The sequence below is a fragment of the Eschscholzia californica genome, unplaced genomic scaffold (genome assembly GCF_041429995.1).
Source record: "Eschscholzia californica isolate CP2 unplaced genomic scaffold, dmEscCali1.0.p SCAF_5, whole genome shotgun sequence".
NCBI classification, from domain to species: domain Eukaryota; kingdom Viridiplantae; phylum Streptophyta; class Magnoliopsida; order Ranunculales; family Papaveraceae; genus Eschscholzia; species Eschscholzia californica.
Window position 1 is genome coordinate 48,532,863 of NW_028238472.1, and position 61,143 is coordinate 48,594,005.

Sequence of the window (61,143 nt, forward strand, 5' to 3'; positions counted from 1 at the left end):
TCAAGGATAAGTCTACCAAGAGTTTTGTTATTTTGGTTACTATACTTTTTTTTGAAATTATTGATTTTGTGTCTAAATATGTATTTGAGATTATTATGTCTAATTAGCCTTTGAGAGGGTATTTTAATTTCATATCAAAGCTTTCTATTGAGTTCAATTTCAAGTATTTGATAATCACCTGTTACCACAAGTTAAGAAATAGTAGTTTCTTTTATCATGTCATATCACTATACTTATGTTTATCATTATGCTTTACATTTCACTAGGGTTCGAGTTTAAATGCATTTTATCTTCATCATACGATTGCTTTGACAATTTGAAAACCTTATAGTCTCTTTGTAGATGATGCTTGCCAATAAGAGAAATTCTATGAACTACTAATGCTTAGGTGAGTTGAGCGATGTGAAGACGTGACTTCTTACCCGTGAAGACTTGGATCCTTGGCAAATGCCTATTGGTAATTTAAGATCAGAGTAGTTCGTGGAACTTGCTTTCCATATGTCTTTGTCTTTTGACTTCTATACAAGATTTTCCTCTGTGCTAATGCTTTCTCTCCTCTTTGGCTGATGATCAATGAAAATATGGTGGAACTGGCAGATCGTCTTGTCAAGAATAGTTGGAGGCTAATGGATCTAGTCTGTCTCTTCACGATGTGAGATGCTTCGAGGAAACTTATCAGAATGTTTGCAAAGTAAGCTCTCTATACAATTCAAATTTTGGTTCCCTTCTTTCTTATGCATTTATTACATTGTTGATCAAGTTTTCTACTTTACTTATTCTGTCAGAGGAGTTCTATCTATTAGAGCCACATAATCTTTGTGAAGTGTCCCAGTGCCATCTAAGAATTATAATTCAGTACCTAATATCTCACAATCAACAAATATCTTGAACCGGTGATGATCGTCAAAATTCCATCTGTCACATATCTAATCTTATTGCAATCCAATTACTTTTTTTTTTTATTTTGTAAAATGTAAAATAAGTTTTTTCAACTGTTATTTATAAAAAGGAGAAGACACATTCTCAACTTCAACAAGCACATCTCCAAGTACTTTTATCAAAAAAAATTATGATTATTGAAAATTGAATTCAAGCTTTAAATATTAGAAAACTAATACTCCATCTGATTCTATAGAGTAATAAAATTCATAATCTTCAAAATTCCAACACCTTCTAAAATTCCTCAAAAGTAAGAAAACCCCTAAACATTAATGTTTTTTTTTTTTTTGAAGAAATCAACTACGATCTACGTTAGTCGTTACAAGACATTGATACACCGCGAAGATGTGATAAACACGATAACCGTCTGAGTTAGACTAGTAATGAAAGAGGCTTAAAACCCAACAACATGAAAGAGGTTTAAAGTCCGACGTACGTATTACATTATTTATGCCTTTAATAACTCAAATTCAATAACCACATATTCCACTTCCCGTAGGAATCGAACCTATGACATCCAGGTTTTTAGGATTTATGTAAACACCGTGAATCACTTGACCAACCAATAGTTGACCTAAATATTGATTTTTGATCCATTCATCCATAATCAATTTATCGTGACCAGATTCTTCCTCTAGTCTAAATCACAACCGCCCCATTGACTACAATCATTTTAATATCCTTAAATATTATCTAAAGTCTAAATGGACGGCCAAGATTTCATATTAGTTGACCAATCCGAAAAAAAAAGTGAAAAAGTTCTTTTAACAAGGAGATAATACTATAAAAATGTATTAACACTAATCTCGCAAGCAAAACATTATCATTAGCATATTAATCACTCCTTCTTCACTCTTTTCGGTACCCCTCTTTTTTGTACCCCCAAATCCAATCCCCTCTCTCTTTACTTTCTCTCTCTATCTACTTCCCTGAAATTGCTGGTTCCTTTATGCTTTATCTTTCTCAAATATGTCTAACTTTTTTTAGTTTACTATAAAATTTCTACTTAAAGAACTTTACTTTTTAAATTTTAGTTGATTTTTTCTGTTATTTAGGGTTAGGGTTTTGGTTTACTACTTTCAGATTGTTGTTCTTAATTGAGTTTGGGTATTGAGGAGATAAGAAATGGAGAGGCAAAACAGATACGTTGGGAGATCGAATGCTAAACGAGTATTGGAACAAGATAAATCTGAAGATGATCAGCCAGAAAAAAAACGACCTGCCCTTGCTAGGTATATCAAAATTTTATCTCTCTCTCTCTACTTACTTCTGTTGTTTTCAATTTTCAGTGAAAATTTTTGTTGGGGGAAATGATGAAAAATGAATTTAGTGACTAGGGGTACTTCGTTATTCAGCTCAATTTGGTGGAATCATGTCATTTTTTTTCTCAAGTAGCAATTTTTAATGCAAGGAATTAGGTATAATCTACTTGAGAGTGGATTTCAAGAACATCCAACTTGGGGGTGTAAACTTTTCCAAAAATTGGTGCAAAAGGAGAACTTTTGTATGTTATAAGATATTACTATGAATCCGGAAGCCGTAATTTCGAGTTTCGACCTTGTGAAATTTGTTGGTTTTATAGTTATGGACGATTAGCTGTTTTTGCTTTTATTATACTAAAAAGATTCAGTTGACTTTTTCACACTCACAGAAACACATGTATACAAGTAACTATGAAGAAGAAATGAGTAGATATTTATGGGTAATCTTTTTGGTGATCTAAATTGAAGAAAGGTTCATTGTCATGGTTTGGTATGTTATGGATAGCATTGGATATTAAGACGATAAAAGTTTGGTCGCTAAGTATTGGTTATAGGTGCAGTATTTGATTATTCGTTTCCCTAGTTAGTAAAACACGTGGCTGTAGACTCAAAGTAGACAACTACGAACTCCGGAGTCCGGATAAATGGTTGCAAGTGTTATCTCGTTCTTGAATCTTACAGAATGAATTTTCTCGTAGCAGAAGAAATTGTGCGAGCTCGGTTTTAATTTTTGAGGAGAAAACATACATTGCCAAGGCAGATTTTTGAACAATGTCAAGGCATATTGCGAGTAGATGTGTAATATGCAACAAAGAGGAAGAAACAGTCAGCCATTTGCTGCTAGCCTGCTACATTGCAAACTAGCCACTTACCTCTGCGACTATTTCATCGAAGCGGCAAAGTCTTAATGGTGCATTCCAGAGTTAGTCGGCCTAGCCATATATCAATGATTCAATGGGGTGGTGTGAAAATACCCAAGGGTTGAAAAGAGATATGGATCATAATCCCTATGGCCATATTCTGGTGCATATGGGAAGAGAGAAACACCAAAACTTAAGCACGCCAATCCTATAGCATCCTAGGGGGGGAAGACATTAAAGGAATACTTTTCCACTGGAGCAGACAGATGGGACGGGCCAAATGTAAATCCTACAATGATTTTGTAAACCATTGGGAGACTATGATGCTATAACATAGTTCACCTAGCCTTATATCATCTTATTCTTTCTCAATAAGATATTCATTTTCAAAGTTTCACAAAAAAAAAGACAATGTCACGGCATATCAATCTTGTAAACAAGCAAATTTTAGGTTTCTTCTTTATCATATTGGATACTCCTTTTCCTTTCTAATACTTTTTTAGAGATGCTAGATTTAAACATGATGTGTTAGTGAGTGGTGACACTGTCAGTCATCCATCCACAAGATAAGGGCTAAAAATGAGTTGTTATTGTTGTTTCTCTTGTATGAACCATACCATGAGAGGTAGGGGCTAGAGCGAGAATTGGGTTGAGTATTATAGGAGTGGTGGAGTTTTTTAGTATAATAGTCAAGTTATAGTGTATCCTTAGCTGCCACTTAGTTCTGCATCATTTTGAGTGCTGCTTTGGTAGATGCTCTTAATCTATGTTTTGTGTTTTCTATTAGTTATATATTTGCATGATCCTATTTATTACGATGTCACATAATCCGTGCAGTGTAATTGTGGAAGCTCTCAAGATGGATAGTCTGCAAAAGTTGTGCTCATCCTTGGAGCCTATACTTCGTAGAGTTGTAAGAGACACAAACTTAATTATTTGTTTTTTTGATTGGTGTCGTATTTGTTACACCAGTTTTATCTTCGCCTCTTTGTGGTAACCAAGTGTACTCGTTAAACAGGTTAGTGAAGAAGTTGAGCGTGCTCTGGCGAAAATGGGACCAGCAATGCTAAGTGGGAGGTGGGTGGATATACAATATGAATCTTCACCCTAGAAAATTATTTCATCTGAGTATGAGATTTTGTGAAAAATATTTAGTACGATTGTATGAAATACACGACTCTCAACCACTAAGATAGGAGATCTCTTGGGTCTCAGAATGAATTTGACACAAATTTCTATCTCTTATAATCTTGATAAAATAAACAGCTTTTTGTTGGTTGATGTGCTTCTATTGATGTCAATCACATCTGCCATCTCCTTGATAGCCAGCCTTTTTATTGTCATTTATTGATGTCCACACGATCTTATTGCTCAAGGAAATTGGTCAATTAATCAAGTTGGCATCTTTCCAGTCTTCTTGTTCATTAAGTTCTGCCTGCTATACATTGTCATAGCAGCCTAGATTTATGTCTTTTAGCTTTTAGTTGCAGATTAACCCAAATTCTTAAAGTATGTAGTGCCAAAATTGTCAAGTGCGAAAAGCAGCGTGGAGAAGATATATATGGTTATATCACCTCTTGTATTGCAGAATATAGATAATTTACATAACACATCTAAGGTTTTCTTCTCTAACCGGTTGAGTCTACTACCAGGTCTTCACCACAGCGAATCGAAGGACCCGATGGAAGAAATTTGCAACTTCACTTCAGGTCTAGGTTGTCCCTTCCCCTTTTCACGGGAGGTAAAGTAGAAGGAGAACAAGGTGCCGCTATCCATGTTGTTTTGCTTGATTCAAATACAGGCCATGTTGTAACGTTCGGACCGGAATCCTCAGCCAAATTGGATATTGTTGTTTTGGAAGGAGATTTTAACCATGAAGACAATGATAACTGGACCCAAGAAGAATTTCAAAGCCATATGGTTAAAGAGCGAGAAGGAAAACCACCACTTCTAAATGGGGATTTGCAGCTAACGCTAAAGGAAGGTGTCGGAACTCTAGGAGATCTGACATTTACTGATAACTCCAGCTGGATACGAAGCAGGAAGTTTAGGCTAGGGTTAAAAGTTGCCTCCGGCTACTGTGAGGGCCTTCGTATTCGTGAAGCAAAAACTGAGGCATTTACTGTGAAAGACCACAGAGGAGAATGTAGTTTTCATATCTGCTGTTACATATTTGATGTTTCTAATATATGTCTAAATTCTTTTTGATTCTAAATATATCTTGTGGTCTTTTCAGTATACAAAAAACATTATCCACCAGCACTGAATGACGAGGTCTGGAGACTGGAGAAGATTGGCAAGGATGGGTCATTCCACAAGAGGCTAAATAAGGCTGGAATAACCACAGTTGAAGGATTTCTCCGCCTTGTTGTTAGAGATTCGTCAAGATTGCGAAGTGTAAGTAAGAGTCTAGAAATTGGTTATCGCATTACCAAAATTCCGGGTTCTATTTTTGATGCTCCAACCTAATGTTTTTTCCCTGATTGATGGTTGTAGATTCTTGGTAGTGGCATGTCAAATAAGATGTGGGAAGCTCTTATAGAACACGCAAAAACTTGCGCTTTGAGTGGAAAACTTTATATATTTTATGCCGATGATACAAGGAGTGTTGGTGTTGTTTTTAACAATATCTACGAGTTGAGTGGTCTTATAGCAGGAACACAGTATTATTCGGCTGATTCTCTTTCTGATTCCCAGAAGGTTAGTAACATTACATGTTAATAACCCTTCTGTTTCATATTTCCCATCTTGTGCTTTATAACATTTCGTTAGCAAGTGTTCTATCTTGTTCTTTTTCTTCTTTTTTCCCTACGGCTCAAAAAGCGGGCCTACTACTGCACCGATGTTTTTGCTACATAGTAAACTTCTATGAGAATGTGGTCACTCTACCGTGAAATTCACAAAAGCACTCTTGAAACTCAAGAATCGTCACCTAAATGCTCTATACTTGGACCCATTATTTTTCCTCCACAAAATGAATTACCAGAGTGATAAAGAATTAACCTCAGGGAAGTACTTAAATTGTTAACTGAAATCAATTTTACTTTCTTTTTTTTAAGGTTTATGTTGATACCTTGGTTAAGAAAGCGTATGATAATTGGATGAATGTGGTAGAGTATGACGGGAAGGCACTTTTAAGTTTTAAGGAGAACAATCAGTTGATTGCTCAATCAGAAGTTCCATCGAACCGGCAAGATTATCCTGCCTCATTCAATCAGCAAGCATCAGTTATGGGACTCCCTGGTCAAATTCAGCAGCCTTTAGTAGCTTCGAGCTTGAATGCCGATGGTAAGCAACTGCAGTTAATATGAACTCAAAACCATTTATAACTTGCAGACAAGTCCACTTGATATATCTCGTTCTAGATCTTAAATAGGTTCGTCAAACTTATATTTGCTACATTACTGCAGGATTTAGTGGAAAAACGACAACGAACTACATGATCAATCCTCAACATGCAGTAAACTCTAATGGTGATATACAGTTTGATGGCTCTAATGCCTCACAAAATCATCTAACCACTGCTTCATATTTATCCCCCATGACAAATAACAATAGCCTAGTTGACATGGCTTTGGGCCCCGCACAGACATCCAGTTCGACATTCCAGCCTGTTGGTCCATCAACTGAGCAATCAAATCTTATTACGTCTTACAATGACAATTTTGTAATGGAGGAAGATGAAATTCGAATGAGAAGTAATGAAATACTAGAGAACGAAGATATGCAACATCTACTCCGGCTTTTCAGCATAGGTAATCACAACTCTGTAAACACAACCGACGATATGTTCAGTTTTGCAGCTAACACTCCGTTTGCACAATCATCAACGAGCTATAACAACTACGACGAGGATCAAAATCGCCCGTCAGGGAAAGGAGTTGTGGGATGGCTGAAGATAAAGGCAGCTTTAAGGTGGGGTTTCTTTATAAGAAAAATAGCTGCTGAAAGGAGAGCTAAGAGGGCTCAGATTATTGAGTTAGATGATTAGCAAATATATTCTGTTGGTTTGTGTTAATTACTTAGTTGTTAGCTCAACTAGGGTTTCACTCATTGAAAACTGAAACCTTCATGAAGTGGTGTTAGGTTTAGTAATGACTTTGTTTGGTATACTGTGTCCAATTTCATCATTGAACAGATAGCTCAGCTTGTACAGTTTTGGCATGTATAGTAAGTAATCAACTTAAAAACCAACCTTCTCTCTCTCTCTCTCTCCCTCCCTCCCTCTCTCCCTCCCTCCCTCCCTTCCTCAAAAACTAGAATTCAAAATATTTGTGTTTGTCTAATTAAAGATGTTTGACTTGTCTGAATAACTGATTCATTTTGCATCTATTTGGGTTATACGATTTAGCATCGGACAAGTCAGATACCACCTAGTATTGAATAAGTTGTACAGATCCTTTTCGCAGAGGAACAATCTCTTGAACAAGCGTACGGAAAACATGTCACGTCAACTGTCGGGGCCAACTAGCATTTGCTAGAAAAGTTAGGAAATGTCCTAAAGAAAAGTTAGGTGGCCAGTGGGGTCTCAAAGTGATAATGGCAACGGCTAGAAAAAAGAAAGTTTTTTTTTAAAATCATAAGATTCAAAAGAGCCAAAATCCAATGCTTATGTAGTTCAAAGAGAGACCATCAAATCCCTCTCTCACACCCACACACCCATACACTAGTTCTCCATTAATGTACAAACACCCAAACTTGAGTTTCTTAATTTCATTGAGAAATGATCAAAGCTTTTAAGAAGATCAAAATTTGGTCTAAGAAAAAGAAGAGAAAGAAGACTACTACCCATCACCTTCCTCCTCCTCCACCACCACCACTACCACCTCCTCCACATTGTTGTTTTTGCTCAACAATCCGTCCGTCCGCTCCGCCGTTACCACCATGGTTCAATTACGAACAAACCCACAATTTTCAACCTTCTAATTTTGATCCTCCTATATCACAAACTGAATTTTCATCTTCACAAATTGTTTCAGAGATCACTCCTCTGTTTACTCCTTTACCTCTTTCTTCTTCTACTACTACTAGTAATGGCCAACAATCTTATCAGCAATATATTGTTCCTAATCCTGATTATGGTCTGCCAGTTTTTGTTCCTAGACAAGAAACAGAAAGATCTTTATTTGGGTGTTTTCTTAGTTTTGGCAACCATTTAATTAGTTGCTTCTGTCCTTGTTTCCGTTGTCGAAAAATAACCTCTTGAATCTTGATATGTTTAAAGGGATTCGTGTTTAAGCATTTCCTCGGATAATAATGAGTAAATTTGATCAGATTCGTATTTGGTGGATATATTTGTCTGTAATTCTGCTTGATACTTCATAGATAATGTTGTACTAGGAAACTTATGAAATAATGTTGATATATTTCTCCTTAATAGCAACTGTTGACTCATAAGCTAGAAATATCATATTTTACTATCTATATTTTTTCTTTAATGTTATATAATCCAACTATAGCACAATGTAATCTCCCTGCAAAAAGAAATTAGGGCAGGAGATAACAAAAATGAGAAATTTGAAAGCACCCTATAAGTGGTAATGTCCCTCCTTCCTCTACAAATTATCCTCCAAATGTACATAACAGTTGAGGGGTAGGGATGGGAAACGGTCCGGACGGGTAGTCCACGGACAACTACCCATCTGATCCGAGCAGAACAGACGCAACTCAAACTTGTCCGTTCGGGCAACCGGACCAAACGGACGGACATTTTGATTTTTCTCTGTAAAAATGTCCGTTCGTGGCCGTTTTTTTAGCCAGACATTTCTCTGTAGAATTGTCCGTCCGTGTCCTCAACGGAGTTTCTTAGATGAAAGTTGAATACTTAAATAGAGGGTAAAGTTAAAATATTCTCTTAAATTTGTGATTAAAAGAATATATAGTGAGCTAAAACTCCAAGAAAGAAAAAGATGAGATTGAGTTCTGCCGGCGACCCTTGGATCGGGTGAGTTACAACTTAAAAGACTTTTTAACTTGGTAATTACTGTATTTATAATAATTATAAATAAACAAACATATTATATAGTATATTTCCTTTCTACCATAAACTATTGAAAAGTTCTCTTACAAAAAGCCATAGATGTGGTGCTCATTTTCGAACATGGGTGCCACCAAACCGTTGAAAAATCCAAACCTACTTTTCAAATAATATGTATATATATAGGTACATGAACATACCCTAAGTTAGTAACAATCTCACGCACAAATGAAGAGCCAAAACTTCAATTGTGCCATGGGCAATGCCATCCTCATAGTAGTATCTCTATTCCTATGCAGCTTCACTCTTCAAGCTCATCCTAACAACTTGAAGGGAAATGAGGTTATGCCCGGGCCAGGATACGGCCAGGATAATGGCCACAATCACAACCCCAACTTGAGTATGGAAGCTAGCCAATTTTTGGCTTACCATAATGCAGCTCGTTACTCGCTAGGCCTGCCTCCGTTGCTATGGAACAATCAATTGGCTAGATTCGCTCAATATTATGCCGAACAAAGGCGTTCTGATTGTTCTTTAATTCATTCTGACGGGCCTTATGGTGAGAACATTTTCTGGGGTAGTGGTTATGGTTGGACACCAGCTCAGGCTGTTGGAGCTTGGTTAGCCGAGCAAAAATGGTATGACCGAGGGAGTAATACATGTGCAGATGGTCAACAATGCGGTCACTATACACAAATTGTTTGGGCAACTACCAAAAGAGTTGGGTGTGCTCAAGTTACTTGTGATAATGGTTTGGGTGTTTTTATGATTTGTGATTACGATCCACCGGGTAACTACAATGACGAAAAACCATATTAATTTATCGATTTTTTCTACAGAAAATGTTTTATTTGTTTGTTTGCCATTAATTTTGCGTAATTTGATTATTTGATGTCAATATAATGTGGAAAGTTTCTTAATTAATTTGTTTCGAAATATATAAGCTGTATTAGTTGTGCTTTTTTTTTTTGTTAAAGATAGTTGTGCTAATATTCTTGTTTGAAACAAGCCATATCATGTAAGACTTGATCACATAATTCGGTCAGAGTTAACTAAAATTATTGTTTCTTCTACTAAATGCTACTGGGAAAATGGTACCTTTTAATACATGCCTCTAGCGTAAGTAGCATTTAATAGATGCCTCTAGGTTCGAGTCGACTGAACTGAAACTCTAAATTGAAAACCAGTTTAGGGTTTCCTAGATAGACAGATAGAGAAGATAATGGTGTTGGATGAAGAGCGAAGGAGATGTTGGCCCTGAAGAAGAGAGGAAGAAAAAATTTGACTTTATTTATCTCAGGTTAAGGTTGAAAGTATACGGACAATTGGTCAGTCTGCCGACGATTTTTTCCAATGACAAGAGATAGATAAAGGACACGGAGGAAAACATTTTGAAACGAATAGAAAAAAAAAGGGTTATTTTCTTAATGGCCCCCAACTTTGTGACCAGCTTCCCGCCTGACCCCCTACTTTACGAAAAATACCCATATTCCTTCCGTTATAACACCGTCACTCTCTCTCCTCCATCATGTGTTTCTCTCTCTGCCAAGTCACGCCACATCATCTTTTACACCACCTCATCATCTTTTCCGGCATGGGTCCCTTCGCTGGAGTTTAGAGAGAGAGAGAGGAGAGAATTAAAAAAAAAAAAAAATTTTAGAGAGAAAGAGAGAAAAAAATTTGAAGGTCGCCGACCGGAAATTTGGCCGGCCGGCGACCCATGCCGGAGAAGATGATGTGGCGTGACTTGGCAGAGAGAGAAAACATGATGGAGGAGAGAGAGTGACGGTGTTATAACGGAAGGGGGCCATATGGGTATTTTTCGTAAAGTAGGGGGCCAGGCGGGAAGCTGGTCACAAAGTTGGGGGTCAGGCGGGAAGCTGGTCACAAAGTTGGGGGCCATTAGGGAAATAACTCAAAAAAAAAAAGATAATTGACAATTCTAGAATTATGATCTTGAAGGCCACATAAGAACATTACACAGAAGACAAATATTTCAGTTGGTCACAAGTAGTCAAATTGAAACTATCCCCTAATTTTACAAAGATTTAGAACTTTGGTGGACCAAAAAGCAAAGGGAGAAAATGAAACAAAATAATAAGACACATGGAAACATTGTTTATCAACAAAAAAATAGAGAAAATATTGTACAAATGATAAGACCTAAAGTATTGAATTTGCGATTTAAAGATAAAATGTATATGATTTTGAAATGAAGAAGTTTCAAGGAAGAGAAGAGATAATAAATGACTTTTACTACCAATTTAAAGAGAAGTATTTTTCCAAAAAAAAAAGAGAAGTAGAAAATTATGAGAAAAACTCGAAAAATCAACCTTCCGAAAACATTTCAAACACATCAGCCTGAAATGCAAGCAAATTTCAGTTAGGAAGGAATTGATTTCTAAAAAAAAAAGATCTGTCAAAGATTTTTGGAACAAATTCAATTCCTTTAAATTATTAGTTGTGCACATTTTAAGTTTATGAGTTTGAAATATTTGGCAAAGATGCAATTTTTAGTTTTTCCTTTCAAACTAAAAAAATCTTCTCTCTCAACTTCTTATGTTTTCCTTTTCCTCATCCTCTTCCTTCTTGAACAAAAGGTGGTGGGAATACTAGTTTGGTAACTTGTTTTTACTCCTTCTTCCCCATTTTTTTCACCATGGTTCCCCCTCTTTATATCATTTCTCTCAATTACCCTCCTCCCCGTGCTCTAGGAAGTACTAGTTTTATTAATTTGTGTTTTAGTCCTTGTTTTTCATCTTCTCTACCACCACTCCACATGGGGAATGATAGAGTGTCCGGCTAGAATGCCCACTAAAATATCTAAATTTCCTCATTTAAAAATAAAAGTAGTCCTCACCGTAATCAAATTTTGAAAAAACCTTGTCTTTTAGTGAATCTACGTCCAAGGGCGGAGCCAGGATCCACACCTAGCTCTGGCTAGCCTGTAAATGAAAAATCTAGAAAAGAAATGAAAAATCTAAAAGAAAAGAAAAATAGGTAAAAAAAATAATGGGGACGGAGGGATTTGAACTGCATTCAACACCAATACCAACTAAGCCGCATTACTTTCTTTGTCAAATATTGCCTTCTAACATAGTTATTTGAGAACTAACCCTGGTTGTTTCATACACAACACTACCTCCTAATATAGATATTCTAAAACTAACCCTGGCGCAGCCAGGGTCTCTGTGTAGGTCCGCCCTTGTCCACGTCAGTTGGGCATTTTAGTGGGCACCGAGCTGGGCACTCTAGCATCTCCCACTCCACATTCTCACTCTATCTACTCTTTTTATCTCTCTTCCAGTCTCTCTCCTTCAAGTTTTTGGTAACGGTAAAAAGTTTCTTCACAATTCCGAGATGGATGAGAGCGACAAAGCGAAAAACATAACAGTTATCGGCGGGTGGTTAGGGAAGAAATGACAAAAGGTAAAAAGTCGGCCTCAATAACATTGGCCACTGCTATTTACGGAGCTACTAAGAGCTATTTAGAGAACTGACTATTTGTAGGTACACTTTTTGTTATTTACAGAGTGCTTGACTTTATCACAATTTATTAGGTATTTAGAATTAGACCCCTATTTTACAGATAGGTCTTTCCCTCCATCTAAAATCCTTAATCTCTTCCCTCAAAAAATTCTTAAAGTCACTCTTTCAACTTTTATCTTGATGTGTTAGGGTATGAAGACTTCTTTAGGTAGTTTTCAATGACATCTTGTTACCGATTTATCTTCAATCATATTACTCATGGAATCTCTTTAGCACTTTAGGTAGTTTTCAAAGAAATCTTGTCATAAAAGAAGATGAGATTTTGTTGTCATATTTTGTGTTGGTTCTGGCTGAAAATTTCGATTTAAATTCGGTGGTTCCTGTCGAAAATCCATTTTTTTTTGTTGCCATATTTTTCTTATAGTTTTTGTTGTTTTTCACCGATTTTTTTTGTAAAAATATCACCGAAAATGCTCATCGTTCTAAGCATTATTTCACAAAAAAATTGGGCCGCTCATAAAAGTTAGGAAAAAATGTTGACCTAGAAATCTAAGTTCTTTTTTTGAATAATTACCAGTTCTTAGTTTATCTTACCTCTATAGTTATGTCTTCACTTAGAATGTAGTTATATGAGTCCAATGAAAAGTTGTAGTTGAGTTCTTCTATATCAAACTCTTCCATTAATGAAGTTTCTTGACAACCAAGCTACTCCATTAATGTTATCTTCCTCATTGTTAGTTTCTTCCATTACCAGTGTTTACAGTAGATTATTCATAGTTGTGGTGGTGATTGTTTGGGGGTGGGGGTTTAGGAATGAAGGATATAAAATATATTCTACTCTATAATCAATGTATGTATATTTTTCAGTTTGATCTTTACTAAAATTTGATTTTAGTCCCTATGTGGTTCGTAAATTCAAAGCTTTATTTACGGAGAAAGTGAAAAGATTCCAATGTTTGGGCTCTCTAAAGAGTCAGAGTAGCTCTGTAGATAGTTGTGGCCATCACATTTGTCCTCCACATTGATTTCTCCACCCAAAATTAAGTATGCCCCAAACCAAGCTTGTATTCCCCCAAAGTACCGTCCCATTAAAACCTTGTACCCTAAAACCCCATGTCTCCAAATGCACCGTTGTTGGCCTTCTCTAAACCTAAAAGTCGCAGTCAATTTCTCTCCCCTGCCGAACTGAGGGTTTGGTTGTTGTTCTTCGACATAAAACTCTGGTTCTACTCCATCAATTAGCAGGTAAGCTATCTCGAACTACCCTTCCCCGGATCTTATTCATCTCAAAACCCTAATTTTTGTCATCCCTCAACCTGATATAAACTGAATTAATGAACATGTAACCTTTTATGTTTATGACTGGCTTTTCTTTGTTGAATATCACATCCTCATAATTGTGTCTTTTTGGAGCATTCAAGATTTAGGTATAAACTGATTCTTTGAAAAAATTTTGTATGAAAAATTAAGTTTTGTTTGGTGTTTTTTTTGGATAATAGTGATTTTCTAATTTGATGATAGTGATTTTCTAACTTGTTGGTAGTGTTATTAAGTCCTACTTACATGTAGTTTAGTTTGCTTCTAGGGGATATAGTGATGGGAGACGAGAATTTTCCCGAAAGCTCCAAAAGGGAGCTAAAAAGAAGAGAAATGCATAAGAAGAAAGCGAAATCTGGAGGGTTTGAATCTCTGGGTTTGAGTCTTAATGTGTTTAGAGGGGTTAAAAGGAAGGGTTACAAAGTCCCAACTCCAATTCAAAGGAAAACAATGCCACTCATACTCTCTGGTGCTGATGTTGTTGCTATGGCGAGGACTGGATCAGGAAAGACTGCAGCTTTCTTGGTTCCGATGCTTGAGCGTTTGAAACAACACGTCCCTCAAAGTGGTGTTAGAGCTCTCATTTTGTCTCCTACTCGAGACTTGTCCGTCCAGACTCTAAAATTTGCACAAGAGCTCGGTAGATTTACAGGTTAGTTATTTTTTTTCCTTTTTATATTCTCCTGTGTTGAAGTTGGGAAAATCTTTGATGAAGCTAACTTACCTTAGATTTAATGATCTTTTGATTGTCATAGCGGTATTCATCAGGTTTCTTTGAGTTGATAGAACAATTAGCGTAACTTTTTCGTTTCGTATTAGTTGTTATTGCGACCAATAGAAATGATACTTGGAATGGAATTGGCGAGCGGGATTTTCTTTTGGGATATTTGCAGATCCTGTAGTCACTGCCTCAAATGGTGGTTTGGACATTAAGTTTGCATTTGAAAAAGTTAGTGATAGAACCTTTGTCGCTGTGGGATTGGGAGCTGGGCTTTGGTGGGTGAGGCAGCATAAAATCTAATGTTAAGTTCCAACATCGTTTTTGGGATTCTAATAAGGGTAATAACTCCTTGGGGCAAAAATTTCTTTTATTAAAACGATCCAATAGTCTTTTTAGGCTTCACTTCCCTATAAAGTTTGCCCAAGTTCGCAGAAGGGTGCACCATCAAGGTTTGCCCAGATTCACACATATTTTGGATTTGGTTCGCAGAGATTTGCCCATGGAGCCTAAGCCTAAATGATATTGAACATGGACACCAATCCTAAAAAAATTGGCATGTCTTGTTAAAAAAAACCAACACGAAACTTAGTCTTCGGCCTAATTTCCTGTTTTATATTGTTACTACTTTTTATTTTCAATATCTACATTATGTAACTCAGCAAAAGCATCTCTTTTTCACAAATTGTTTTTTTTTTATTTGGAAAAAACTGTATTGAAAACTTAAATATATTTTTCTACAGATCTTCGTATCTGCTCACTAGTTGGTGGTGATAGCATGGAGAGCCAGTTCGAAGAATTAGCACAAAATCCTGATATCATAATTGCAACTCCTGGTAGGCTCATGCATCTTTTGTCAGAGGTTGATGACATGTCCTTGCGCACTGTGGAATATGTGGTCTTTGATGAAGCCGATTCTCTCTTTGGCATGGGATTTGCTGAGCAGTTGCATCAAATTCTCGCACAACTGAGTGAGACCCGTCAGACTTTGCTCTTCAGTGCAACCTTACCGAGTGCGCTTGCTGAGTTTGCCAAGGCAGGATTACGGGATCCACGTCTTGTACGACTTGATCTGGAGAACAGGATTAGTCCTGACCTAAAGCTTTCCTTCTTCACTTTACGTCAGGAGGAGAAATATGCTGCAGTGTTGTATCTAATCAGGGAGCAAATTTACGCTGATCAACAAACACTGCTATTTGTTTCTACTAAGCATCACGTGGAGTTCCTCAATATTCTATTTAGAGAAGAGGGTATCGAACCTTCTGTATGCTATGGAGACATGGATCAAGATGCCCGCAAGATTAACGTCTCGAAATTTAGGTCAAGAAAGACTATGCTGCTGATTGTGACTGATGTTGCAGCTAGGGGTATTGATATCCCATTTCTTGACAATGTTGTGAATTGGGATTTTCCTCCTAAACCTAAAATTTTTGTTCATAGAGTTGGACGAGCTGCCAGAGCAGGTCGAACGGGCACCGCATTTTCTTTTGTTACTGCTGAGGACATGGCTTACCTTTTAGATCTCCACCTCTTTCTTTCAAAATCAGTTAGACCTGCTCCAACTGAGAAAGAGGTTTTGCAAGATGGGGAAATATTATCCAGAATGAACGAGGCAATAGCTAATGGAGATACTGTCTATGGCCGTTTTCCGCAGACTGTTATTGATCTTATTTCTGATAGAGTTCGGGAAATTGTTGATGGGAATGCAGACCTAATTGCCTTGCAAAAGACCTGTACAAATGCATTCCGCCTTTATTCAAAGACAAAGCCTGTACCCTCGAGGGAATCCATAAAACGAGCAAAAGCTTTGCCTCTTGAAGGAATGCATCCTATTTTTAAGAATAAAATGGGAGACAATGAGATAACAGCACTTGCATTTTCAGAACGGCTGAAAGCTTTCAAGTGAGTTTTCTACGATTCCAGTTTAAGCTTCATTCCCAGCTAAAAATTGCTTTATGTTTCACCCATGAAGTGATTTGCTTATGTTCTTCTAAGAGGTTAATGATTTCTGGGTTAGTGTATTGCTGTAGTTGCTAATGTTAACAACTTGATGAGTTACAGACCAAAGCAAACCATCTTAGAAGCAGAAGGAGAAGCTGCTAAGTCAAAGAATTCACATGTAACATTTCTTCACTTAACTCAATTATCTTTTTAGCTATAGTTGTTGACCATTTTTTTTAACAAGTGCTGTAGTTTACCATGATAATGATGCCATGTTGTTGAGCTTGTATTGTGTCAACATTGTTTTTTTTTGTTGTTGATATTCTGCATGCTGATATTTTTTCCCTCCTGGCAAGGCATGTTTCCCCTGTAAGTCTTTGTCTTCAGTGTCCAATGTTATATGTTACTTTCCATTATCCTGTGCATGCCAATCAACTACGCTCATTTGTTTTTTTCCTTGAACATGTATTATTAGAGTGATTTATTAGTTGATAAGCTGATTCTAATTTTGAGTCAATGTTGTAGGTTTTTCTTTTTTATAAGTGATTAGGAACTATAAGAGAAAAAAGGAAGAGGAAAGAAAGATAAGAAAGTAGAAAGGAAAGAAGAAAGAGGAGAAAAAAAAATTAAAATTGAACTCTTCCTTCTGTAACTGAAAGCATTGAGAAAAAAGAGAAAGCTATTGGAGTTCCTAATTTTAGTTTGGGCTTTGTTGAGGGCGGAAGGCATGGTGACGGGGTGGAGGACCCTGAAGTTAGGAGGGTGGGGCGAGTAGCTGCGCCAATATTATATAGATATATAGTTATTTTACATTACCATATAGAATATTGCCTAGTTTTTTTTTTTTGTATATGGACTAGGATAGTCATTACAAGGTTACAAGGTATTGATACATCATCAAGATGTGATAAGTACGATAACCGCCGAAATTAAACCCTTAAAGGGCAACCAAAGGGGCCTAAAACCCAACTAACAACTTTATTTAAACTCAAATTCAATAATTGTGGATTTGCACTTCCAAGGGACCGAACTTGGGACCTCCGTGTTGCGGAGTGAGGGTCCATCCTCTAAGCCAAATGGTGGTGGACAATATTGCGTAGTTATTGTGCATGCATCAATGTCTTATTCTACTATTTTACATGTCTTCCATTCTTACATCCAACTTATAAATGCCTCGGAGATAACATTTTGTTCATCTGTGTTTCTTATTTTCTTAATTATTCTCCTAATACACTGTCTCAAGGGACTAATTTACTTTTCACACCATCAGTCTTTAATAACGATCATGTTTTGCCCTGCAGGGTCCTGCCAGTCAATGGGTTGATGTCATGAAGAGGAAAAGGGAAATCCATGAAAAGATAATCAACTTACATCACCAGCAATCCAACGATCAAGTGGCAGAGGTACAGTTCTATGTTATGTATGATGTTTTGCACAAATTTCAGCCGAAGTTTGTGTTTAGGAGCATTCCCATGAAAACACAAGGACTGTCTTACGTTGTAACAATAATTCATGGATATGTGGTAACATCATCGTAAACAAATTTTACCGAATTAGATATCTCCAGTAACCTCAGCCTCGCATCATGAACCGCTTTTGGATCCAGCCTTTCACAACAATCGACATTTTGATTGGATTCAGAAGTCTCCTGCAGAATCGGTGCTGTTTGGCCAAATAGAATAGCTATTGAGTGCTTATCTGTCTGAGTTAATACCTAAAAGGCAAAATAAACTATTTGGGTGTTCACATAAGATCATGGGAATGAACGGTGGGACGATATGCCCAGTCTTGGCAGTGCACCACTTGAGGACCCATGTACTTACTAAAATAAATTTTCTAAATAAACAACTATTAATAAAGACCATAATCAATACATGTATAATGTATTTATATTCCCAAAAAAGATATCACATATGCAACCTAGATCTGCAAGAAGGGGATGGCAGAGTTCTATTGTGGATTCACTCGCCGTTATGTAATAGAAGTATGCTTCTGACTATTATTGGATGGAGTCCCAAGTGAAATTCTTCTCGTTTAGGAATGAGAACAAGCAGGATACTAGAGTTATATGATAGATGTAACATACTAACATGTCTTTTATTTTCTATTGTCATGTATAGTTTGAAATTACCATTTCAGAATAAACTACCACTTCCGAGTTCTGATGTTTCTTTCTTTCACTTGACCCTATGTAACCCTTTTATGTTATTATTCAGGTAGTTGAATCAGAAGTCACATTTACCAAGAAGAAAGCAGGTTAGTGGTTACTGCTTTTTTAAGTTGACATTTAAAGGTATTTTTAAGTTGACATAGTCCATCTTTCAAATTATTTTCCTTGCGTTCTTGCATCTTACTGATTGAACATTTGTTGGATACCTTTAATATGAGATAATTTTGATAGTGGTAACTGCCTAGAGTACTCTGCTTTTCTTGTTACGGGAATATGCAACTCAGAAGAATTACTTTTCTCAATATATATTTTTGCCCTGCCTTTATGCCAAGGAGTGAAAGATTTAGACATGTAAGATTGAGACAAATTGACTACTAATGAACTGGTTGTATGTAATTTAGACTGAGAGGGCAATCCAAAATAGTTATTTCTAATTTAGACTATATCATGGCCTCATTCAAAAGTTTCCAGGTGTGTAGTGCTCCTGGTTTGGAAGATAGGCTTGTTTCGATTTGGACAAAATAGGTTTCCATGTGAGTCTGTCAGAATCTCAAATAGTTATCCGAACCAATGTTATCATAAATGTTACCCCCTTGGTTGCTGCTTACCTTTTTCATTTTTTATTTTCTGGGTAGTTCGGAAATCCTATGCTAAATTTAGCTTACGGGTTTTCCAGCCTTAATTAACCCAACGTTTTGTAAAACGCTGTAGCGTTAACAAGGTGAGGAGTTATCTTAAGTAAAATAGTTAAGTTGACCTTTATGAAGTTCGGATGAATAAGACCATGTATAATCAAAGAAAATATGTACTTCGAAAAATTCCGCCAAAACATACCTGGAAATAGGAATGTAGGATAGCTTACCGAAAAGGTATAGCTCTATGTCACATACTTAACAGTGTAGGCTACCTCGTACCCTGTAGCATTACGGTGAAGACCCATCCAGTTCCAGTAACACTGATTAAGACTCTTGACGGATAGCTATACTTTTTCTTTAGACTTTAGATTTGTTAACCTTAGGTGTACGAGACTAACAGGACCACATTACCCTTCTAAAATAATATACAGTTGGAAGCAGACAGCTTTTCTTTATATGTAATAGATAAGGAGGACTGGAGGAGCTAGATTTTTATTTGTTCACTTTTCTTGAATAAACAACCATGATAGATGGTTGGAATTGTATTCTGCTCTTCTTGAACGACTCTTTTTCCCTTGCATTGCAGCAAAATGTGATTTTCTACTGTATTAACATTCTCCATCTCCCTGATCCTTTTTATATTGCTAATTGATGTTAGATATTGTGGGTTCTAAAAGAAAGGCAACTTCCTTCAGGGACGATGAAAACTACATAAGTTCAGTACCGACAAATCAAGTATGTTAGCTTCCTTCATTCCGCATTTTCTGCTGATTATGTTGATCACTTCCTCCTTTTTTCCATTTGGTCACATATCCATAATCTGTAATGTAGATTCACGTAAATATCCTCAGATCAAACAAACGTATAAGCAGTCATAACATTTCTTTTCTTTTTCTTTTTTTCTTTTTTTATGACGAGGATAGCTCTATCCAAATTTTGGAGCTTGCTAGTTTTGACCTTGTACTTCACATTGTCTTGATATTGCGATCTTTACTTCTTCATCGATAGAAAAAGATATACGATGTACTTTTGTAAAAGATCGATAACCATTCTCTGGGCAATCAAGTAGAATTAGTTTTGCCTCGTGAGTCATCAAGATTCGGCATAAAGATGACTGCAGAAAATCTGGAATCACAAAGAATACATTTTTTTCCCTTGTACACGAATCATTTGAGTAGAGTGACCATATATTGAGAAGTTGCTTCCCTGCATCTTCTCTTAGTTTAGTTTCACTTTTCCATGTAGCAAGCATAGCTTCGAAGCTGAAACACTGTTTTCTTATGTTCTTCCACTTTCAGCATATGGAGGCAGGGCTCTCTGTAAGAGGTAATGAAGGATTTCAATCTAGCAGGTATGGAAAGTATTATCATATTTAACTTGTCTGTTCCTTGTGTTTCTCACTGCTTTTTTTTTTTCCTTTTACTTTTTGTTGTTACTAATGCAAAATCTTTTAGATGTTGCTGGATTTCGTTGACAAAAGAATCACAATAATTAGTATAAAATAGAATGGAAAAGAGCAAAATACCTCACAGCCTTGCTTTCAAAGTATTCAAAAAAAAGAAGGGGTCAGGAAAAACTTGTTTGCTCACGTTATCAGATATGCAATTTTTTTTTTGTATAATCTGAACGTTAATCTTAGTTAGCTCGTTGAAAATAATCCATTAACAACTCCTAGATTTAGTTCCTAAGCTTATGGCTTATCTATATCCTTTTTAACTGTTGGGCCCTACTTATCATTCGAAAAGATCATATCCTCTGTCGAAGTTGCGGTGGTGGCAAGGAATGAAATTTCGGTTTCGGTGGAAATTTCGGACGGTCCAAAAGTGGAAACGTTTCGTAGAAATGTTTCGGTCAGTGTGGAAATCTTACAAATCTACAGAAATGATAGAAATATGATGCAATTATGTATAACAAGATTATTAAATCATTATGATGCATAAAAATGATGTTTAACATTATCTAGTAGTTTGAGGGAGTATTAACAATTACACGGTTACTTCCGGGGGTAAATTGAATAATTTTTTGGCTATAACACCCAAAAGATAACATTCTTACTGATAATAATTAACAAACTATGTTAGTTTGAGAAGGTATCGTCAATTACGCAGTTATATTAGAGGTGTTACTAAGATAAAATCAAGGGCCCTAAAATCAATTTAGGCAGAATTGAAGGCGTTAAGGGAACTATTTTCTCCTGGGTTAGGAGAATTGATAAGTTTGAGAATGTATCCTATCTAGATGTTGTAGTTCATTGGGAGGCTTGGATGTCGTGAGATATCCGCTTTAAGCCACCCCTCTCTCTGTATATAGCTTTTTCTCCTTTAATATATTCATTCTAAGTTTCAAAAAAAAAAAATCAATTTAGGCAGTTAAGTCAAGGCGTAAATCATTCAAATAGATTTAAAAACCATGGAAAACATAACATAAAAATCAAGAGAGATCTAAGAGAAGTGAAGATGAAAAAGATGAAGAAATGGATATGTTTCTAGTATTAGTTTCTCCCGTTTTTTTGCTAGATTTCTACTATGTCGGTCGAAATTTCCATCATGTCGGTGGAAATTTCGATATTTCCAACAACTTCGGTGGAAATTTCGATCATGTCGGTGGAAACTATGCAGGAAATAGTTGTAAGTGTTATTTCGTGCACCTAATCTCATTTTAGGAAACGTTTCGCGAAATTTCGGTGAAATTTCGGGAAGTTTCATTCCTTGGGTGGTGGTATAATTGAAATTGCTCTGCTGGTGATATTTTGATCATTTGATGATGCTGCCATCTTCCATAGTAGACTCATAATATGTTTTTCAGCAAAAAAAAAGAAGTCACTATGCTAACAACTGAAAACTAAAGCTAGTTTGTTATTGCTAAAAAGATTGGTCGGCTAGTAGCTGTAACTGAATTACCTCTGGGACCTGTACTGTTGGATAGTAAGAAGCTGAGTGATGCTATCTGCCCTACATTCGATTTTCTCTTGTATCCCTTATCGGCGACTCAATTTATGGACCTTCCCCCTCTGTGTTGTTTCATAGTCGATTTTGGGAAAACATGAAATCAAGAACTGTGTTTATGTATGGATCATGATATGTGTTTATTGACATGGGCAACATATGTAGGATGGATGCTGCTGTTCTTGATCTAGTAGCAGATGACAATTCTGGTATCAAAAAACAAAAAACAACATACCATTGGGATAAGGTACTTTATGTACTTGTATATTATCTGTTACTTTTCAAGTTCTACTTTTTTGCCAAAATTCATTTTGTGAATGTACTTGGTTTGACAGAGGGGTAAGAAATACGTCAAGTTAAACAATGGTGAAACCGTGACGTCCAGTGGGAAGGTATGCTCTCGAACTCTATGCTAGATTTGTATTATGAAACCCATGATTTGATTTCTTTCTAACACAACATCGGGTTGGTAGAAATTTTCATTACATCCTACTTTCACCCTTAACAGGGTAGCAGCAAATAATCCTGCTAGGAATTTACCCAGTGAGAGTTGTGGGTTCTGGCTGCTTTTAAATCTGTTAGATGTTGGGTTGGTGTCTAGTTGATGTTGATCTTTGTAGTCAAGCCTGGGAGGTAGACTCCAAACAAAAAAGAGAACGTTACATGACATTTAAATTGCAATAATTATATAATGGAATAATGGATATTAATTGAGAATTAATGGAGGTTGGAGTGGTTGTCTGGATTAGTTTTTATGCATGATGGACTGGGCAAGTCCGAAGGTTTGAGATTTAAGGAACCATTCACTAGGTCTCTTGGTATTTGATTATCAAATTCTATCAATGTCTATTTATTGACTCATCGGGCTTGGATTAGAAAGCTACTTTAATCGATTATTAGAATGCTTTTGAAGTTTCATTCTTATAATTCTGTACAGATCAAGAATGAGAGTGGCTCAAAAGTGAAAACAAACAAGACAGGAATATATAAGAAGTGGAAAGAGCGATCTCATAAGAAGGTATCTCTTGGGCTAGGCAGCGGGGAAGGAAATTCTGATGAACGCGGAGGTTCAACAGGTAATGCCCCAAACTATTCGAAAGCGATCTTATTTATTTCTTACCTCCCTCGTTCTACATGTCTTAAAAATTGATTGATGTGTACTCGTCGAGATGATCCAGTAGATTTCTGCCTTAGAGGCTAACACATCTGAGGTAACAAATGCAGAGAGAAGATTCTGGCTAAATCTTTATTTGTAAACATATATTACTTCAAGAATCTTAAGAAATATCAAAACTTTACTGAATGTGTTGTTTTCTCTCTTTTGAAATTGATATAGCCTCTCGCTTCTCTATAAGTTGTTTTTGACTATTTCTCTCCCTGCAGGTTATCGTCCGATGCGAGGTGGTATGAGTAGTTCAAGAGGAGGGAGTTCAAGAGGCGGAAGGAGTTCAAGAGGAGGAAGGAGCAATCGATCTGTGCCAAATGCGCACGTACCTTCGGAATTAAGAAATCCTGATCAAGTTCGGAAGAGAAGACAAGAACAAGCAAACAGAGGTTCCTTCTCGAAAAACAAACCCTCTAGAGGGAAAAAGTTCGGGAAAGGAGGAAACAGAGGAAAGAAAAAGTAGAAATGGCATCCATGAGTACTTTTAGGTAATTGATGGCCTCTTTTTGAGGCAAGATTTTGATCCTGTTTTTTCCTGCCATCTTTGTAATTTTCAGATCTTTGAATTTTCATAGAGTATAATACACTAATGCAGCTTTTTAGGTAAAAGAATTGACTTGTATCTATGAAGATTTTTATGGTAAAGCAAGTTTATATTCGTATTTCGTAGTAACTTCTCTAATCATTTCTGAAATACTTTTGGTATTGTACTATAATATTAATGAGCTTGGTGACATACTTACATCTATAGGCAAATTGGGTTAGGGGCAAGAGAGCAGTTCTAAAGGCGGCTCCTGCAAGTGGCTTCCTTAGTGGTGGCCAACGTGTCGTTCCGTGGCAGAACGGCATGCTGACAGGGCGTAGCGTGGCAAGCAAGCCAGTCACGCTGGCACGGCATTGGAGTGTGCCGTGCCAAAGCTCCACATTTTGGAGCACGACACGACAAATTGACACGGTATGATATGTGCCATGTTTACAAGACGTGGTCCAGGTCTTGCACTCTGGGGAAAGGGGAGGAGTTACCATCCAAAATTTGAATGATTATGACTAACCTTCTAAAGTTAGGGATAGGAGTACAAGTTATAATAATCAAATTTTGTAGGATCATTTCGTAAATTACTTGGAAGTATGGGTAAACCTATTAGGATAGGATCATTTCATAAATTACTTGGAAGTATGGGTAAACCTATTAGGATAGAACTGCATTCACTTTTAAGTAAAGAACTTCTATTTATTGATTAATGTAGTTATTTTTCATAAATTAAAATAATTCATTTTTAACGGATTAGTATGGCCGTGGAGGGTTAAGAACGACACGAGCCGTGTTGTCGTTTTAACTGGTTGTGTTTGACGAATTTGGAAACTTAAATTTTTGACCGCAACGGCCGGTTGAACTGTGATGGGTCGGTACAACATGAACTGTTTCCTTGTCGTATTGCCCTTTAAACTGGCCATGGGGATTCGTTTTCGGGCTGACATGATCTGTTGGCCACTACCATGCCTCCTTCACCAACTTCCCCTCAAACCCTCAAATTTCTCTGGCACGAGGCGCTTTTCGATTAAGGGCCTAGCCATTCACTTGGGTTCTATGATGTATTTATTTGCTATGTTTTTTACTCTTATACTTGATGTATTATGGTTCCGTGGGAGAATGCTTTAAATCTTAGTTTTCACAGTACCAACATAGAAATCGGGACTTGGGGCATTACAGAAACTGCGTGGATCAACTCGAATTGTTAGTTAAGGGTATCTTTTCTTTATTGCTGCTGGATATCTTACTCCTACCACTTTGTTCTTTGTTCCCCAAGACTACCCTGAGCTCTTCGAAAAAATCAAATCTTTGATGGTCCTATAATATATGATTTGAGTTATGAAGCCTTTGGGTGGGCATTGGATGGGCATTGAACTGTTTACACCATCTGATTTTTGAGATTCTCATGTTCTATATAGCCGAAAAGAAACTGGAGATTGAACTCATCTCTCGCGCTCGAAAAGAGAAGCCACAATGGCTGAATCTATGTCTGAATTAATCCTAGTATCTCTGAATAATATCATGAGCTAGAAGCCATGGCGGTCCATCATTGCTTGTCTAGTGCTTGGTTAAACTGCAGAATTTCCTGCCGAAATAGATAGAAAAATTTCGAAATAAAGCCAAAACAGATTAACAAGAACATCAACTTAATCTGTTAAAACCGCAACATATTCATTATCATTCTTAATGTTTATATAACGAAAAATTATAAACAGATATCTATTTCCTAACAAAAGTAAGACATTTATAAGCAAAAACTATAGTATTTCAATTATTAGAGTGAACAGCTTCAGATGACCACTACGATAACTAAATCAGAACTACTTTTTGGGATTTCTTCAAAGAGAGAAACAAGTCACCAAGTTGAGACTCACAAGCATCATAGGCTTCTTTGCTTAAAGATTTGCGAAATCTTCTACGAAGATTTAGCATGGAAAGTACCTTGAATGTTTTGGCACAGAAACGACGAACTTGAGCTCTTAATGACTGCTTTTGGGGCATATCTATCACCAACTTCGATATTAGATCAACAAGTAACGGCATTCGCTTTTTCAAGATCTTCTTTAGTGTAGTCTTGCCATCTGTACCTTCCTTTTTCGAAACCAATGACTTCAATATTCCATCAACTAGATCAAGGGCTTTGGTTCGTCGGAACTCTGATTTTGCACACCCACATTTCTCTAACAAGAAGTGGAACAGTTTATGGCCGAGCCATGGTTGACGTTGAAATACTTCTCTTACATAACCCGGTTTCAACCGGGATTTCTTACTATCGAAGTACTCGACTAAGACTTGTTGGAATATCTTCAACACTTCCTTCAAGTTATTCTTACGGAGTCTTTTTGTTCGAACAATCTTCAGAAGCCAAAATGTGGAATGCTGGGCAAGAGAGATAACCATTTTATGCCTAGCTAGAGGAGCCTGTTGCTTTTTATTAGACAAAGTGGCAGCAGATTTCTTCTTCTTGAATGGTTTTGAGGCTAATTTCAGATTTCTCTTTAATAAAGATTCAAGAGTAGAGAATCGAATATCTTTACCATTTGGGGTTTCCGTCGATTTAAATATTTTTTTCTGCAAGATACCCCATATTCGTTGTGCGAGCTGATCGCTAGTGTCTGCTATATTCACAAATGCCTCAGCTAAGTAGGAGTAGACTGTCACAACCTCGGAACTACCTATCCAATAAGAAAACAAAGGAACAAGCTTTATAAATGTCAATTGTACCAGAAAACATCTAATGAATTAGAATGGAAATCCTTCTTCACGAAAGAAATGAAAGAGATCGAAAAAACCGATACAACCATTTGATTGGTCATCCTGGGGAAACTGTTGAGTGGTATTCAAGGTATATTATGCAAAGCTTTGAAATCGCCAAAAAGCGGATTTTACATTGTGAGTAATCTCTAATCGTTTAAAGTTTAATGGTTCAGCAGAGAACCTCAAACTCAGTTTGAGGCCCAGGCTAATCCTGTGTCAGTTCGTGATTTATTTTACTTACTCTAAAGGAAGATATCTTCTGACCCTACTAAGCGGTCACAAACAGTTCAAAAGAAGACGATACAATTTAGAGCCATATGTTGGAAAAGACAGTCAACTGTTGGATATCGGAAAAGCTTGAATCCACGTTATTTGACAAACCTTGGGGTGTTTCAACAAATAAGAGAACTAAAACTGCATAAAGCTAAAGCTTACCAGGATTTTCGTGTAGGTATATTTCGATTAGTGAGAGGACACGAAGTTTGAACAGGACAAGCTGGGAATGAGCAGTTTCACCACCCGCCTGGGTTCTCTCCCTGAAGATTTGAGCAAGATAAGAATCCATCCGGAACATAGCATCATCATCCATCTCACCATGGGACTCATCATCAGAAGCCTCAGTTACTTCTTTACCAGAAGCCCGAATTTGAGCTAATGCTTCAAAGTCATCATCCAATTCATCACTATAAATAGTTTTTAAGTTATCAGTTTCCTCATCTTCTTCAATACCAAGAAAATCTTCATCTTCGTCCTCATCATCACTTTCTCTGTAAGAAGCCTGATGTCGAGGCGGTATCAGATCTTTCTTTATTATGCGTAACATCCGAATCAGTCCTGCTTCTGTAACTGCATTGCAGTAAAGCTTGAAAACCTACAAAGGTAAATAAAAAATATCAATTGAATAGAAATGTATAAGTCGATATTATCATTTTCCCTCCATAATTCAATATCTTTCATGGATATCTCTGGAGTAAATAGAACAACGATATTGGCTCAAAAAAGTAAAGCAGAAGAATGTTGTCTGGTACATATCCAGCAAAAAAGATGAAAGCGAATTGTCGCACTTTTACCTGCTCAACTGAAAGGCGTAAAGGAGGAGATGATTGAGGTAACAAAGAAAGCAGGGTATCCACTAGAACATTCATCAGTTGCGGTATCTCATTGTCATCCTTTTCTTCATTTTCCTCAGAAGAATCACGATCTTCTTCCGAAGGACCACGATATTCCTCCGAAAGACCACGATCTTCCTCCGCAAGACCACGATCATCCTCCGAAGAATAAAGATCATCCTCTGAAGAATCACAATCATCCTCTGAAGAATCGCTATCATCCTCTGAAGAATCAAGATCAGGAGAAGGAAATGAGTTCTTGCAACACATTGTGAGTTCCAAAGCTGCTTCATGGAACTCTCCAGGACGTAGGAGAACTTGGAGCAGGAGCTGAATGAGCAAGTAACGAAATGCATGCAATTTATCTGCTGCTTTAGTTCCAGGATAAATATCCCTTTCCTGCATTAAGCATAATAATAAATATTGATTTTCAAGATGAAAAGACTGATCTCTTAACTAACAAAATATCATAGACAGGTCAAGGAAGCAGAACACAAATAGAGGTACCTTCTGAGAAAGATAAGTTTCCATTGCTTGCAATTCTTTGAAAGCGTTTTCATCTTCCTCACTCAAGGTTCTAAAGATTGAAATTGAAGGCATGTTGCAAAATATGCGAAGAACCCGCATAAAATAAGACCCAAGATCATTTGCTTCATCGCTATTCCGCGAACAAATGGTACCTTCTTTCTCTGCATTTGCTAGTAATAGTTGTAATTGCTCAATACATATATTACACAGAGCGGTTGATGTAGCTGATTTTGGCCATATAAACTTCTCACGCAACTCAAATGATGCCAATTCGGAGCCGAGAGATGGAGAAAAAAGACCCTGAACAGCTAAAAATTTCAAAATCTCTTTCTGCACTCGAAACTTCGCCATTGGCTCAACTTTCAAATCCTTCAAAACACAAGGGAGAGAATGTATAACCCAACTCTTTAGAGAATCTTGGTTTCGCATTCCAGCAGAATCCTTATCTTCTATAGAACCCATGTCAGAATTGTCATCTGTGGTCTGGCTCTGGTCCAATGGTTTGTTTGGTGCTCGACCCACATCTATGAACATGCTTACCAAATTTTGAACAAAGAGCGTGCAACCTGATTCAGTGTCAAATTCACCAACCAAACCTTTGATTGTTTTGGTTTTAGTTATGCAGTCGAATTTCCCTCCACTGTGTTTCTGTAGGGCCACAACGACCTCCACTCGTCGACCATCGTCGTTCTTTACCCACTCAGAAATTTCCTTTAGAAAGTAATGCGCAGTCTTGTACAACCAAGAATCTTTGGTTGAGAGGATATCCATCAGACAATGGACAACTTTGAAGGAAAGGATAATTTCGACACATGATGCAGGTAGCCTAGGCAAGAGGAGAAGCAAAATATCAAAAGCCAAGTGTTTTCGATCATGAGAAGATGGAAGAAGACATCCTTCAACAACAATCTCACAAAAACAGCGTAGGTTCTTCGCAATCACTTCTTCATAAGAACTATATTTGCGATTCTTTTTATGTTTCTTACTCGAACTTAAACCTGAAATTGCATCTTCATCTTGTGTCGATGTATCTGGCAAGAGTATATTTGCTACAACAGGCCACACACTATGAACTCGAGGCTGACAGAAGGTTGACTCCTGCAATATATATACAAGGTCAAGACTACTTAAATGTTAATTATCCTTCTCTAACCATATCCACAAAGTAAAGATCAAAGATGTGCATAGAGATTACATTGAAGCAAAGGATAAGGGAGGATAAATGTTCAGCAGTGAAGATTTTGTTCCGACTAAATGGATATGGCAATAATTTGCTGAATATCTCATTGTCTGAAGCCATTTTTTCTCGCATTTTAAGGGCCATGAGTAGTGCCTCTGGATTCCCTACTTCAGTTGCGTCTTTGTACCACTCAACCATGCCTGGCGCTTGAAGAATTTGACTTGTCAAGGCTTCAACTGGCAACTGAAAACCATGAAGTTGTGTCAATTATTGTGAAAGAAATCAAACTGAGAAGGATCAGTGGACACATTCTAAGGAAAGTTGGACCATATTGAGAGTAGAAGGGATAATGAGTAAATATGAAATTAATAGTAAACGCTATAGTACTCACTTTGGAGCTGCTCTTATTACAAATAACAAAGACATGTCGAATAAAAACACTTTTCGGAGGGAAACTAACATTTAAGGACAGGAGTAGTAATCATAGACACCGAGTACAAGTGTTCATGCTATTCAAAGGCATACAAGATTTTATTTTCATTTAAGCTCACAGAAAAATGTTGTCTATTTCCAGGTTGAATGCAAATGAGCAAATTCAGACAATTGTAACTTAATAACGTCTAAAAAGTGACTACGATATTTATTTTTTTAGACTAATCCAGGCACAAACCTTTAGCTACTCATTCAATTGATAAAGGAATTCAAAATAAACAGGAACTCACTGTTGAAAAATCGAACAGTTTCAAAAATAAAATTTATCTTATAACAGGGGAAACAGAGATGGATACCTTTTCCACCAGGTCCAAAATAATTGAGACAGCTGGCTCTCTCAAGTATCGTTTCTTTGAAGCAAGTTCAATTATCAAGCCACAGAGTTCTTTGACGTAATCAGCGCTACTGTTAGAAATCCATTCTTCCGTTATTCGTCCAGATCTTGCAAGAGCACTGTAAGCAAAGAGGCGGCCTAAAAAACAGTCCCTTGCTTCCTGAAATGCCATAAGAGATACAACTAAAATATATTAAATCCACGAAAGAATGAGATGAGATTAATGTTCTTTGAACCAAAATAGTGTTTTGCTATTACCTGACCCTTCATTGATGAAGTGACATCTAATATATCAGTTATTAGTTTCAGCAGGGCACCCAAGTTTATGCAAGGAATTGTACCAACGACGAGAGACAGCCCCAACGCAAACCCTTGTCTTGCACACTGTACAACCCATACAAAACGTATCCATCAACGAGTTAGCATCCTCCAATGAAGTAAACTAACAACACAGTTCCTCCACAGCCCACACTAATTTACTAAAGAAACATTAATGGAGATCATTTTACTCATTTAGAACCAATGCATGAATCCGAGACTTTATCAGCAATAATAAACCTCACTAGCAGCGCAAAATAGGTAATGGCGCTGGACCAAGTCTTTACGGGTATTAGATTAAAATACATACTTAAGACAAACATCATAAAGTGGAAATTAGGAGGTAACCTAAGGAGTAGTGCCTTCATTATGGCAAAAGCCAGGTCAAAACTTTTCTCAGAGGAGCTGAACTTACATGTTAGGATATTAAGCACAAATGAGCATATTGATGGTCATTATGGAAATAGATTTGGTTAGGGCAGTGGAATTATATCATAAATCACCAAGTCATCATAGCAACTCGTTGCAACTTGCAAGCGAACGTTAAATCCAGTGAAAAGAAATTAATCATATAATCGCCAATTTGTTATGGAAAAAAACAATTGCCTTCATCCAATAGTAGACAAAGGCCCTCTTTTCTATTTGCTTATTCGACCACCCATCACTTAGGTGGTGTTTTTTCATTTCTCGGTTTTTGAGTCTTACTCGTTTGACTTCAATGAATCTGGATTATGTGAATCAAATGAACTCAAAATCAACCCAAATTAGTCATTAAGACGAATCAGGCATCACGATTCACGATTTATACACAAATAAACAACCTGAAATCTTACTCGAGTCATTCAGATTTCAGCACTCGAGTCAGTTATCAGATCTGGCTTAGAGAAAGAAAAAACACTACCTAAGATGTTTGACCTTGACCAATTCATTTGGACACTAAAACACTAGGCATTTGAGGTTCTTAATTGATTCTATTTAAAATGCATCTACCACGAGCGTTAAACATCGTTACATTATGCTTCCTTTCCAATTGAAAACTAGTAATTCACTACTCCATAAACCGAATAGGCAGACTAGTTGACTAAGTTTCATCCTATATATATATATATATATATATATATATAAACATTAGCCAATGCAAATAGAATTACAACAAGAAGAATCACAATTACGCGAGAAACAAACCTCTCTTGAGGAAGAAACTCCACGAATAAGGCGGCGAATAGCATATCTCAAAGAGGTTGCACAATTCTGCAGACCATCATCCTTTTCGGCTTCCAACTGCAACTCAGTACTCTGTGGTTCCTGCTTACCAAGCTTCTCATAAGCATTCTGAACTTGTTGTAGCTCCCTTACCAATGTTTCAGCTGCCGTTACTCTAGTCGAGAAATCAACAGAACCCAAATCTTTAAACACACTAATATGAAACTGAGGTGAACAAGTCGAAGAAGAACTCGCCGAATGTGCCTCTGCCAAATCCTCCTTATTATCTCCTTCATCACTGGTTTTCTTAACTTTCTTCACCACCACATTTTCAGTACTGTTTATGTGTCTCTCTTTATCCATTGCCTTTCTTTTCTTTCTCCTTTCCATGGGTTTACCAGAACTAGGGTTTATAGAAGTGGGTTTGCTTCCATCATCCTCCTTTTTGTATTTCTTTAACATCTTTGAAGGTTTTAATTCAAGTTCTTCATATGATGTTTGGGTTTCATTTTTTTGTTCTTCAATTGACTCTAAATTTCTCTTTTTACCACCCATTTAAGTTCTTAATTACAGTTTCTCTGATTAATTATTCTACTATCAAAAGCACAACAAAGAGAAAATCAAACCTTGAGATTTTGGGTTTGCCGTGCCTTGAAGATGATATAATCTCACAAGGTGGTGGCAAAAACCCTAAAATCAAATTGTGAAACAAAACCCTATTTAAACGTTTTGGTCTTCAACTTTTGAGCATAAAAAATTAGGGTGATTATTAATCCGTACCCAAGCCTAGGGGTGGGACTTTGGTCCGACCGAGTCCGAAGGGTCCGTGACCGTCTGAGTCCGAAGGGTCCGTGACCGTCCGATGCCTGAATCGATCCTACCCGCCCGACCAAAAGAGCTTAAGCGGACGGACGCGGGCATAGGTCCTTAACCGGTGATCCGACCGAGTCCGTTCGCTTATATAATCCACCCGCTTATATAGTCCGTCCGACCAAACCCGTCCATACCCGCCCGTTTATCCTCTACCCGTTATACCCGCCTGCCTATGTGATTGATTTTAAGTTTTTAGATTTGTAGGGTTAGCTACAACCGTTAGATTTCAAGAGTAAAAATATATAACCCTAGAAATCACTTTTCTTAATCTTGTCTCCGCTTATCTACTTCTTTAGTCTCTCTCTCATCCAAAATCTCAATATCTCATAAGTAATCCAAGAATCTACAATGCACCGATCGTAATGCATGAGAAGAAGAATATCGCGGATCGTAATCCATGAGAAATCTCAATGATTATCTTTTAATTTTGTATTCATTTACTTTTTGGAATTGTAAAGTGAGAGTTAAGAAAGTTTTTTTTGATAATGATAAGCGGGAGAAGCCCGAACCGCATACAAATAAATTAATATAAAACAGCAAAGAAATCAAGTTACATCACATCATTAGCCCCACCCTTTCCTCATTCTCACTGTTCCTCTAGTATCCGCATTAACAATATTGACTAGTTCCACCGGAAGTTGATTAATATTCAAGTGAGTTACCCCCTGTCCGAGCTTCATCTTCGACAAGAAATCAGCAGCCTGATTGGCTTCTCTATAGACATGAAAAACCCGAAAACTCCGAAATTGGCTTCGAAGCCTCTGAACTCTCTTCCACAAACGTCTCGCCCTCCATGGTAGTTTCTGATGTGGTTTTGCAAGAAGTGACTTGATATTCATCGAGTCAAGACCAAGTTCAACTTCCTGCAATCCCGCGCTCAGTGCTAGCTCCAATCCCAACTCAACACCCTGTAGCTCATGTAAGAAGATAGTTTGTCCATCAACCTGACCTGTAGCTGCTCTCACAACCGTCCCCTCCGGATCTCGAATAATGGCTCCATACCCCGCGTCCACCTCGTTCAGTGCACCATCCGTGTTAAGAAAGTTGTATTTAGCTATTAAACAATTTTAATTTCGAATAAAAATTTCTTTATTTGTTCATTAGTGATCGGTGCCCGACCGACCGATACCCGGTTTGCCCGACCGACCGATACCCGGTTTGCCCGACTATCAAAACGGTCACGGACGGGCACTTTGTTGGAGAAAAATACGAAATGTTCGCCCGTTTTGTCCAGATATCCGAGTGGACACTTTGGACTTGTGAGCGTTACGCCCAGGCCGGTTAAGTTAGTGCCCGTTTCCCGCTCGTCCGGACTGATTCCCACCCAAGCAGTGTCGTCAAGCTTTTAGTTGTTGTTGACTTGTCACACGCGGACCAAAACCTAAGGGCACATTAGGGCAGGGGAACGGACCAAACATGCAGTCCATGGTCACTTACTCTTTCGGTACGGGTAGAATGGACAAATTTGTCTGCTCGGACACTCGGACAAACCGGGCAAACACTTGACGGAGTCGGGTTTTTTGTTGTCCGTCTGGGCCTCGCGTAAATAGCCGAGCTTATCCAGGTATCAGAAGAGATGTCGGTGGGCTACACAACAAGAGGTACGAACTATCTCTGATATTCTTAATAGTGATGCTCAAACTCTAGGTTTACAAATGAATCGATGGCTTCCCCCATCTTAAAACACCATCAATATAAACCTTGATGGAGCTTATAAGCGTACTGAAGCTAGAGTGGTTGTGGTTGCTCGAAATCATCTCGGAGAAATGATCAGGTTGATGTTAGGAAGGTTACGACCGTCTCTCCGCTATTCAAAAAGGTGGTAGTGTTTCAATTGGGGTTGGATATGGCGAATGATTTTGGGTTCTCTTCATTTATATTAGGAGACACCAAAGCAACGGTTGTATTTCTATCAGATGAGGGAGGCGAAAGTGTCGTGGCATCTATCTACCGGTATAGAGAATATGTACGCGTGTACAACTTCGATCTCTCCACGTCACCATTACTTTTGCCCGAAGGAATGTAATGAAATAGCTCATATTATCGCCTCTCTCACTTTTGACGCATTGTGTTCAACACCTAAAGTTACAATTTAACCCCAAATTATGTTTTATTAACTTTGTATCTTTTGTTAGCATTTTAGGTCACCTGCCTTCATAGTTGCTTTTTGACATCACATCCATGAATTTAATTAGCATTTTAGGTCACCTGCCTTCGTAGTTGCTTCTCATAAAAAAAGGTTAAGTAGGTGCACATGTGCCTTGTCACATGATTAAAATGGCCTTATTTTGAAAACCTTTTTCATTAACAACGGAGGTAAAGTAAGCCGTTGGCTTTTCATCAAAAAAAAAAAAGTAAGCCGTTGGCAACGACAATATCTGACTTTGCGATAGGAAAACAACAAGGTTGTGAGGAAGGCCGTAAAATGTTAGTTGAATGAAACCATATTATTCTTCAACCCCAAAGGTATTTTTTTAGGCCAACAACTGGTAGTCCAGTTGGCCAGTGTATATACTCTGCAATGCAGATATCTCAAGTTCGATTCCATGAAAGCGTAAATTCAGAAATATAGAACTTGGTAATAAATAAAGTAGTTTATGTAGGCTTTAGGCCATTTAGTTCGTCAGACTTTAGACCATTTAGTTCGTCGGACTTTAGGCCAGTAGTATTAGTATTTCGACGGTGTTATCGTGCTTATCACATCGTCTCTATGTATCAATGCCTTTGTAATGACGATTGTAGTCCAACAAAAACTATTCTGTCACTTTTTTTTATCTGGTTAGTCTTTCTCTTAACAAGCCAAAGTGCTGCAAAATCCTCTCTCTCTCTCTCTCTCTCTCTCTCTCTCTCTCTCTCTCCCTTCCCCTTCACAATGTAAGATTGAAGTTTTAATTTTTTTTTTTTAAAATCATTGAAAAAATAAAATAAAATGGTATATCAAGCGACATCCAAGATTGGTTGCACAAGTGATCTAATGTCGGTCTCAATACCGGTCACGTGCTCGCTTACAAAGTATACTGTGCCCATTCAACCCAATCCCTCATGATGTTTTCTCTCAGCACAGCCACACCTGAAGCACCTACCTTATAACCAAAGACAGGATTGATCTTCTTAATCACATGCAATTTGAACTTAATAAATATTGAGCAAATTCATATCAGATCATAAGCCTAGCCACAAAACCAGAATTCAATGGGGAAGAAATTTTACAATTCTCCAAAAACTACAATAAAAGGTAACCAAAATGCAGGCTTACAAGTTACATTGATCAGAACCCTACCAAGTTTCTCTAGATTTAAAGCTCTTAGAATGGACATAAGAAACACAAAGAAAAATGGTCACACCATTACAGATTACTTCATTCGAATTGATAGGGGAATTGTTTGTATCATGTATGCTTTTTCTTTCTTTACAAACAACATCATTTTGAAAACTACGAATTAAATAGAGACGGGTTGGCTGTCGCAGTACCAACTTGGACTTCGAGAAGTTCCAAACGTCGCTCTAGTGTATCAAGCTTTTCATTCAAGGATGCCAATTTGCTCTTTGTTGTTGCTTCTGAAAATGGAAAAACCATGAGAACTTCAGTTATAGCTTATATGATATAGCTATAAATGTAAAACAAATAAATAATACCAGACTAGATAACATAGTACGATCAAAGCTTATTCATCAGAAGTGTCATATATTATCGAAGATAAAGTAGGAATTCTAGACAAAAAGCTAATAATAGTGATAAAATTTTCTACAGAGGCCAAAAAATACATAAAATTGTTTTCTGAAGCTTGCATAACTGTTATTGCTTATACATGAATAAGATATCCATTCCTAATACTCGATTGTTTACCTCTGGTATTGTATTCTCTTTCGTCTGTGCCTTAAGGGCATGGGGTCTATTCAGAATCTATGTTCCTCATAGTAAACAAAGAATACTTCTCCGCTAGTTTGCTACTTCTTACTTTCCCACATTTCAAAGTAGATATACCATACTACCAAAGTCCTAATTAACTTCTAATTATAAGTTATAACTTCCTGTTAATGAAAAAGCTTTAGGGTCAATGACTGGAATCTAGAACTATAACCACCACCTATGTCTCAACAATGTTTCAAGTTGAACAAAGAATTACTTTACTCATCACGTTGTAATGCCTACATCTTAGTTACTACAAAGCTAATTGAGTGATCATTTTCATTTTGTATACACACCTATATCATTCCGTTCACGCTTCCTAAGATTTTATCACCACCTATGTCTCAACAATGTTTCAAGTTGAACAAAGAATTACTTTACTCATCACGTTGTAATGCCTACATCTTAGTTACTACAAACCTAATTGAGTGATCATTTTCATTTTGTATACACACCTATATCATTCCGTTCACGCTTCCTAAGATTTTATCACCATCCCATCCCTTAATTTTATGCAGAAACTGGACCTAATGACTTCACAGTTTGTATACATACCCTAATACGTCATTCCGTTCACGCTATCCCTTAATTATATGCAAATACCTAATTTAATGACTTCACATAGTGGGGATTTGTCACTTATTACATGCTAAGTTTAGAACTTCCTTTTTCAATCAGTTTCTACTGTTTGAATGGGTTCTAGTATACTACTCACTTGTACAGAAAAAGAAAACGTCGGCGATGATTAGAATGGTCTACAAGCCCTTAAAAGAATTTCTAGATGGGGAAGTTATGGTACCCTTACTACTCCCGTTGTCAATAGTTTACTACGTCGGCGATGATTAGAATGGTTTCACAACGCCTCAATGGCTCAATCACGTGAAGTGGTAACTTCTGAACCAGACCATATAACCATAACCGCATCAACAAAAAAAAAAGGTATGATTTTCGATGTGAAGATCGAGAAAATCTAATGTCCACTCATATATCCCAATACTGAGATGGACAATATATATACATGTATATATAGACTTTTATGGAATCATATACTTCATTTCTCATTTTCAACCTGAAATTTAAACTAATACTTGTTTTCTATCAATACTCTCATTAATGTTCTCCATAAACTAAGCATTTTCGATCTCCTCTCTCTTGTGTGTATATCCTGCAAACCTAAATATCTGTTTTTTGTATGTAAAGTATACAACAATTACTCTTTTCAGCAAGGAAATATGATCACCCAATATAAATAACTCATCTTTAAGTCAGAAAATGAAGATATGAATCAAAACAAAGGTCTAAAAATTCTAATTTAAGATCTGCCATCTACATATGAAATACCCTAACTTAACCTGAAATTTCTCTCTCTAGAAGCAACTAATGAACTAAACAAGTCAAATTTAGCAAAGAACATTATTTTCCACAAAATCAAAATTACCCACAACTCAAGAATGAATTTCAAACAAAACCCAAAATTAGTTGGTGAATTTGAGTGAATATGGTAGCAAAAATCTAGAAACTGAACTAAAATGAAGTCAATAGTGTTGCTAAAGATGAAGAAAACAAGAGAGAGGGTACGGACCAAATTGGATGAGGAAATCGAAGAGACGACGAACATTGAGAGAAATGTTGGAAATGAACTCTCGATTCTCCCAATCGGCTTGTACTGCAATTCCAACGTTAACAGCGTTAGTGATTCCAACTCCTCCAGCTCTCGCCATTCTCTCCTCGTTTCTTCACACAAAGAAATTAGATGCCCTTCTGGAGGAGAACTTCAAAACCCTAATTTTAATTTCTCCAGAAGCACAAACAGAGAGAGAGAGAGAGTTCTTGTTTGTAAATTAAAAAAAACAGAATCGAGATTATGAGTACAAGTTGACTAAAAACGAATTCGTGTTATTTTCATTTCTTTAGCTTTCAATCCTAAAAAAAACACACAATAATAACGGATGTTCTTTCGGTTCTGTTATCTTCTTAAATAAAGTGGGTCAATTGTTTTTGTTTTGCCCCCCCACTTGTTACTAACTAAACAATTTGCTCTATATTTATTTACTAGTCGAATTTAACCCCCAAAATTAGTGTTCCACTATGTAACTCTAAATCATTGTTCCTTAGTTTCAGTTTTGTCTTTTATCTTCTTGAGTCGTTCTTCTAATACATTGTTTTAGTTAGCACGTTAGAAGAGAGATAAAGAGGAAGGAGAGAGAACAAAGTTATGTTATTGAGAAACGAACAATCACTTTCTCTCATCTAATCTCCTTTTCTCTCTGTGTTACTGAGTACGAGAGTTAAAAATGGAAAGATGATGAAGATAAGGTAAGAGGAGGTAAGTTCAATTGAATTGAAAAGAGTTACTTGGTCAATATGAAATTTGAACTTATTTACAAGGAACGCTAGGTAAATCCATTACCAATTAGAAATAGGTCCTTTCTCAATTGCACAATTTTGTCGAGAAGGTTACGTCCATAAAAACTCTTATTTAAAGTTAAAGTTGACGTCACTGCTGAATGCAATCTAAACGGGAATCTCATACTATAAGTGTACAATATTAAAAAGACGTATTTTTATTATATCTGGTCATCCAAATCCCGCCCGACCATTTCCATGTTATCAAAGTTGTTGCCATGTTTTTTTGATGAATGTATCATCTCCCTTACTTAATATCAAGATGTGGGGACTTGATAAGATTTTTTTTAGGTTAATATTAGAAAATGAAAAATATCCATTTCAAAGCTTTGGTTACAAATTTCTTCATTAGTGCGTGCAAACTCATAGAGCTAGGTTTAGGGCCCCCACTACTCCCACCTCCACTACAAAAACCAACTTTGAGTATCTTTAGGTTCAAATTTTTCTTTCCTTTTATATATATGTGCAAAGGAAAATCCTTCTAAAATCATTATATAACAAAGTCTAGTGGTGGGTAAAGCTGAAAGTTGGTAAAGCTAATTTACATTAAGAAAATTGCTAAATATTATAGTTTCAAACAAATGTCAAGCTAAGATATAGAATTTGGCAAATCGGTAGGAATATTCAAGCCGTTGTTACTGTTGATAAGCAGTGGCGTCTGTGTAGTTGTCAGTAAGCCGTTGTGTCTGAGTAGCGCCTCTGGAGAAGGTTCACGTCCTCGAAACTCCACAAATGCCTAAGAACAATAAGAATAAAATACAATAAAATAAAATAAACATATTCTCGTGCGAAAATATACTCATAAACTTCATGTACTATACGTTATATATCGGATTCTAGTGAACTTCTCACCTCAAGTGGCGATTTTGCACCTCCACAAGCAAGAATAGTTTCTCGAAACTTACGACCCGTTTCCTTCAGAGCCTGTTGTCCGAAGAAGTGAAGGTATAAGATAAGTGATTCATTAACCACTCACAACATTATTTTAGATAATAGTAACAATTAGAGACAATAATATGTCAATTAGAATTTGGAAGAATACTTTGTCATAATGGTGTGGGACTGGAGTAACTCGCTTACCTTCTCGTTGTCTAATCCAGCGTCTTCGAATGCCGAGAAAGCATCAGCTGATAATACCTCTGCCCACTGCAGAAATTGAAAACAAGTTTAAGTTGAAAGAATTAATTTTCTTTTCCAAATTCAGGCGTATGTTATAACTGAAAACTTCTGCCGTTGAGCTAGAGACTTGTTTTAAGATCTGACTCAATTACCTGGTAACTGTAGTACCCCGCTGCATAATCACCTGCAACATACAAAAGTTGTTGAGATACGTGTGTAACAAGTGATATACATGACGGATCAAGATGACGAGATCCGACCGTCAAGAAGAGTCCACAATAATTGAAGATGCAGAAGATACGTGTGTAAACAAACACAGATTAGTACCTGAAAATATGTGGTCGAAACCACAAAGAAACATGCTTTCGGGCAGCAGTGGGAGAACTTGGGTTCTTTCACACGCTCTTCGTTCAATATCGTGGATAGATTCTGTCCCACCAGGAACATATTTCTTGTGTAACTCCAAGTCTATAGTTGCCTTTATTATCTGCATTAGTCAAAATATAATTAAAGGAAACATGGGTATATCATATTAATCAACTCATAAAATAGCAGTAGGCGGGCAAGGCAATGGCTCGAGCCTGGATCGGCCTTGTCTTACACGGGCTCGTCTTGCCATACCAGATCCTGATCTGGTGTGGGTAGCCCGAACGAGTTTGCACCAATAACACAATCCGACAATTAGTGAATCTAAACCCTCATCTAAATGGCCAAGTCACACGCTGTTATGAATAAATAGGTGTTTGTGTTTGTGTGTTAGTTATCATTTTCTTTGTGCTTGTCGTTCTTTTCTCTGGGTTGGGAAATCACCTAATAGATTGTCTTTCGAGTCTACCCATTGACCTTGTTTTGATAATATTTTCGTTCTTGTTTCACATTGACACTATGAGCTATATAGACAAAAGTAGTTTCTCTGAGAAATACAATTTCCATAGAAAATTCAAGTAGTTACTGACTGACCTCACTAAGGTTACATAAGCCTGCCTGGAATGTCTTCGCTGCAACGAGTCTCTTATAAACTTCTTCTGAAAGAGTCTCTCCAGTTTCATAGTGTTTCGCAATGCTCATGAAAGTATCCCTGTGAAATCAATAAAAATACAATTAAATAAATAGTGCCAGTTTTAGATTATACCTATAAAATGCGAAAGATATTGGTATCCGGAGGAAGTACCTATGATAACACCAATTTTCCATGAACTGAGAAGGCAATTCAACAGCATCCTCCTCTTCCCATCGAGTATCAGAAGCTAGACCTTCGTCTTCCTTGGCGAGCATATGTTGAAGGGCATGACCAAACTCATGAAAAATAGTCTCAACCTACATATTTTACGACGATATACATGATAAATATGCGAGTAAAAGGAAGAAAAGCATAATTATGTGAGAATAACATATTGACGACTAAAATACTTCTAGACTAAATACGAATGACTCTAAAGATAACATTTCAGAAAATGCAGTATTGTAGTGATTGGCAATTAAGCCGGATTCTAGTCCATGCCAACCCATCAGAAAGAAGACTACAGGGTGGTCTGATTTCTTTACTGCGGAACAAGGTCACTAGACAGCAAGCATCGGATGAAGCAAACGCCACTAAAGGAGGCAATTAAGAAGCATAGGCTGATTAACGCGTCAATTGAGATTCATTGAAAAGTGTTTTCTTCAAAGTGAAATATACCTCATCGAAGGTCATTAAGCTTGGTTTATTCCCAACCGGCGGTGTTTGATTGCACACCATAACAAGAACAGGCAACCTCGTGGAATCACCTTTACGTGCAAGAGCACGACTACGACCAACAACCTCATTCATCCATGCCCCTTCTCGTTTTTCAGAAGGACGGGAATATGGATCGAAATATAAATAAGCAATTGGTTTCCCAGCACCATCCTTTACACGATAGAATTTGACATCTTTGTTCCAGACCTGATTAAAAGCATAACATATATTAATTAAATCAGAAGAACGTAATATATTACTTCATGTACCATAGTAGCAAATAAAGAAATTAAATATAATTACTGGAGCTATGCCATCAGCTGCATCAATATCAATTTCGAATAGCTTCTTTGCAAGTTTGAAAAGGCCATCCATGACTTTCGGCAACGAAAAAAAAGAACGCAACTCTTCCTGTAAAGTTCATGAAAAAGAAAAGAAGACATAAGCCTAAAGCATTTTTAGGACATTTGAATATGAAAGCCAAATCAGAAGTAGAAGAGCATGAAATCAGACATTCATCGGAAACCAGATGCAACTAGGTTTACCTCATTTATGTCATACTTAGACTCACGAAGTCTTTCACTCCAGAAAGCAATATCCCAACCTCTCAAATCATTAGCTTCTACAGCACCTTGATCCCGAGCGAAATTTTGAAGGTCTTCCATATCTAAAAGGCGAAGAACAGTTTTTGCTTATGAGACACGTTTGTGAACGTAACCACATGCATATTCAGGTTAGAATTATAGGTCAGTTATCGGCCTAGTACAAGACCATGTTACCTTGAACAGCAGCTTTCCAAGAAGCAGTATGAAGCTTTTCAAGGAGTTCTTCTACTTGATAAAGAGTCGCCGTTTTCGTTGACATCCTCAACTGAAAAGAGAGTTTTGCTTTTTAAGTTTCTAGAAAGAAATGGGAGGATAACAAATAAGTAAATAATTAACCGTACCTCGGCATAGTTTTTATAACCACAAAGTTTAGCTTTCTCCAGTCGAAGCTTCAAAATTTGGTCGATAATTGGTGTATTATCCAGATCTCCGTTAGATGCAAGAGTGGCAAAAGCTCGATACACTTCCTCGCGTAAAGATCGATTACATGCATGTTGCACAACAGAGTTATAACATGGAGCGTCCATAGTAATAATCCATGGACCATCTTCAGCTGTAGCATTTTCATGACCCTGATTTTGAAGATAAAAATACATAAGAAATTCAAAAGAAAACTGAAATATATCATACAACTTTAACATGAACAGGTTAGAAACCTTGGAGACTGCTGTTTGTGCAGCTAGACCAAGTGCTGAAGCAGGCAATCCTTCAATCTCCGATTTGTCCGTAATTATTTTTTGAAACTTTTTTGTAGCATCCAAAAGGTTCTCTTCGCACTTTTCCGATAATTTGTCTAGCTCCTGCAAAAACATGAAACCAGGATATGACAAATGCTGTTCTGTCTTAGAGTCAGAATCATTAAAAGCACGAATCACGGAAATCCACATAAAATTTTCGCGTAGAGTCTGTCTAGTTTTTCCACCAAAACATGAAACTAGTAGATCACAATCATTAAAAGTTTGAATCACGACAATCCACATAAGATTTGTGCCTAGAATCTGCCTGGTTTTTCTGGTCCTCTAGCATTTTTCTTGAAGATAAAAGTTAATCCAATCTAGATTATGACAAATAGGTCATAATGAATACCTTGAACAAATACCTCTAAGGCTCTAACCCAAGTAATTATTTGAATATGAGAAAGAATGGTTAATACCTGCTCTAATTCGTTTAATTGCTCTAATTGCTGTAATTTCTCATCTTTAAGAGGAACGCAATTAAAAATAGCCTCCTTTATTCGGCCTGCAAAAATATAATCACTAAGCTCCCGGTGAAATTAAAAAGAAAATTTAGTCACACATTTAGATAAACTTAGCGAAAATGCTAGGGCCACCAAATTTTTTGGGGCGAAATTCCCGATCCGACAGTTGAATTTCAACCCACTTGATGAGTGAGGGTGAAATCCCATCGTTACATCGAATTTCACACCAGTTTCATGCCAAAATTTCAGCGTTCCCATCACGGTGGTAAACTTAGAAAATGTTATTTGGCCCGATATGACACGACCAAGAAAAAATTAAATACTGATGTCGTGCTAACATTAACATCATGTTCAGTTTTTGCTTGGTTGGGTCAAGTAGCACTGTCGAACTTAGATAAGACAGTTTAGCTCCTATTGCAAGCGCAACCAAATTGATAATGTCTGTTGACGCGATTGCTACAACTTGAAAAAGATGGTGAGAATTCTAACTAGAGAAAAGACTTACCTAGTAAATTTGGTTGATTGAATACCCGAAAAAATGGCAGTTCCTGATGCCGAAGAATCTTGACAAACGTGTGGCTCAAGTGAAGAAATTTAGAGAAACAAAAAATGTGAGACCCGAAGAAGACTCTGCTTGTGGGTCGACTTCCTAATTGGAAACTGAGGAACCTCTGAAGAGCGGTTTTAGTTCTTCTCCAAAACCAACGAGTTTCATGGATCTCAGCATCCGGTGAGAATATATAATCTACAAAAATGATGAGAAATAGTAAAGCCACAGCTAAAGAATGAATGTTCACAAACAAAAGTTGGACGATTAATATTGGGAGAAAACTCAATCACAATGAAAATAAGAATTAGATAATCACATGACACCTACATTCGACTATACATTTACGCGTATCACTTAATGTCTCCCAATCCGAAGATTCATGAATCAACCTGAACGCATCATAAATAGGTTCGCTTTGTGCCACTCTAAGATCAAACTGAACTTTGTCTGCCTACAACATCCAAATATAAAAAATCAGCACAAAAAAAAACATAAAAAACATTTTTGCTAAAAAAATCTTTCGAATACTCATAGTTACATATAAAATCAAAAACATCCACCATCTCTTGGTGCAGTGGTTGGATACCTCCTCTTAAGCCCATAAATTTTGGAACCCAATTTTAGTGGAAGCAATTATCTTCAAGATTTATTTCATGTAGTTTAGGCATTAAATTAAACTGTCATAATGCTTATTTTAAGGGAGAATATGATTACCTGAACTTCCTCAATAGCCATTCGAAGTTCAGGAGAATCCTTAACGGATTTAAGGAGATTAACCACCCGCCAAACTACTTCCAATCGATCCACAATCTTCTCCAATGGATCTACCAGGTCCGGCCATGTCGGTTTCACTGTCTTCTCTAATTCAATCAAATCATTCTCCTGCAAATTTCAACCAAATCATCAATCAACTCAATGATTCTATTCTCACTTAGGCTATGCTTTATTTAAACTGTGTTATAAAAAGTATAAATAATGATCCGTATGGTCTTCAGGGTGTACCGAGTATCCGTCTAGAACAGTTTTATGACAGTTATAAGTGCATTCCATGATTCCATCCTAACGTCGAATGATGTACAATAGTGTATTCACGTATAATCTCATTCACAAATTAATAAAAGAAAATCACGTCTTTTTTCAAAACCCAGGACTTATCTATATGCCCTTTCTGTAAAGTAACTGACATAAGAAATCAATAAATAATATGTGTGTTACACGTGATACACGTGACAGATCAAGATGACAGAAAAGTCCAAGATATTTAAAGATATTCCAAAATATACGAAGAACCAGAAAATTTAGTTTGATGTATTTTTAGAATATGTCTTGTAACTTCTAAGCATCTAATATTATTGTTACATAAAGATTATATGCTAAGTAACGAATCAACCCCACAATTGTGGCGATTAATACGAAAGGTATTTATGGCTTTCTCCTGCATTAATTTATTGTGTCACTATTTAAATATATCTTTACGATTATCACATAATTATGACAATAAAAATCCAAACTTTACCAGTTCCTTCAATAATGCTCTGATTCCAGGACAAACATGTTTAGCTTCAATAACATCAAAAGGCGGGAAAACAAAATCTTGCAGAAGTGGATTATTTTTCAAGTTGACTATTTCTTCTTCTTTTTGTTGAGTGATCACTGGAGTAGTAAGAGCTTGGGCAGCCATTAATGAAGAAAGAAGAAGAAACAAGTACAGAGAGGAGTAGGGAAGGTAGTGAGAGAAAATAGAAGAGAGTACTGTGAATGTGTAGAACAAAAAACAATTGACAGATTTTGATAAAACATATATATGTGTATATATATATCAAATTTTGTTAGTATAGGTTTCTATTTTCTTAACGGTATCTTAAAATATTGAGATACTTATTACAAATTAAGAAACTCTTTAAATACTATTTTTGGTGAAATAAGGATACATAGTTGAGATCGGGTGCCTAAAGCGCCCCATGTGATGTTTGGTGCAAATATTATGGGGTTGGGAAAATAAAAAAAGGCCAGCACTTTAGAGAAATCAAAATAGTTTCTGGGGTGAAAATTTTTAAAGGGTAGATGTGAAAATTTGGATATTTTCTGGAGACATAAATTTTAAGGGGAAACAAAACATTTCTTCTTCCTCTTCTTCATCATCTTCAACTCCGGCCACCAACTCCTCCCACAACCACCACCACCACCATTTTTCTCTTTTTGTTTCTTCCTAATCTATCCCTCTCCGTCTCTCTCTCGTACAGTATCTCTCTATTGCAGTCGCTGGAACAAGACCTCGAGGAGGGTTTCGCCAAACCCTCCTCGAGGGTTTCGTGGTCGATCGACCACAAACTTTTCGTGGACAGTCGATCCGCGAAAATTTGGTGGGCCGACTGTCCACGAATTCTGAAACTGGGAGAGAGAGTTTAGGGAGAATGAGAATAAGACCGAGTATTAGGGTTTGGTCATCGGAGAAACCGAGATACAATGAGAGGGAGGACGAGATATAGTGAGAGCGATAAAGAGAGAGGGAGAAAGAGAGGGAGAGAGGGAGAAATAGAGGGAGCGAATTGGACCCAAAAATATAAATGAATTCTCTCTTCTTTTTGTTCTTTTTCTTCTCTACACTCTCTCTTCTCTCTCGATGAGATGAATTGTAATTATCCGACCATAGATATTTACCAACAACAAAACGAGCATAAAAAGGAAGATAAAAAAGCTGAAGCTGATTCAGGATCTAGGGTTGGACATTTATGCCATATAATTCATTTGTGAAAGATGATTTCAGAACTAAATTGATTTGTCCAAGTGGGTAGAGGAGAGAAGAGGAATTACTTCTGATCCTTCTAGTACAAGTGGTTTGGTTGTTTATAACTCAAAAGTGCTTCACATCCAGACAACCATGAATTTAATTCCCCACTTTTTTTTAACTAATTCTTTGTTCAATATTTTTGGAAGTTCATAAACATAGACCCTACCCAAATCACAAACGCTTTATTGGTTTTGAAACAAGGGAGAGAGTATAGAGAAGAATGAGGAGAAGAGGAAGAACAAGGAGGAAGAGAGAGTTTTTCTTTAGATAAAGTCGCCAGTCGGAGGTTGTTGGCGGGTTAGGTCAAACTCTGGTTTAGGCATTGCCTCTTAAGCACATATTGCTTTTAACCAAACCATATATTGCCTTTAGCGAGATTGCCTATAACAACTTCGGACATGCCTTTAAAATCTCCCTTTTATATAAGGAGGGACCCCAACACATTGAAGTTCATGAGAATGCTTAACCGATTTAAGGTGACAAAGCGCTCCCCAAACCATTATTGTAGTTCCGGAGAATACACAGCAAGAATGGTTTCTCGAAACTTATGACCCGTTTCTTTCACAGCGTTGTCGTGGGAAGTAGAGTCATAAGATAAGTGGTTTATTAACCACTCACAATATTTTTCATGACGTAGGGGCCCAATTTGGGAAGTTGGTCATTTGTATACTAGTGCTTGCAAGCTCATGGGGCTAGATTTATGTTTCACTACTCCCACCTCTTCTCATAAGCCAATTTCCCTAACCTTTTATATATGCAAAAAAAAAAAATCCTTCCAGAATCATTATTTAACAAAAGTCAAGTTGTGGGTAAAGCTGCTTCATAAAAAGAAAGCAGCTGAAAGTTAATATTTTGGACAAAAGTCGAGCTCAGATACAAAGTATGGCATATTGGCAGAGTGGGAGGAATGTCAAGCAGTTGTCACTAAGCCATAGTATCTGAGTAGCGCCTCTGGAGAAGGCTCACGCCCTCGGAACTCCACGAACACCTGAGAACAATAACATTAAAGATACAAGACATTAAATTTATTAGAAAATAAATATTAAAGCTAGATCAACTTCTACTTCGACTTCTTAACTGATTGTCCTTAAATTTGAAGTTAGTTTCTCAAAATTCTTGAGATTGACAAGAGAATCTCTATAAGATGATAAGGTGTAATTGAAGATTACATGATTTTACTAAAGACTTACCTCGAGTGGTGATTTCCCACCTCCACGAGCAAGAATAGTGTCTCGGAATTTATGACCTAGTTCTTTCACAGCCTACCATGGGAAATAATAGAAACGTAAGATAAGGGATTCAATAACCGTTCGAAATATTTTATCAGATGTTGTAAACTTAAGAATAATATTATGTTAACTAAAATTTAGAAGAATGCTTTGCTATAATGGTGAAGGACTCAGGAGTAAGCCTCTTACCTTATCGTTGTCGAATCCAGCTTCTTCGAATGCTGAGAAAGCATCAGCTGATAATACTTCTGCCCACTGCAAAAGTTAAGAGCAGGTTTCAGTGACAAATGCATGAGGAAATAAACATTCACAAGCAAAAAAGAAATTGCATCATTATCTAAAGAAAACGATTTCACATGAGCCAAAACCTCGTAAAAGAGTGATGAAAAATTTATGATACCCTCCCCTCGTGAGCGTCCAAGTATCAAAGTGTCCAAACCGGCAAAAAGTATTAAAAAAGTAACAATGTTAAATATGCAATAAAAGAAGAATGAGATTTGAGCAAAATACACAATTAAGAGTTGATGCATACATTTGTGAGAATAGTCCCACATTGGAGAATGGGTAACTAGCAACCAAGAATATAAAGTATAGGTCCTCTCCACTCATTGCCAATTGGTTTTGAGTTGGATGGCCACAAACTTAACATGGTATCAGAGCTAGGCCCAACACGTGATAGGCTTAAAAGCCACACGTGCTCCACGTCACCCGTAAAGAAAAAAAAGGACACGTGTTAGGCTCAAAGAACGCCACACGTGAGGGGGCGTGTGAGAATAGTCCCACATTGGAGAATGGGTAACTAGCAACCAAGAATATAAAGTATAGGTCCTCTCCACTCATTGCCAATTGGTTTTGAGTTGGATGGCCACAAACTTAACAACATTTATCTCTTTTATGAAATCAGATCTTAAGAGAAGTCTTTCTTTCCAAATTAAGATCTAACCTTGTAACTGTAGTAACCGGCTCCATATCCACCTGGTACACACTAAACTGAATTAGAAGACCCGACGAAATCTATCACTTAATGAATGAACTCAAACGAACACAGTATAGTACCAGAAAAAATGTGGCGGAAACTACAAAGATGCTTGCTTTCGGGCAGCAGTGGGATAACTTGGGTTCTTTCACACACTCTTCGATCCATATCATGGATAGATACTGCCCCTCCAGGAACATATTTCATGTGTAACTCCAGGTCAATAATTGCAGATCGTATCTGCAAAAGTCGAAATATAATTGAAGAAAATGAGTATCATATTGACTTCATAAGATAATGTAACATTCCATAGGCACTTTTATGCACCCTAACTTTCTCCCCGGCGGTGTTAGATAATTTATAGGATTGTAGTAAAAAGATATCATTCACCACAAGTCCACAATTAAACAGTTTAGATTAGCAGAAAAAGAAAAACTGGTCTTCGCAAATTCACCTTTCAAACAATTAACAACAAAGGGATGTTATAAGCAATGCGTGTCCCGGTTTGTAGTGAAATCTCGAGTCTTGACAACCATTTTTTCATGTAAAGCATTTTTTTCATCTAACCTGACGAAGGATATATGTGCCTGCACGGAATGTTCTCCATGCGAGGAGTCCCTCATAATCTTCTTCGGAAAGAGTCTCTCCAGTTTCGTAGTGTTTCGCGATGCTCATTAAAGTACCCCTGTAGAATCAGTAATTTAGATGTAATGATGATGCCAGTTCATATATATATATATATATATATATATATATATATATATATATAATGAGAAAGATATTGGTATGTGGTAGAAGTACCTATGGTAACACCAATTCTGCATGAACTGCGAAGGCAATTCAAGTGCATCCCTCTCTATCCCTCGATTACCACAAACAAGACCTTCATCTTCCTTAGTTAGCATAAGTTGAAGGGCGTGACCAAACTCATGAAAAACAGTCTTAACCTACATATGTTTTAACAATATACATGATAAATATGGGAGTAAGAGTGCGGACAGTCTATTTTTAATTCAGATGAGAGCAGAGAAAAGTATAAGGCCATCCATGTTGATGACTAAAATATTGCTAGACGGAATACAAATGACTCCAAATATACGATTCGAACAAGGGTAGTAACTGGCAAGCCAAAATTCTAGTCCTTGGAAATCATTAGAAAGAAGATCACAGGCTGGTCTGATTTCTTCATAGTGAAACAAGGTCATGACAAACAACAAGCTTCGGATGCAGCAAAAGCGATAATGGAGCCAACAAAGAAACATAGGCTGATTAATGTTTAACTGGAAATCCGAATTTAAGGTTTGATTCAGCCCCTGATTTTCAGATAAGATGGCGAGGTGTAAGGGAGTGCAGATATACACCAGAAATGAGGTCTTTTGGTTTAACCAAAGAATTACTAGGTTGAGAGAACCAAAAGACTGCTAGAGGGGAGTCCTACTGTTCATTGCTAGCACAGAAGACTACGATACGGGGATATACTCTATCTCTAAGGCCGCCAAACTCCCATGCTAAAGCTGGCAAGCTCAAATAACCCCTACAGTGAGTTGTAAAACATCATTTTTGGTAGAATAAATCTCATATGTTTTATATTTTTTATATAAGTCTTGAATGTAACAATTACCTCATTGAGGGTCATTAGGCTTGGCTTATCCCCAACAGGTGGTGTTTGATTGCACGCTATATGAGCAACAGGCAACCTACTTGGATCACCATCAAGTGCAAGAGCACGCCTACGACTAACAACCTCATCCATCCATGCCCCTCCGTCTTTTTCAGAAGGACGAGAATATGGATCAAAATAGAAATATGCAATTGGTTTACCAGCAGAATCTTTTACACGATAAAATTTGACATCTTTGTTCCACACCTGTTCACAAACATAACTTATATTAGTCGAATCTGAACAATGTAATATATTATATTTAGTTATTTACAATAGCAGCAAACAAAGAAATTTGTAATGTTACTGGAGCTAGGCCATCAGCTGGATCAATCTCAATTTCGAATAGCTTCTTTGCAAGGTTGAAAAGGCCATCCATGACTTTCGGCAATGAAAAGAAATCATTCAAATCTTTCTGTAAAATTAACGAAAGGAAAAGAACACATTAGCATATCCGACAAAAGTTCAGGAAATACTGGGAGTAGGTAAATGGTAAGAGAAAAATGCAACATGAATATTATGTTTTAGTTTTTCCTCGTCGGACACAGAAAATACTTTCAGCGTACTGTGCTAGTATTTTGGGGCATTTTGGATGTGTTTTCCTAAATGGTTTAATCTGAAAAGACAAAATAGAGGGAACTCTTTTTACTACAATATATGTTCTATCGTAATGAATGACACATGAATCGTATTCCTAGATCCTGATTTCAGGCAGCTCTATGACAGAACTAAAAGTCAAAGAACATATCAGAAGTAGAATGGCAGGCAATCAGAATTCAGACAGTCATCGCAAACTGGATAAAGCCACCAGTCTTACCTTGATTCTGTCCTTAGACATAAAAAGTCTTGCGCTCCAGAAATCAATATCCCAACTGCTCAAATCATTAGCTTCTTCAGCACTCTGTTCCTGGTAGAAATTCCGAAGGTCCTCCATATCTGAAAGGCGAAAAACATTTGTTGCTTATGTAACCTTTGTCAACGTAACCGCATGCATATGCAAGTTACAATTGTAGATAGTGATTATGAGTTGCATGCATTTTTAGATGAATATATGATTTCTAGCAAAGGTCAATTGTCGTCCTAGTACAAATTACTAATAGAAGCATTAAGAAGATAATATTTGTATTTTATTAACATAACAAATTTTTTTTTTATCTTGATAGGATTTCGAGAGTGAAATTGAAAGAGGAAAAAAGGAAGAGAGATATGGAACATGATCCCGCCGCATATGGAAGGACAGGAACAACAAGGTTTTCAACGACTGTAATCATGAGAGCACCCTGCAGGGTGAAGATGTGAAAGGACTACTATACCACTGGAGTAGGAAGATAAAATGGGCGAGAACCATATCGTTCCATGCGTTTGTTTTTAATTGGGAGTAGATCATGTCGCAACATATAGACTTGTAACTTAATGTAACCTGTGTCTTTTGACAAATATCTTGCAATATATTTATTCAACTTTTCAAAAAAAAAAAAAAAGAGTGAGATTGAAAGTCTAAATAGATAAATGCATAACTGCTGAAATGACAAATTAGATAAAAAGAACATAAAACCTCCCAAGCTCGTAAGCTGAAGGTGCATGTGACTCATCCTCAACCTCAAATTAGGGACTAAAAGGGAAGAACATGTTACCTTGAACTCCAGCTTTCCAAGCAGCAGAGCGAAGCTTTTCAAGAAGTTCTTCTGCTTTATCAACAGTGGCCATTTTCACTGTCATGATTAACTGAAACGAGAAAGGTTTGCTATTTAAGTTTCTAAAAACGGAGAAAAACAAATAAATGATAAACCATACCTCAGCGTAGTTGTTATAACCAAGAAGTTTAGCTTGCTCCAACCTAAGCTTCAAAATTTGGTTAATAATTGGTGTGTTGTCCAGATCTCCATCAGAAGCACGAGTTTCAAAAGCTCGGAAGACTTCCTCACGCAAGGATCGATTAGCTGCATATTGCATCACACTGGAAAAACTTCTTTTGTCCAATGTAATTACCCATGGGCCATCTTCCGCAGTAGCATTTTCATGACCCTAATATAGAAGAAATATAGGTGTAACAATTACGAGAAGGTAAATACATTATAAATTCAAGAAAATCGTAGAATTTGAACATGAACAAGTTATAAACCTTGGATGCTGCTGTTTGTGCTGCTAGACCAAGTGCTGAAACAGGCAGTCCTTCAATCTCCGATTTGTCTGTAATTAACCTTTCAAACTTTTTTGTGGCATCTATAACGTTCTCCTCAAACTTTTCAGATAATGTTTCCAGCTCCTAGAAACATGACATGTCATCAGTAAATTGTGATATGACCAAATGCAACAAACAAAGAGAGCATTTGGTCGAGCATTACCATCTACTTATTGAAGATGTCTAATCTAGATTATTACAAATGGGTTTGGAGTAAACCAAATACTAGTTTAAGCGCACAAAAAGCACCTGTTCTAATCTGTTAAATTGCTCTCTTTTCTCATCTTCAAGAGAAACACCGTTAAGATTAGCTGCCTTTATTTGGGCTGCCAAAAATGTAAACACCAAAGTTCGTAAAGTACTATTGCAATCACCACCAGTAATTCGTAAAGTACTTCTAATTCTAACTTTAGATTTGTCTCTGAATAAGACACAGTAGAACTCAAATGTGGTAGTTTAGTGGTTAAAAACTGTAGTTTCGGATGTTTAAATCTCCGTATAACACCATTAGGTATTTTCACTATACATAAAAAGGCCTCAATTTACTCTGCTTTGAGCATCCCAAATGCTCCAGCCGACCTTGGCCTAATGCGCGACTTAAAGGAATTAAACTCTTATTGACATAAAAATTACCTTCAACTACACGTTTACGAGCATCACTCAATGTCTGCCAATCTGAAGATTCTCGAATTGATTTGAACGCATTATAAATAGGTTTGCTTTGTGCCACTTTAAGATCAAACTCAATCATCAATGGCTACAATAATATAATATAAAGATCAGCACAAAAAGTTCTCCCTAAACTTTTTCAAACGCGATAAAAAATGAAGAACAAATCACAAACGCCATTCTAAGTTCTGTTCATCATCGACAGAATGAATATGATGAGTACCTGAAGTTCTTCAAATGCGATTCGAAGTTCAGGAGAATCCTTGACGGATTTAAGGTGACAAACCACTCTCCAAACTATTAGTTCTCGGTCGACAATCTTCTCCAATGGATATACCAGGTCAGGCCATGTAGGTTTTACTGTTTTCTCTAATTCAATCAAATCATTCTCCTGAAAATTTCAACCAAATCATCAATTTAATTAGAACTTGTAAACACCAAACTATAAACCCTAAGAACATAAACAATGGACTTTTTGGTATTAAAATTTGAAAAATTTATAAATGCCGATTAAAACAGAAAGAATCAATCAAAGAAACAACACAGATAATATATATATATATACTAATGAATCATTATGAACGAAACAAGAACCCTAAAATTCGAAACTTACGAGTTCCTTCAATAATGCTGTGATTGCTGGACGAATATGTTTAGGTTCGATGATATCATAAGGCGGGAAAACAAAATCTTGCAAAAGTGGATTATTTTTCAATTCCAGCATTTCTTCTTCTTCTGCTGACATTGGTGGAGGAGGATGAGGAGCTTCGGAAGCCATGAATGAAGAGGGAAGAAGTATAGAGTGAAGGTTAGTGAGAGAAAGATGAAGAAATTGTGAATATATATAGAGAGAGAGAGAGAGAGAAAGAGTGAAGAAATGTTAGTGGTAGATGAAAAGACGGTTATAACTTCTTTTCTTGTTGTTGTTGAAAAGACGGTTATAACAATATAACTTCTACTTGGTCTCAAGTCTCAACGACTCAGCAGGCTAGTGGGAAATAATAAGAAAAATGATACAGTACTTTGACCCCATTTTGGTGCCTCAGATCTAGTCAGAGGATGATGTGGCACATCCAGACTAAACAAATGAGCATGCTACGTCATCACTCAGCCAAATCTCAGATACTAAAAGATTTGGGCGTGTAGAATGAGGGAAATAATAAATTTAAATGTGAGTAGAGATGTATATTTAACCTTGGGTTAATTCCGTTTTAGCCTTCAATTTGAAAAACGGTGAAGTTTAGGGGTTTGGACAAGAAAATGGGTATGTCATGTCATCGCTATTCCAGAAGCCCTGGACTTCGAGGAGGATTCGGAAACCCTCTTTGCGAATGGTATCAAATTTCATGAGAGATCTTGCTAATGGTATCCTTCCCAATCATTAACATGGAGAATCTCAATGGTGAAAAGAGATCAACTACCATGGATATTATTAATGATGCCATTGAGAACTGGGGCTTTTTTGAGGTATATATATTCATTAATTTTGTGTGTTTGATTTATTGGATTATTAATAATTTTTTATGATTTGATTTTTGTAGTTGGTGAATTATGGAGTCTGTCTTGAATCGGTGGACTCGTGGAGAAAATGACAAAAAAATATTACAAAAATGTATGGAAGAAAGATCAAATGAATTAGTTGCAAGCAAAGCTCTAGAATCTGATGAAGTAAATGACTGATGGAATGGGAGAACACTTTCTTCTTGACTCATCTTCATGTTTCTAACATGTCTGAGATCTCTGATCTTGATGATGAATACAGGAAAGCAACGAAGGAATTTGTACAAGGATTGGAGAAACCGACATGGCTGTAAAAGAGAGGTACACTAAGAGAGAGAAAGGGAGATTGTAGTGTCTTTGTGTAACAGAGAGAATGAGAGAGAAAGAGAGATGAAGATTATGGATTAAATTTTAATCAAGTAAATGTTTGGACTAAAAAACAAATATGTCTCCCTAAGTCAATATTGGTTGACTAAGTTTTTATGCCCCCGGAGATTTTTCTTTATTCTCCAAAACCGCGGCCAAAATAAATTATACCCGTATTAAAAGAGTTGTTACAAATAACTAGGGGTAAAGTTATACTATTACAAATTAGTTTTTTTTTTTCAAATATTATTTCAAATTGGACACAGTTTCTTATTATTCCCAAATTTTCGGCCTTAGAATTACGGGCCCTAAAAATAATACATGAACGTCTTTTTATAAGTCCAATGACCTAACTCTTATGATGAAAACTTCCACTTTGGAATAGAAAAGACATTTCCTTTCAAAGAAAAAATAACATTTGGAATGTTTACTATAGGTAATTCATTCTATTTGTTTGTGTTTGAGTTGAGAAATAGTTTTGTAGCCGTTGGTTGGTACTAGTTCTTGAAGTAGATTTTCCCGCCATTTTTCCATCTGTCTAAATTCTAATTTTAAATGAACGGTGGGTATTCAGTTGATCCAACCGCTCAAATTTTTCCGGCGCTTTCTGTTTTCTCTATATATTCAGATATTCCAACCCTGAAATCCCGCTTTCTAGTTTTGGCTATTTGGTCAATCTCTCTGAATCAGGGGATTATAAAAACAGAATCATCAATCCGAAAAAAAAACCCTTTCTTCTATCCATCTTTGCCACCCATTCTTTCGATTGATTTAGGGTTCCGATCTTTCTTTCGTCAGTAATTTGTTGTTCTTAGCAGGAATAATCAAGAACAAGTTGTTATTTCTCTCCTCTGTATTCTTGCTAGCAATTTCCCATATAAACACAGGTATTGCTACTCTCTTCCTCTCTATCGTTTCCAGTTTCTGATTTAGGGTTTTAGGATATCTTTCTCGTCTTCATATTTGTATATTGTTTTTTCAGTCTGGTTTGTAATTTAATAGGGTTTCATCTGAATGGGTTTAGTGTATTTCATTGAATTTGAGGGTTTAGGGTTTAAGTGTAGAAATTAACTATCTTTAGATGATGACATATTATTAGAAATCTCTAATCTTGCTAAAGAATCTGAAAATCTTGTTTATATTTTGGTACAGAGTGAAAAAACAATCACAAAGAAGAATATAAAAGATGACGAAGAAGGAGATAGAGATCGAAAAGATTCAGGATAATAATCTTACTGCCATTCCTGCTGCTCCTGCTACTGCTTCTACTACTAGTGCTCCTAGTACTATTAAGGAAGAAGATGATGATTCAAACTTCTTCTTAATGGACGAAGATTTTTCGCTGGCAGAAAGCGATTATTTGTCGTTCTTAACGGAAGACGTTTTGCCGCCTGTCATAGCAGAGGGAGATGATTTTACCCTCTTACCAGAAGGAGATGATTTGCCTTTGTTAGAAGAGGAAGATGATTTGCCTCCCTTAGTAGAAGTAGATGATTTGCCGTTCTTAGAGGAGGATGATGATGAGGTGATCTTTGATGTAGAAGATTATTAGCCGTTTTGAAGGAAATCGGTAATTTTTGTTGGCCAACAACATAAGGATGATATACCCGATATTGCAAATATTTGTGACAATGGAGATGAGACGAGACACAACTGCATATTCAAAGACTACTTCGTGAAGGAGATTGATTGAGATTGTTCATTATTCTGTGAGATTGTGATATACGAATACCCATTTCACGAAAGGATATTAACCGCTATTGTTCATTGCTCTAGTGATAATCAAACACCATTATGTGTTTTTAATTGTTTTCGGCTTTATTGCAAATTTTTTGTTAGTATAATTCTACATTTCAACTGTTTTAGAGACCTAATAGATAGCGGTATATATCGCTCCTAGAGTCGGTTGCTTCTCTACATGACTGTTAAGTTTGTAGCCATCCAACTCAAAACCAATTGGCAATGAGTGGAGAGGGCCTATACTTATTCTTGGTTGCTAGTTACTCATTCTCCCATGTGGGACTATTCTCACACGCCCCCTCACGTGTGGCGTTCTTTGAGCCTAACACGTGTGTTTTTTTTCTTTACCGGTGACGTGGAGCACGTGTGGCTTTTAAGCCTATCACGTGTGGGCCTAGCTCTGATACCATGTTAAGTTTGTGGCCATCCAACTCAAAACCAATTGGCAATGAGTGGAGAGGACCTATACTTTATATTCTTGGTTGCTAGTTACCCATTCTCCTATGTGGGACTATTCTCACAATGACCCCATTGCTTGTTTAATGAACTAGTAGGTTACTTAGTACTATTTGTACCCTCTTTTATACTTGGTTCTTAAGATTTATAAAATGCAATGCATTCTCCCAAGAAAGACGACCGTTAGGGTCTTGTTGCTGTTTGGACCTCCTTTCTTATAATTGACTTGCTGTTTGTAGTGGCGTATCTAGAATTTATTTTCAGGGGGTCTAAAAAATTAATACACCCTTTCGGAAAAATACAATCATTAAATTAATAGCTAGAAATTCAGTTGAAAGTATATTAGAAAATCTTAAGAAACTTCAGCCAATTTTTTTAGAAACCCTAAATACCTAACTAACACTACAAAAAAACAAAATCTCAAAAAAATAAAAGAACACTACCAAAGCAGTTGTGGAGATTGAATCCACAACCTACATAGTCCATCTCAAATTTGGCCTAAGATCTAACCAATCCACTCACTACCAAGTCTTGTTTATGGAATAGACGGAATTAACTATGTTCTCTGACTTGTTACAAAATATAAATAAAAAACGCATGTGAGCGTGCTAGAACTAGCCACAGCAAGGTCATTCACAAAACCCTCCATCCATCGAGGCACCAACAATTAGTATTTGAAATACCAACATAAAACTACTTATTATGTTCAAACAATAATAATAATAAAAAATTTAAAATGAAATATCGTACACTTATTCTGTTTAAGTGCTCATTAAAAGCACTTAATCCAAAATCAGTTATTTTAAGATTACCAAATTCATCAAGAAGAAGATTTTCAGATTTTAAATCTCTATGATAAACACCACGATTATGACAAAAATCAATTGCTGAAATTAACTGTTGAAAATAAGTACGAGCTATGTCTTCTTTCAATTTACCTCTTGAGATCTTCGAAAAAAGTTCGCCTCCTTTAACAAATTCCATGGCGAAATAAATCTTTGATTTGTTGGAATCGAAGCCATTTTTGGCTCAACCCGACTCGTCAAACTCAGAAACGGAACACACGATTGCGTTCGTCTCGTCGAGCTCTTCAGTTTAGAGCCAATAATCACTCAAATCCGATTCCGGATGAATGAGAAATTCAAGTTTAGAGTTTGGACGAAGATCGGTTGAAATAGGGACTAAAGCGTCAAGTTGGACAAGTTACTTTGGGGGGCGTTTGAGCGAAGCACGCGGATCAAGATCTGGACGGATGGCGTTAGCTCCGCGGGATTGCGCAAGATCTGACGGTCGCGCGTTTGGGTTTTCGGGACGAGTTCGGTATGCGTCCCGAAGCGTTGGATCTGAGCGATCCGACGGTGCGCGTCTTCTCCGTGTCGGGACGGATTCGGGATTCCATCAGATCCTCATCTAAGGGTTATTTTCTTGATCTGTTGGGACGAATTCGGTACATATCTAAAGCCATCCGACGACAGGCGTTCAACCCGAGATTTTTAGCCAAATCTAATGTCCCAAATTACAACCGACTCAAGAAATTAGTTATTGTTTCAGTTTAGTCCACCCTTTCGAAGGGATACATCCTTTAACCCCAAAAGACACTATGCACCTACTCAATTCCTATATAAACCCACCCAACCCACTTCATTCCACACATCAATTCATTCTCTTCTCTTCTTCTCTTCTCTTCTAACAATTAGAGGTTCTGGTTTGCCTAGAATATCTGATTGAGAAGTATTTCTAGAGGTTCTAGTTTGCCTAGATCTAGAAAAAGGAAGAAATAAGTTTTGAGTGAAGTGATAATCATAGGTCGTTTAGGACATCAAATTCATTCTCTTCTTCACTTCCCTTCTAACAACTAGAGGTTCTAGTTTGCCTAGAATATCTGATTGAGAAGTATTTCTAGAGGTTCTGGTTTGCCTAGAATATCTAGAAAAAGAAAAAAAGAAGTTTCGAGTGAAATTTGAATTTCCAAAGCGTCTAGAAGTTCATCCGCATTAGTCCAAGAGCTCATAATACTTACGAAGGTTCGTCCGCTTTCAGAATATAGAAGTACCATCTTAAAACTCTGAAAGGAAAGTCATTGTATCCCGAAGGCATACACCCTAACGTTTGGTACTGTTACGGGGGTGTAAAATGTCTTAAGGAAAGAGAATTTATTCTCGCCTCGACTACATTAACGTCTATCTCGGTTAATTCGAAAGAACGAATATTGATAAATCATTATTATTTCATAGTCTATCTCTCTATAAGTTAGCGAAGCTTCCGTGCCCAAGAAGACGACCTAATTCATACTTTCCTTTCAAAACGTTTGAGTTGTTGCTGTGAGGATCCATTTGTTTTTTTTTACAAGAAGATGAATATGAAGATGGAGATGGAGATGAAGTTTCTAGAGAGAGAAGAAAGTAAGGAATAATGATCTATCAGTCATGTGTTTACGATGACAAGTTCTACCTCCATTAATGTTATTCTTCTTTGATTTTCCACCTCCAACATCAGATTTTGTATGTGACTGTTGTCTTCTCATCTTGCTGCATTCCCAAGCCCTAATCTTGTTGGGTGCTAAGGAAGATTATGGATTTATATAACTTGAGAAAGATATTTGATTGCTAGATAACTTAATTTTTTTCTGATTTTTCTAACTTGTTTTTTGCTTGATCAACAACATTGCAAAACACCTCTATTTATAGTAGAGGATTTAGCACATCTAGCAAAGCCTAGAGACTTCCACATTGGAACTTACAAGTCATAGTCTAAGCTTATCTCTAGTCTAAACTTATCTCTAGTCAAACTTCTCTAGACCCATCTATCTTGAAGACCACCACAACTCATTTACTCCACCACAACTCATTTACTCATTTTTCTAACACACTTAGAAATTACAAATTACATTTTTTAACACCCCTTCTTAATTCGTAATTTGCATGTAGTTCTTGAACTTGAGAAATTTTTCCGTTGTAATAGCTTTTGTGAAGATGTCGGCCCATTGCTCATTGGTGTTGACAAATTGAAGTTGAATTTCTTCTTGTTGTACCAAATTGCGAATGAAATGATGACGAAGTTCAATATGCTTTGTGCGGTTGTGAAAAATCGGATTTTTCGTCATTGCTATTGCGGACATATTATCGCAATAGATAGTTGTCGGACCTTGTTCCTTTTGAAAAAAATCTTCTAGAATTCTCCTTATCCAAACGACTTCACATGATGCATCGATAGCGGCAATATACTCAGCCTCCGCGGATGATAAAGCAATAGTCTTTTGCTTTTTTGATGCCCAAGCAATAACTTTAGATCCCAACTTAAAAACATATCCGGACGTACTTTTCCT

General features: G+C 36.9%; 6 protein-coding genes and 1 pseudogene across 11 annotated transcripts; 3 read left to right on the plus strand and 4 right to left on the minus strand.

Moving 5' to 3' along the window:
- The first annotated feature begins 1,710 nt into the window (after positions 1-1,710).
- LOC147540019 (calmodulin-binding protein 60 D-like) lies at positions 1,711-7,255 on the plus strand. Its single transcript, XM_086641981.1, has 8 exons — positions 1,711-2,171; positions 3,899-3,974; positions 4,080-4,138; positions 4,714-5,207; positions 5,298-5,458; positions 5,558-5,761; positions 6,121-6,349; positions 6,472-7,255. The coding sequence occupies exons 1-8, from the start codon at positions 2,065-2,067 to the stop codon at positions 7,050-7,052; spliced, it is 1,911 nt and encodes a 636-aa protein (XP_086498107.1). The 5' UTR covers positions 1,711-2,064; the 3' UTR covers positions 7,053-7,255.
- A 2,011-nt stretch (positions 7,256-9,266) lies between these two features.
- LOC147540020 (pathogenesis-related protein PR-1 pseudogene) lies at positions 9,267-9,857 on the plus strand (annotated as a pseudogene).
- Positions 9,858-13,523: 3,666 nt separating this feature from the next.
- On the plus strand, positions 13,524-24,112 carry LOC147540021 (putative DEAD-box ATP-dependent RNA helicase 29). 2 transcript variants are annotated; one of them, XM_086641982.1, is made up of 12 exons: positions 13,524-13,772; positions 14,102-14,496; positions 15,306-16,464; positions 16,624-16,681; positions 17,805-17,906; positions 18,720-18,759; positions 19,967-20,043; positions 20,607-20,659; positions 22,419-22,500; positions 22,589-22,645; positions 23,191-23,329; positions 23,637-24,112. In XM_086641982.1, exons 2-12 carry the CDS (start codon positions 14,124-14,126, stop codon positions 23,879-23,881), a joined length of 2,385 nt encoding a protein of 794 aa, XP_086498108.1. In that variant the 5' UTR covers positions 13,524-13,772; positions 14,102-14,123; the 3' UTR covers positions 23,882-24,112. The 2 variants fall into 2 exon arrangements, with proteins under 2 accessions (XP_086498108.1, XP_086498109.1); XM_086641983.1 differs by having other exon boundaries at positions 14,113-14,496.
- A 1,467-nt stretch (positions 24,113-25,579) lies between these two features.
- LOC147540022 (uncharacterized) lies at positions 25,580-32,642 on the minus strand. The gene is made up of 8 exons (XM_086641346.1): positions 31,854-32,642; positions 30,609-30,734; positions 30,313-30,510; positions 29,540-29,767; positions 28,324-29,442; positions 27,778-28,215; positions 27,143-27,578; positions 25,580-26,625 (listed from the first exon to the last, which is right to left on the minus strand). The coding sequence occupies exons 1-8, from the start codon at positions 32,424-32,426 to the stop codon at positions 25,760-25,762; spliced, it is 3,984 nt and encodes a 1,327-aa protein (XP_086497472.1). The 5' UTR covers positions 32,427-32,642; the 3' UTR covers positions 25,580-25,759.
- A 3,244-nt stretch (positions 32,643-35,886) lies between these two features.
- Positions 35,887-38,601, minus strand: BRK1 (BRICK1). Its single transcript, XM_086641987.1, has 2 exons — positions 38,237-38,601; positions 35,887-36,302 (listed from the first exon to the last, which is right to left on the minus strand). The coding sequence occupies exons 1-2, from the start codon at positions 38,373-38,375 to the stop codon at positions 36,178-36,180; spliced, it is 264 nt and encodes an 87-aa protein (XP_086498113.1). The 5' UTR covers positions 38,376-38,601; the 3' UTR covers positions 35,887-36,177.
- An 887-nt stretch (positions 38,602-39,488) lies between these two features.
- LOC147540024 (putative cytosolic oligopeptidase A) lies at positions 39,489-46,049 on the minus strand. Of its 2 annotated transcripts, none has more exons than XM_086641984.1 (18): positions 45,766-46,049; positions 44,964-45,131; positions 44,577-44,700; positions 44,205-44,444; positions 43,655-43,740; positions 43,158-43,301; positions 42,843-43,073; positions 42,676-42,766; positions 42,442-42,563; positions 42,200-42,307; positions 41,858-42,103; positions 41,351-41,496; positions 41,140-41,257; positions 40,507-40,666; positions 40,332-40,363; positions 40,141-40,206; positions 39,913-39,984; positions 39,489-39,796 (listed from the first exon to the last, which is right to left on the minus strand). In XM_086641984.1, exons 1-18 carry the CDS (start codon positions 45,928-45,930, stop codon positions 39,650-39,652), a joined length of 2,466 nt encoding a protein of 821 aa, XP_086498110.1. In that variant the 5' UTR covers positions 45,931-46,049; the 3' UTR covers positions 39,489-39,649. The 2 variants fall into 2 exon arrangements, with proteins under 2 accessions (XP_086498110.1, XP_086498111.1); XM_086641985.1 differs by lacking the exon at positions 45,766-46,049 and adding an exon at positions 45,252-45,419.
- A 1,718-nt stretch (positions 46,050-47,767) lies between these two features.
- Positions 47,768-54,760, minus strand: LOC147540025 (organellar oligopeptidase A, chloroplastic/mitochondrial-like). 4 transcript variants are annotated; one of them, XR_015225680.1, is made up of 17 exons: positions 54,370-54,730; positions 53,980-54,147; positions 53,721-53,844; positions 53,337-53,413; positions 53,028-53,171; positions 52,700-52,930; positions 52,540-52,630; positions 51,723-51,841; positions 51,213-51,320; positions 50,867-51,112; positions 50,047-50,192; positions 49,813-49,930; positions 49,326-49,485; positions 49,151-49,244; positions 48,459-48,524; positions 48,231-48,302; positions 47,768-48,028 (listed from the first exon to the last, which is right to left on the minus strand). XR_015225680.1 is itself a non-coding variant. In XM_086641988.1 (17 exons), the coding sequence occupies exons 1-17, from the start codon at positions 54,532-54,534 to the stop codon at positions 47,951-47,953; spliced, it is 2,178 nt and encodes a 725-aa protein (XP_086498114.1). In that variant the 5' UTR covers positions 54,535-54,760; the 3' UTR covers positions 47,768-47,950. The 4 variants fall into 4 exon arrangements, 2 of the variants coding, with proteins under 2 accessions (XP_086498114.1, XP_086498115.1); XR_015225679.1 differs by having other exon boundaries at positions 51,180-51,320; XM_086641988.1 differs by having other exon boundaries at positions 49,213-49,244; positions 51,180-51,320; positions 54,370-54,760.
- Between the last annotated feature and the right edge of the window lie 6,383 nt (positions 54,761-61,143).

What these genes read in the sequence shown, in the direction of transcription:
- LOC147540019 (XM_086641981.1), top strand. Translation starts at nt 2,065, where the DNA reads ATGGAGAGGCAAAACAGATACGTTGGGAGATCGAATGCTAAACGAGTA. An exon ending in GAAAGACCACAGAGGAGAAT is followed by an intron (nt 5,208 to 5,297) that starts GTAGTTTTCATA and finishes TGGTCTTTTCAG; the next exon opens with TATACAAAAAACATTATCCA. An exon ending in CTCTTTCTGATTCCCAGAAG is followed by an intron (nt 5,762 to 6,120) that starts GTTAGTAACATT and finishes CTTTTTTTTAAG; the next exon opens with GTTTATGTTGATACCTTGGT.
- LOC147540021 (XM_086641982.1), top strand. Translation starts at nt 14,124, where the DNA reads ATGGGAGACGAGAATTTTCCCGAAAGCTCCAAAAGGGAGCTAAAAAGA. An exon ending in ATTTACCAAGAAGAAAGCAG is followed by an intron (nt 18,760 to 19,966) that starts GTTAGTGGTTAC and finishes AATTGATGTTAG; the next exon opens with ATATTGTGGGTTCTAAAAGA. An exon ending in GTTCAGTACCGACAAATCAA is followed by an intron (nt 20,044 to 20,606) that starts GTATGTTAGCTT and finishes TTCCACTTTCAG; the next exon opens with CATATGGAGGCAGGGCTCTC.
- LOC147540022 (XM_086641346.1), bottom strand. Translation starts at nt 32,426, where the DNA reads ATGGGTGGTAAAAAGAGAAATTTAGAGTCAATTGAAGAACAAAAAAAT. An exon ending in GAGTTTCTTCCTCAAGAGAG is followed by an intron (nt 30,735 to 31,853) that starts GTTTGTTTCTCG and finishes TGGGTTGTACAG; the next exon opens with TGTGCAAGACAAGGGTTTGC. An exon ending in ATACCTACACGAAAATCCTG is followed by an intron (nt 26,626 to 27,142) that starts GTAAGCTTTAGC and finishes CTTATTGGATAG; the next exon opens with GTAGTTCCGAGGTTGTGACA.
- BRK1 (XM_086641987.1), bottom strand. Translation starts at nt 38,375, where the DNA reads ATGGCGAGAGCTGGAGGAGTTGGAATCACTAACGCTGTTAACGTTGGA. An exon ending in CGATTTCCTCATCCAATTTG is followed by an intron (nt 36,303 to 38,236) that starts GTCCGTACCCTC and finishes TTCCATTTTCAG; the next exon opens with AAGCAACAACAAAGAGCAAA.
- LOC147540024 (XM_086641984.1), bottom strand. Translation starts at nt 45,930, where the DNA reads ATGGCTGCCCAAGCTCTTACTACTCCAGTGATCACTCAACAAAAAGAA. An exon ending in CTAAGTATGACATAAATGAG is followed by an intron (nt 42,308 to 42,441) that starts GTAAACCTAGTT and finishes TGAACTTTACAG; the next exon opens with GAAGAGTTGCGTTCTTTTTT. An exon ending in GCTTATGTAACCTTAGTGAG is followed by an intron (nt 40,667 to 41,139) that starts GTCAGTCAGTAA and finishes TGACTAATGCAG; the next exon opens with ATAATAAAGGCAACTATAGA.
- LOC147540025 (XM_086641988.1), bottom strand. Translation starts at nt 54,534, where the DNA reads ATGGCTTCCGAAGCTCCTCATCCTCCTCCACCAATGTCAGCAGAAGAA. An exon ending in TGTCTAAGGACAGAATCAAG is followed by an intron (nt 51,321 to 51,722) that starts GTAAGACTGGTG and finishes TTAATTTTACAG; the next exon opens with AAAGATTTGAATGATTTCTT. An exon ending in CCGGTTACTACAGTTACAAG is followed by an intron (nt 48,525 to 49,212) that starts GTTAGATCTTAA and finishes TAACTTTTGCAG; the next exon opens with TGGGCAGAAGTATTATCAGC.